Source organism: Coregonus lavaretus (genome assembly GCF_964263955.1).
Source record: "Coregonus lavaretus genome assembly, chromosome: 34".
Lineage (NCBI taxonomy): Eukaryota > Metazoa > Chordata > Actinopteri > Salmoniformes > Salmonidae > Coregonus > Coregonus lavaretus.
In genome coordinates this window covers 27329605-27394458 of record NC_140021.1, presented here as the reverse complement: position 1 = coordinate 27394458, position 64854 = coordinate 27329605, and the positions used below count along the sequence as shown (strand labels likewise).

Here is a 64854-nt window from a genome sequence, read left to right as displayed (position 1 = left end):
GAGAGGGTGGTACGGCTTGTGACAATATTCCATATAACTCCTTCGCTGAGAAATCTTTCAGACCCAGGAACCGCTCCGCCGCTTCCACAATGATTTATATCTTCCTGGATCTTCTCTCCACCTTGGCAGTGCCATTTATCACCATAGCTATAAAGGCCACAAAGTCCACCTTTTTAACCTGTAAAATGTCAGGATCCTGCTGGTGAAAGGCAACCCCTGCAGCCTGCAGTGAAGGGCTATCCACCACCATGGACTCTTCAAGTGCACCATTAAAACCCTCAACACTTTTAACAGCTCCTGCATTTAATATGCTCTGGATAGCCCTGACTTTGGCCACCTCATTCTCTTTCACCCTTGTGGGGCATTCGAAAGACATGGCTTCATGGTTCCCACCACAATTGTAACATGTCACATTTTCATCACTTTTATAACACATAATATGATCTTTTCCACAACTTGGACATCTCGGCTTCTCCGTTCTGCAAACACTTGAAACATGACCAAAAGCTTTACAATGATCATCCTGCATTGGTCTTGGGATAAATGCTCGGACTCTGTAGTTAATAACTAAGGGTTTCCCAAGCTCGGTCCCGGGGGCCCCCCCTGGCTGAACCTTTTGTGTTTTGCCCTAGCACTACATAGCTGATTCAAATAATCAAAGCTTGATGATGAGTTGGTTATTTGAATCAGCTGTGTAGTGCTAGGGCAAAAACGTAAACATGCACCCAGGGGAGGCCCCAGGACCGAGTTTGGGAAACCCTGCCCGAACTGCACTTGTGTACGGAGACTCCATATCAAAAAACAAAAGAACAGTGATAATGGCGCCAGAAGGGATGGCTGCCATTTTATGGACTCTTAACCAACCATGCTATTTTGTGTGTTTTTTCGCATTGTTTGTAACTTATTTTGTACATAATGTTGCTGCTACCGTCTCTTATGACCGAAAAGAGCTTCTGGACATCAGAACAGCGATTACTCACCTTGAACTGACTAATCATTTTTCTTTAATGAGTCGGACGAGAGGGATTTGCTCCAGACACCCGACAGGGCCCTCATCCCCGTCATTCAAAGTAGAAAGAAAAGGAGATATCGCGGAAGGAGATCAGGGTGCTTGGTAAGGAGCCGGCGACGAGTGGCTAATCTGCCTTTGCCATCGATACTATTGGCCAATTTACAATCGCTTGATAATAAAGTGGACGAACTACAGGCAAGTATATCCTACCAACGGGACATTAAAAACTAATATCTTATGTTTCACCGAGTCATGGCTGAACGAAGACATGAATAACATTCAACTGGCGGGTTACACACTGTATCGGCAGGATAGAACAGCAGCCTCTGGTAAGACAAGGGGTGGCGCTCTATGTATATTTGTAAACAACAGCTGGTGCACGATATCTAAGGAAGTCTCGAGGTTTTGCTCGTCTGAGGTAGAGTATCTCATGATAAGCTGTAGACTACACTATCTACCAAGAGACTTTATCTATATTCTTCGTAGCTGTCTATTTACCACCACAAACCGATGCTGGCACTAAGACCACACTCAATGAACTGTATACGGCCATAAGCTAAATTACTTCTGTGCTCGCTTCGAGGCAAGTAACACTGAAACAACCATGAGGGCATCAGCTGTTCTGGACGACTGTGTGATCACGCTCTCCGTAGCCGATGTGAGTAAGACCTTTAAACAGGACAACATTCACACAAGGCCGCAGGGCCAGACAGATTACCAGGATGTGTACTCCGAGCACGCGCTGACCAACTGGCAAGTGTGTTTACTGACATTTTCAACCTCTCCCTGTCTGAGTCTGTAATACCAACATGTTTCAAGCAGACCACCATAGTCCCTGTGCCCAATAACACTAAGATAACCTGCCTAAATGACTACTGACCCGTAGCACTCACTTCTGTAGCCATGAAGTGCTTTGAAAGGCTGGTCATGGCTCACAACACCATTATCTCAGAAACCCTAGTCCCACTCCAATTTGCATACCACCCCAACAGATCCACAGATTATGCAATCTCTATTGCGCTCCACACTGCCCTTTCACACCTTGACAAAAGGAACACCTATGTGAGAATGCTATTCATTGACTACAGCTCAGCGTTCAACACCATAGTGCCCTCAAAGCTCATCACTAAGCTAAGGACCCTGGGACTAAACACCTCCCTCTGCAACTGGATCCTGGACTTCCTGACGGGCCGCCCCCAGGTGGTAAAGGTAGGTAACAACACATCCGCCACGCTGATCCTCAACACGGGGGCCCCTCAGGGGTGCGTGCTCAGTCCCCTCCTGTACTCCCTGTTCACTCATGACTGCATGGCCAGGCACGACTCCAATACCATCATTAAGTTTTCCGATGACACAACAGTGGTAGTCCTGATCACCGACAACGACGAGACAGCCTATAGGGAGGAGGTCAGAGACCTGGCCATGTGGTGCCAGGGTAACAACCTCTCCCTCAACGTGATCAAGAAGAAGGAGATGATTGTGGACTACAGGAAAAAGAAGAGGACCGAGCACGCCCCCATTCTCATCGACGGGGCTGTAGTGGAGCAGGTTGAGAGCTTCAAGTTCCTTGGTGTCCACATCACCAACAAACTAACACGGTCCAAGCACACCAAGACAGTCGTGAAGAGGGCACGACAAAACCTATTCCCCCTAAGGAGACTCAAAGGATTTTGCATGGGTCCTCAGATCCTCAAAAGGTTCTACAGCTGCACCATCGAGAGCATCCTGACTGGTTGCATCACTGCCTGGTATGGCAACTGCTCGGCCTCCGACCGCATGGCACTACAGGGGGTAGTGCGTACGGCCCAGTACATCACTGGGGCCAAGCTTCCTGCCATCCATGACCTCTATACCAGGCGGTGTCAGAGGAAGGCCCTAAAAATAGTCAAAGACTCCAGCCACCCTAGTCATAGACTGTTCTCTCTGCTACCGCACGGCAAGCGGTACTGGAGCGCCAAGCCTAGGTCCAAGAGGCTTCTAAACAGCTTCTACCCACAAGCCATAAGCCTCCTGAACATCTAATCAAATGGCTACCCAGACTATTTGCATTGCCCCCACCCTCCCCCTTTTTACGCTGCTGCTACTCTGTTTATTATCTATGCATAGTCACTTTAATAACTCTACCTACATGTACATATTACCTCAATTACCTCGACTAACCGGTGCCCCTGCACATTGACTCGGTACCGGTACCCCATGTATATAGCCTCGCTATTGTTATTTTCACTGCTGCTTTTTAATTATTTGTTACTTTTATTTCGTATTATTTTATATTGTATTTTTTTGTGTGATTTTTTGGGGTATTCTTTCTTAAAACTGCATTGTTGGTTAAGGGCTTGTAAGTAAGCATTTCACTGTAAGGTCTACACCTTACAGCGCATGTGACAAATACAATTTGATTTGATTTCAGACTCTTTTTCTTCATTTACCACACGATTCATCCGACGTGCATCAATCACTCCAGGAATATTTTTAATCTCTTCAACATCTACTTCCCACGAGACTCCAGATATACCCCCCTTGAGGGGTGCCCTGTTCCTAAGAGACACAAAGGACACTTCAAACTTATCAAATCGGGTGAGACACAACACACATTTCTTCTGATCCTCAGAAGCACAAAAAATCTAAACCAGCCCGCCTCTCGTGATCCTCACAGGCTTCACTCTACCCAGCACTCTCTCCACCAGTTTGGATATCTCAAATGGATTCCTCAAGATTGGTAATTCGATCAGCTGCTTGCTCCTCATTTACAAACCGTACTCCTACAAGATACGAAGTGACATTCTCATCACTGCACTCTACTTTGCTCGTTTTCCCTTTCTTTTTGACAATATTCAAATTCTCCTTAATTCTACCGCCATTAGATTCAGAATCCACATATGTTTCTCCTGTCATGAATGAAAATGTCATATTTTGCAATCTCCCAAAATAAATGAGCTTTCTGACAAGCGACAAAGCTCTCCTCCATTTTATCTTCTGTCGTGAAACTGTGTCCATATGTTACATCTCGTGTCCTCTCTCCTCGTCTCAGTCAAAACCCATTGGATGAGAAAGCCAGAGATCCCGCCCCACTGACCTTCTCCTCCAATGGGTTTTGAGAAGGAGACGAGGAGAGAGGAAACAGAACGCGAGGAGGGAGCAATTGAGAAAAGCCCCCTATCTTTGACTTTATGCTCTCTGTCCAGTAGAGGAACGTGATTGCATGAAGATGACATACGGCGTAATGAAACGTCACGATGTAAACGGAGCATTAGCCAATGGTGAAAGACAACGAATTGAGGGGGAGGGGTCTGGATTGTAAATAGAGAATTTATTTCGCCGGATTGTCTTGAACAACCATGTACTGCTACTGTACTTTGGACTGAAATTACCTCACTGTCATGTCTGTAGCATTACGCATCTTTTCACCGTGGCGATTTATCAGGTAAGATTAGCTAAAAACATCACACTCACTTGCAAGGTGGATTTACAGATAACTTGATGTGGACATGGTGCAGGGAGCTGATGTCAAACTGAGTAGATTAGAGTTTAGTTGTTCTGTATGAAGGGAGCTATAGCGTAGCTTGCTAGTTTAGCATAGCCCAATTCTTAAGGAAAACGAATGGTCATTATTTTATTTTCACCATGTAGTTTTAGCTTGTTGGCACGAGAGCCTCAATCTCGGTGCTTGTATTTAGCTAAGGTTGTCTCAAAGATGTCATGTTCTGCACAAATAGCTAATTATCGCTGAGCTGTTATGTGGGAGTGCTACCGTACAATATCAAAGCAGGACATAAATGACCTTACATTCCAACGTATCAGCTACCACTACAAAAGCTTGCATGATGATATGCTCGCTAACTAGCTAGTTACTTCTAGTTATATAGCAAATATATTTTAGAACTATCGGTGGTTATAGACTGCTAGCCAAAGTAGCTAGTCTTGCAACAGCTATGACCTTTGCCCCACATCCGGATTTATGAGCCTTGTCTAACCAGACCAAATAACGACCAATTAATGAAAACCAGAGGAAAGGTCAAGTAACTAATTATTGATGGCTCATCGAATGCTGTCACAACATTTTTGTATCACAAACTGTACTGCAACTCTCACAGTACATTGTTATGTGTCATCCTGTCCCAATCCTCCCCATATCCAATACAGTAATTTAAAAAGGCCACTGTAGGTGTTAGGAGCTATCTTAGTGCAATCAGCCAAGTTCATTTGTGCTTTGGCATTTTATTGGAACATTTAGGCTTATGTATAATATTATTTAGCCTTTGTGGCAGTTCGTAATTGTTTTGGAAACAGTACCAGTTAGCAATGTCACTCATTTGTCTTGAAATGATCTCTTAAGGGCAGTCCAAGTATCACAAATTCCCACTCTGAAGCTGCACACAACTGGTTCTATGATGGGGGCGACGGTGGAGCAATTCAACCATGCCAAGAGTCAGATGGGCATGCTGAAGAAAGACCCTGGCAATGAGGCCAAGCTGAAAATCTATGCTCTCTTCAAACAGGTGAGAGGTCATTGTTATTTGTTCTTAGCTACTTGGCTGTCATGTCTCTGAAGATTTTTGCATGTTGGATGCTGTGTCAGGAAAAAAGACAAGTTTCCATTGTACAGTAGATAAATAAAGATCTGTTGTAACGGTTGTAAAGCTATCCAGGGCTGTTTCTTATTGGACAAGTCCAGGTAGTCCCTCCCTGTTTCAGTCTGTTTTCTTCCATTTGAGACCTAATGACAATGACCTAGATTCTTAACCTATCAGAGTGCATGAAGGCGACAGGATGAGGAAAGCCCTTAAAGTCTATTGGAGACACCGATCCTCTCATTTTAGTATCGTCTCTTCTCTCTTTGTTGTCTTATTAGGCCACTCAGGGACCCTGTAACACCCCCAAGCCAGGGATGCTTGACTTTGTCGGCAAGGCCAAATGGGATGCCTGGAAGTCTCTGGGCTCTGGATCTCAGGTAATCTGCAGTCCATTATTGCATATACATAACAGCACTGTCATACACATTTTATTAAAGATGCAGTCTGGGATCTTAAGCACTTATAAGTTCGTAACGTATACAAATTGCAAAACATGTAATTTTTTTTATTTTTTGCAGGACGTAACATATCATACGAAATGGATGATGTAGTACACAACTTTACACTTTTCGGGTACCCGTTTTGGCTCGTGAGCACTACTTTCAAAACTACTTGCTGAAATTATACAAAAGCTCTGGAGCAATATACCCATTTGTTTATCAAGGCTATTCCTCCCAAGTTTGTTAAAAACAACAGACAAAAATACACGACTTGTGAGCAAGGTCAAACACCTTGCTCACAAGGTTATAATATTAAAAACAAATTAGGATCAGCCATTCTTATTAAATGTCACAATTTTCAGAGCCCATAAAAAACACAAACTACAATGTCCTCAATGTAGTAAAGTGCCATTGTCTTCACACAATGACATTGACAGACATAAATTGATACATTGTATATCTCTTTATTCCTTCCTCTCAGGAAGATGCCAGACAGCAGTATGTGGACCTGATTGACTCTCTCCTGGCTGCTGAGGGTCCTGCGGTAGCCACACAGCCCTCTGGGAGCACTGCCACCTTTGACACGCTGCTGGTCTCCACAGAGGACAACGTCACCACTATTCGGCTCAATAGGCCACAGAAGAAGAACGCCATCACTGTGGAGGTACATCGATTTAAATTAATAGGCATTAGTGTCATTGTCTATACAGCCTGGAGGTGTGTTGGTCATTGTCCTGTTGAAAAACAAATGATAGTCCCACTAAGCGCAAACCAGATGGGATGGTGTTTCGCTGCAGAATGCTGTGGTAGCCATGCTGTTTAAGTGTGCCTTGAATTCTAAATCAATCACAGACAGTGTCACCAGCAAAGCACCATCACACCTTTGGTGCTTTGCTGGTGACAGCTGCACCGACGAACCATCAAGCAGGCAAAGCGTCAATGCAGGACTAAGATCGAATCGTACTACACCGGCTATGACGCTCGTCGGATGTGGCAGGGCTTGCAAACTATTACAGACTACAAAGGGAAGCACAACCGCGAGCTGCCCAGTGACACGAGCCTACCAGACGAGCTAAATTACTTCTATGCTCGCTTCGAGGCAAGTAATACTGAAACATGCATGAGAGCATCAGCTGTTCCGGACGACTGTGTGATCACGCTCTCCGTAGCCGATATGAGTAAGACCTTTTCAATAGGTCAACATTCAGAAGGCCGCAGGGCCAGACGGATTACCAGGACATGTACTCCGAGCATGCGCTGACCAACTGGCAAGTGTATTCACTGACATTTTCAACCTCTCCCTGTCTGAGTCTGTAATACCAACATGTTTCAAGCAGACCACCATAGTCCCTGTGTCCAAGAACACTAAGGTAACCTGCCTAAATGACTACCGACCCGTAGCACTCGCGTATGTAGCCATGAAGTGCTTTGAAAGGCTGGTCATGGCTCACATCAACACCATTATCCCAGAAATCCTAGACCCACTCCAATTTGCATACCGCCCCAACAGATCCACAGATGATGCAATCTCTATTGCGCTCCACACTGCCCTTTCACACCTGGACAAAAGGAACACCTATATGAGAATGCTATTCATTGACTACAGCTCAGCGTTCAACACCATAGTGCCCTCAAAGCTCATCACTAAGCTAAGGACCCTGGGACTAAACACCTCCTATAGGGAGGAGGTCATAGACCTGGCCGTGTGGTGCAAGGACAACAACCACTCCCTCAACGTGATCAAGACAAAGGAGATGATTGTGGACTACAGGAAAAAGAAGAGGACCGAGCACGCCCCCAATATCATCGACGGGGCTGTAGTGGAGCAGGTTGAGAGCTTCAAGTTCCTTGGTGTCCACATTACCAACAAACTAACACTGTCCAAGCACACCAAGACAGTCGTGAAGAGGGCACGACAAAACCTATTCCCCCTAAGGAGACTGAAAAGATTTGGCATGGGTCCTCAGATCCTCAAAAGGTTCTATAGCTGCACCATCGAGAGCATCCTGACTGGTTGCATCACTGCCTGGTATGGCAACTGCTCGGCCTCCGACCGCAAGGCACTACAGAGGGTAGTGCATACGGCCCAGTACATCACTGGGGCCAAGCTTCCTGCCATCCAGGACCTCTATACCAGGCGGTGTCAGAGGAAGGCCCTAAAAATTGTCAAAGACTCCAGCCACCTTAGTCATAGACTGTTCTCTCTGCTACCGCACGGCAAGCGGTATCGGAGCACCAAGTCTAGGTCAAAGAGGCTTCTAAACAGCTTCTACCCCCAAGCCATAAGACTCTTGAACATCTAATCAAATGGCTACCCAGACTTTTTGCATTGCCCCCCCTCCCCCCCGCCTTCTACGCTGCTACTAATCTCTGTTTATTATCTAAGTATAGTCACTTTAATAATTCTTACCTAACATGCTTAAATGTCTTACTCCTTTCGGCCACAGAGAAGGAGAGGCCACAGTCCTTGGTAGTGGGCCTCGTCGGTGGCACTGTGTTATCCTCAAAGCGGGCGAAGAAGGTGTTTAGCTTGTCTGGAAGCGAGACGTCGGTGTCAGTGACGTGGCTGGTTTTCCTTTTGTAGTCAATGTGTTTATGTACAGTGCATTTGCAAAATATAGTTGTGGTCAAAAGTTTTGAGAATGACCCAAGTATTGGTCTTCACAAAGTTCGCTGCTTCAGTGTTATGATAAACTTTTGTCAGATGTTACTATGGTATACTGAAGTATAATTACAAGCATTCCATAAGTGTCAAAGGCTTTTATTGACAATTACATTAAGTTTATGCAAAGAGTCAATATTTGCAGTGTTGACCCTTCTTTTTCAAGTCCTCTGTAATCCGCCCTGGCATGCTGTCAAATAACTACTGGGCCACATCCTGACTGATGGCAGCCCAATCTTGCATAATCAATGCTTGGAGTTTGTCAGAATTTGTGGGTATTTGTTTGTCCACTCGCCTCTTGAGGATCGACCACAAGTTCTCAATGGGATTAAGGTCTGGGGAGTTTCCTGGCCATGGACCCAAAATTTCGATGTTTTGTTCCCAGAGCCACTTAGTTATCACTTTTGCCTTATGGCAAGGTGCTCCATCATGCTGGAAAAGGCATTGGTCGTCACCAAACTGTTCTTGGATGGTTGGGAGAAGTTGCTCTCGGAGGATGTGTTGGTACCATTCTTTATTCATGGCTGTGTTCTTAGGCAGAATTGTGAGTGAGCCCACTCCCTTGGCTGAGAAGCAACCCCACACATGAATGGTATCAGGATGCTTTACTGTTGGCATGACACAGGACTGATGGTAGCGCTCACCTTGTCTTCAAGGTGATTTCCAGATGCCCCAAACAATCGGAAAGGGGATTCATCAGAGAAAATGACTTTACCCCAGTCCTCAGCAGTCCAATCCCTGTACCTTTTGCAGAATATCAGTCTGTCCCTGATGTTTTTCCTGGAGAGAAGTGGCTTCCTCGCTGCCCTTCTTGACACCAGGCCATCCTCCAAAAGCCTTCGCCTCACTGTGCGTGCAGATCCACTCACACCTGCCTGCTGCCATTCCTGAGCAAGCTCTGCACTGGTGGTGCCCCGGTCCCGCAGCTGAATCAACTTTAGGAGACGGTCCTGGCGCTTGCTGGACTTTCTTGGGTGCCCTGACGCCTTCTTCACAACAATTGAACCTCTGTCCTTGACGTTCTTGATGATCCGATAAATGGTTGATTTAGGTGCAATCTTACTAGCAGCAATATCCTTGCCTGTGAAGCCCTTTTTGTGCATAGCAATGATGACGGCACGTGTTTCCTTGCAGGTAACCATGGTTAACAGAGGAAGAACAATGATTTCAAGCACCACCCTCCTTTTAAAGCTTCTAGTCTGTTATTCTAACTCAATCAGCATGACAGAGTGATCTCCAGCCTTGTCCTCGTCAACACTCACCTGTGTTAACGAGAGAATCACTGACATGATGGCAGCTGGTCCTTTTGTGGCAGGGCTGAAATGCAGTGGAAATGTTTTTTTGGGATTAAGTTCATTTTCATGGCAAAGAGGGCAATTAATTGCATTTCATCTTATCACTCTTCATGACATTCTGGAGTATATGCAAATTGCCATCATCAAAACTGAGGCAGCAGACTTTGTGAAAATTAGTATTTGTGTCATTCTGAAAACGTTTGACCACGACTGTACATATTACCTCGACTAACCGGTGCCCCCGCACATTGACTCGGTACCGGTACCCCCTGTATATAGCCTATTGTTATTTTACTGCTGCTCTTTAATTATTTGTTACTTTTATCTCGTATTATTTTATTTTTTGGGGGAGGGGTGTTCTTTCTTAAAACTGCATTGTTGGTTAAGGGCTTGTAAGTAAGATTTCACTGTAAGGTGTACGCCTGTTATATTCGGCGCAGGTGACAATTAAAATTTGATTTGATCCTCCATGCTTCACGGTGGGAACCACACATGCGGAGATCATCCATTCACCTACTCTGCGTCTCACAAAGACACAGCGGTTGGAACCATTAATCTCAAATTTGGACTCATCAGACCAAAGGACAGATTTCCACCAGTCTAATGTCCATTGCTTGTGTTTCTTGGCCCAAGCAAGTCTCTTCTTCTCATTGGTGTCCTTTAGTAGTGGTTTATTTGCAGCAATTCGACCATCAACGTCTGATTCACGCAGTCTCCTCTGAAAAGTTGATGTTGAGATGTGTCTGTGACTTGAACTCTGAAGCATGTTTTTGGGCTGCAATCGAAGGTGCAGTTAACTCTAAGGAAATTATCCTCTGCAGCAGAGGTAACTGGGTCTTCCTTTCCTGTGGCAGTCCAAATGAGAGCCAGTTTCATCATAGCGCTTGATGGTTTTTGCGACTGCACTTGAATAAACTTTTAAAGTTCTTGACATTTTCCAGATTGACTGACCTTCGTCTTAAAGTAATGATAGATTGTCGTTTCTCTTTGCTTATTTGATCTGTTCTTGCCATAATATGGACTTGGTCTTTTACCAAATAGGGCTATCTTCTGTATACCACCCCTACCTTGTCACAACCCAACTGATTGGCTCAAACGAATTAAGAACGCATCCAGGAATTAACTTTTAACAAGGCACACCTGTTAATTGAAATGTGTTCCAGGTGACTACCTCATGAAGCTGGTTGAGAGAATGCCAAGAGTGTGCAAAGCTGTCATCAAGGCAAAGGGTGGCTATTTGAAGAATCTTAAATATAAAATATATTTTGAATTGTTTAACACTTTTTTGGTTACTACATAATTCCATATGTGTTATTTCATAGTTTTTGATGTCATCACTATTATTCTACAATGTAGAAAATAGTAAAAATAAGAAACCCTTCAATGAGTAGTTGTGTCCAAACTTTTGACTGGTACTGTATGTGGACACCCCTTCAAATTAGTGGATTCGGCTATTTCAGCCACACCCGTTGCTGAAATCACATATGGAATTATACAAAATCAAGCACACAGCCATGCAATATCCATAGACAAACATTGGCAGTAGAATGGCCTTATTGAAGAGCTCAGTGACTTTTAATGTGGTACCGTCATGGGATGCCACCTTTCCAACAAGTCAGTTGAGCTGCCCTGGTCAACTGTAAGTGCTGTTTTTGTGAAGTGGAAACGTCTAGGAGCAACAACGTCTCAGCCGCGAAGTGGTAGGCCACACAAGCTCAAAGAACGGGACCGCTGAAGCGTGTAGAGCGTAAAATTGCCTGTCCTCGGTTGCAAAACTCACTACGAGTTCTAAACTGCCTCTGGAAGCAACATCAGCACAAGAACTGTTCGTCGGGAGCTTCACAAGCCTAAGATCACCATGCGCAATGCCAAGCGTCAGCTGGAGTGGTGTAAAGCTTGCCGACATTGGACTCTGGAGCAGTGGAAACACGTTCTCTGGAGTGATAAATCACGCTTCACCATCTGGCAGTCCGACGGACAAATCTGGGTTTGGCGGATGCCAGGAGAACGCTACCTGCCCGAATGCATTGTACCAACTGTAAAGTTTGGTGGAGGAGGAATAATGGTCTGGGTCTGTTTTTCATGGTTAGGGCTAGGCCCCTTAGTTCCAGTGAAGGGAAATCTTAGCGCTATAGCATACAATGACATTCTAGACGATTCTGTGCTTCCAACTTTGTGGCAACAGTTTGGGGAAGGCCCTTTCCTGTTTCAGCATGACAATGCCCCCGTGCACAAAGCAAGGTCCATACAGAAATGGTTTGTTGAGATCGGTGTGGAAGAACTTGACTGGCCTGCACAGAGCCCTGACCTCAACCCCATCGAACACCTTTTGGGAAGAATTGGAATGCCGACTGCGAGCCAGGCCTAATCGCCCAACATCAGTGCCCGACCTAACTAATGCTCTTGTGGCTGAATGGAAGCAAGTCCCCGCAGCAATGTTCCAACATCTATTGGAAAGCCTTCCCAGAAGAGTGAAGGCATTTATAGCAGTCAAGGGGGGACAAACTCCATATTTATGCCCATAATTTTGGAATAACATGTTCGACGAGCAGGTGTCCACTAAGGCTGTGGCGGTCATGAAATTTTGCCAGCCGGTGATTGTCAAGCAAATAACTGCCGGTCTCATGGTAATTGACCGTTAATTAACAAACACATTTAGAATCTCCTGGCTTCCACGCATAGCCTACAAGCCACTGATGCAGACCTTTTGGAACATCTACATTTAAAAAAGTCGAATAAATCCGTGTAATATAGCCTACTCCATCACAATAAATCCATTATTTATTTTAGACAGGTCAAAAAAAAAAAACAGGATATGAAGAATATGTAGTCTATTTCAGAAGAACATAATAGTAAACTCTGCGTTGTCCTTATGTTAGGTCCTGATCTGGCTATGCCATATGGCTGTGGGCTAAACTAGTTCATTTAGCAGACAAGATTTGCTTAGAATTCCGTGGCATTATTTTATAGTGTGAAGAATAAAATGGAACATATTTTCTATTTTATTCAACTATTTTCTCCAAAGGATTTGAGGGAGTGCACACATGCGGCTATTCTGTGTTGAGCTGTTAACAAAGAAACAGGTACTCCTATATGCTTAATTTAGAGTTATTTCTGTAACTTTAGTTGTGATACAAGTGTTGGCCTATATAGTTTAGATTTTTTATACATTCTAAGGCTGAAACAAGTCGCATGAAAGGCATGAGCTCTGCTTTGTTTTTTGCGCAGGTTGTACACACTTCATTAGTCTCTCATTCACAATTTGACAAGCACTTGTTTGGTAGGCTACTAATGACCAACAGCAGCATCAGAGCTTGGAGAAGGCTAATTACCGTGACTAAACGGTCACGTGGAATTTGACTGCCGTCATGACTCGTGACCACCGGTCACCGTAACAGCCCTAGTGTCCTCATACTTTTGGTCATGTAGTGTATATATTTTTCAGCAAGAAAATGTCTCTGCCTTGTATAAATGCTATATAAACAAACAATGTAGCTAGCATAAATTGGGACTTAGGCCTACTAAATCTACCTTTTAAATGTGTGGCCAACTGTTCGTATAGAGCCACAATATACAAACGTTTTCATCAGCCAAGCCTTAACAAATTTGATTGAAACTTATCAACTAATTATGATCTTCAATATAGACTGGGGACTCCATAATGTAAGAGCAAGTTGTCTACTAGATGGCTATTTTTCCTCACTCTGGTGTATATTTTTCTAAAATGAATTATAGTTAACTTACATCTCAAAGCCATGCAAGAAACCTTGACCTGGTGCACACATTTCTCTTTCCTTAGTTTGATTGAAGGCTTCAATCTGTCTTGATTTGCTTCTAGAAAGAAAGAGAGAAGGAACAACACATGAACAAGATGAGCTAGCTACTAGTTTAAAACAATGAAAGATCTAATTGTTACAAAGAAGGAATGTATACCGGTAGGCTACATTTATGATAATACATGCGTTTGCTTACCTTATCAAGTTTGAAGTCAATACACTCATTTTCACTGAGTGGCGCAGTGGTCTAAGGCACTGCATCGCAGTGCTAACTGTGCCACTAGAGATCCTGGTTCGAATCCAGGCTCTGTCGCCACCGGCCGCGACCGGGAGACTCATGGGCGGCGCACAATTGGCCCAGCGTCGTCCAGGGTTGGGGAGGGAATGGCCGGCAGGGATGTAGCTCAGTTGATAGAGCATGGCATTTGCAACGCCAGGGTTGTGGGTTCGTTTCCCACGGGGGGCCAGTATAAAAAAAAATATGTATTCACTAACTGTAAGTCACTCTGGATAAGAGCGTCTGCTAAATTACTAAAATGTAATGTAATGTAAATGATGCATCCTCTTCCAACACCACGGTTAGGGGAAGGGTATCCATCTGCAAAAGTGAAGTTTCGCTTTGTCAAATCAGCTAATATTGTTGCTACCTTAGCTGTTGTGCTAGCTAACATGTTACTGAACTGTGACACTAGCATATTGAAATGCATATTGTTATTAAAAGACAGCAACGTATTCACCTAAACATTTTTAGGCAAATCATTAGTTCGATAGCTAGCTATCATATTAATTGTGCAAAAATATGATAGCTAATGTTAGCTAGCTAAGCGCTAGCCAGTCAGTGGCACTGACAGATTGAAACTGATAACAAAATGTGTTTCACTCTATCCCATAAAGCATAACATTGCTAACTAGGCATCAATTAGCAAACATAATTTTTAAGTATATTAGGAAGTTTAATTAAGTTAGACACTCACCGGACAACTTCGTTAAGTAGCTAGATAGCTTAGTTTCCATTTTCCAACAGATTTTTCTTCTCCCACTGACTGGTCATCAACGGTTACTGGTCTTGGAACTCGCGTCTACCATAAATGGCTTCTGGTAAACTGTTTGCCACTAGTGGCAATAAATATTGTTGCCAAAGGTTTGCCGCAGATTCACCAGTGGCAAACATTTTCAAACTTCTGGCAACATTTTGTGGCACACTATTTAGTTTGCAGCAAATTTGCCTCAAACTTGCAGGAAATTCATTTTTGTCAGGGCAGTGTAAACATTAAACATATTTTGTAGATAAGTACTACATAACTATGTGGAACCATGTCTACCTTCCTATTTAACCACCATGTAAATACATAGTCCTGTGTCCTAAGGCAAAGTGTAATACATGTTGTGGTATGTTTTTTTTAAATGTGGAAATGCCTTGTAATAGTGAAAAAAATAAAATAATAATAATAATAATAATATGCCATTTAGCAGACATTACAAACTGCCTATGCACATCCCAAATATCCAGTAATCATCCAGTTCTTCAATTCTATTGTTTTCCTCCTTCTATCCAGATGTACAACGAGATCATCAAAGCGCTGGATGAAGCTGGCAAAGATGACTCTGTCATTACTGTAATCACAGGTAGAGCCAACCAACCTATTCCTCCCATTGAAATAATGAATGCATTAAAGAGAGTATCGGTGATATGAATATGTGACCGACCGGCTCGATTCGGTCTTATACAGCAATATTTAAAATGGTGTTATTTGTATTTATTTTTTCAACATTGGATAGAAGTAGAGACTCAGAGGTAGAAAATTGTATATCATACACTACAGTTGAGGAACAACGGGAAAGTAATTCTGCTTTGAAAGTTGATAAACTTGTAACCTCACTTTTGAGAAAATGGCCCTTGAATGTGTTGGTACTTACTGGAGCGCTCTTCTTTGTCTACACCCATTCAGCATCATTCACACCCTTTTAAGCTTTAGCCCCACCCGTCTCGTTTAAGGATTCACATGTGAGGCTATGTGCTCTGGGCGTTCGTAAATTCAGAGTGTTTCACTCTCGGAGCGTTCAGAGCGCCCACTGGACGCTCTGGACGAAAAGTAGGGTTGATCAGAGCGTTCTGACCTAACAAAATTTAGTTAGCTTGCTAGCTACTTCTAGACATGAATGAGAGAACACCTCACTCTGACCATTTTACTTGCCCTAGCAGAGCTGGTTAGGCTGTGTTCATGTTATCCAGAGCGTTGGTGACTAACTGTGCTGCTGGCAACAATTTAATTACGCTTTTTTGCCGACATTTACTGACACCGGCCATATTCAACGGGTGTTGAACGTTTGTAAATTCATCAGTTATTCTGCTCTCTGGCACACTCAGACGAGTGCTCTGAAATCGGACTAGATTGCCAGAGCGAATATACTAGCTACGTCTAACGACAGTTGTCGCAGTGACATCATAAACATTCTATTGAAATAGTTACTTGCATAATGGAGTCTTTTGTTTAGACATGTTATGTAGCTAGCCATCTAAACAATGAACCGTAATCCCAACTCATGATGTTACTACCCTGCATGAATCTGCAGGTAACTATCCAAACAGGTTCAATGTTAGCTAGCTAACATTAGGCTATAGCTAGCAATGCAAATGGCTCTGAGATATGAATACTATTACTACACAGATCATACACGTAACGTTAGCTAGCTAGCCAGCCAGCTAACGTTAGCTAGCTAGCTAACCGTAAACTTTAACATGAAATGAAACGACTTTCTAACAAAATTAGAAACTTGTAATATCTGAAAATGTAGCTAGCTAGACTATCTTACCCATATACATGGATGGAAGCTTCTCCCTCTCTGTCACAGATGCCATGGTTGCCCTTAGTTTGAAGATGTAATCCGGAGACGGGTGTTTTATACAACAGCCTTCTGTGTGTTCTCTTTTTGACTCCATCTGCATATTTGCAATCAAACGCCAGAATTTTCTCCATCTCCTTAGCTATCATACTCTAATTCCACTGATTTCAAAACTCGGCCCTCCAGAAAGTCGAGAGCAACACTTATGCAGTTCTACTACAGTGAGGGGAAAAAAGTATTTGATCCCCTGCTGATTTTGTACGTTTGCCCACTGACAAAGAAATGATCTGTCTATAATTTTAATGGTAGGTTTATTCGAACAGTGAGAGACAGAATAACAACAACAAAATCCAGAAAAACCCATGTCAAAAATTTTTGAAATTGATTTGCATTCTAATGAGGGAAATAAGTATTTGACCCCCTCTCAATCAGAAAGATTTCTGGCTCCCAGGTGTCTTTTATACAGGTAACGAGCTGAGATTAGGAGCACACTCTTAAAGGGAGTGCTCCTAATCTCAGTTTGTTACCTGTATAAAAGACACCTGTCCACAGAAGCAATCAATCAATCAGATTCCAAACTCTCCACCATGGCCAAGACCAAAGAGCTCTCCAAGAATGTCAGGGACAAGATTGTAGACCTACACAAGGCTGGAATGGTGAGGAATCAGCCCAGAACTACACGGGAGGATCTTGTCAATGATCTCAAGGCAGCTGGGACCATAGTCACCAAGAAAACTATTGGTAACACACTACGCCGTGAAGGACTGAAATCCTGCAGCGCCCGCAAGGTCCCCCTGCTCAAGAAAGCACATATACACGCCCGTCTGAAGTTTTCCAATGAACATCTGAATGATTCAGAGGAGAACTGGGTGAAAGTGTTGTGGTCAGTTGAGACCAAAATGGAGCTCTTTGGCAACAACTCAACTCGCCGTGTTTGGAGGTGGAGGAATGCTGCCTATGACCCCAAGAACACCATCCCCACCGTCAAACATGGAGGTGGAAACGTTATGCTTTGGGGGTGTTTTTCTGCTAAGGGGACAGGACAACTTCACCGCATCAACGGGACGATGGACGGGGCCATATACCATCAAATCTTGGGTGAGAACCTCCTTCCCTCAGCCAGGGCATTGAAAATGGGTTGTGGATGGGTATTCCAGCATGACAATGACCCAAAACACACGGCCAAGGCAACAAAGGAGTGGCTCAAGAAGAAGCACATTAAGGTCCTGGAGTGGCCTAGCCAGTCTCCAGACCTTAATCCCATAGAAAATCTGTGGAGGGAGCTGAAGGTTCGAGTTGCCAAACGTCATCCTCGAAACCTTAATGACTTGGAGAAGAGCTGCAAAGAGGAGTGGGACAAAATCCCTCCTGAGATGTGTGCAAACCTGGTGGCCAACTACAAGAAACGTCTGACCTCTGTGATTGCCAACAAGGGTTTTGTCACCAAGTACTAAGTCATGTTTTGCAGAGGGGTCAAATACTTATTTCCCTCATTAAAATGCAAATCATTTATAACATTTTTGACATGGGTTTTTCTGGATTTTTTTGTTGTTATTCTGTCTCTCACTATTCAAATAAACCTACCATTAAAATGATAGACTGATCATGTCTTTGTCAGTGGGCAAACGTACAAAATCAGCAGGGGATCAAATACTTTTTTCCCTCACTGTATGTGATATCTTTCAAAAAAGGCGCGTTAGAAAGGATTGCCTACACATATTGACCAGCTTATATTATAGACAGAAGCATGCTACATGGCATACCAATCCGAACTAATCTCTCGGCATGTCCAACCCACTCATTATCTCAGCCAATCATGGCTAGCGGGAAGGTTGCTGTCTTTTTCCATGGCTAAACCAACTAGGCTCGTAATTTAACCATTTTATTCATGCTTACAGATGGCACACAAGTTTGTTATTAAGGCACATGACAGTTCACATGTTCCAGAAGGCATTTCTGCAAAAAATGCATTTAGATTTTTTAAAAAAAGTTTACGTTTAAATGGTCACATACAGTGCCTTCGGAAAGTATTCTGACTCCTTGACTTTTTCCACATTTTGGTACGTTATAGACTTATTCTAAAATGGATTTAAAAATGTTTTATAATCTTCAGCAATATACACACAATACCCCATAATGAAAAAGCGAAAACAGGTTTTTACAGATCTTTGCTAATTTATTTAAAATAAGCAACAGAAATACCTTATTTACATAAGTATTCAGACCCTTTGCTATGAGATTCGAAATTGAGCTCAGGTGCATCCTGTTTCCATTGATCATCCTTGAGATGTTTCTACAACTTGATTGAAGTCCACCTGTGTTAAATTAAATTCATTGGACATGATTTGGAAAGGCACGCACCTGTCTATATAAGGTCCCACAGTTGACAGTGCATGTCTGAGCAAAAACCAAGCCATGAGGTCGAAGGAATTGTCCGTAGAGCTCCGAGACAGGATTGTGTCACGGCACAGATCTGGGGAAGGGTACCAAAAAATTTCTGCAGCATTGATGGTCCACAAGAACACAGTAGCCTCTGACCAACCTGAGCAATTGGGGGAGAAGGGCCTTGGTCAGGGAGGTGACCAAGAACCCAATGGTCACTCTGACAGAGCTCTAGAGTTCCTCTGTGGAGATGGAAGAACTTTCCAAAAGGACAACCATCTCTGCAGCACTCCACCAATCAGGCCTTTCTAGTAGAGTGGCCAGATGGAAGCCACTCCTCAGTGAAAGGCACGACAGCCCCCTTGGAGTTTGCCAAAAGGCACCTGAATGACTCTTAGACAATGAGAAACAAGATTCTCTTTGTCCGGAATGCCAAGCGTCACGTCTGGAGGAAACCTGCCACCATCCCTACGGTGAAGCATAGTGGTGGCAGCATCATACTGTGGGGATGTTTTTCAGCGGCAGTGACTGGGAGACTAGGCAGGATCGAGGCAATGATGAAAAGAGCAAAGTACAGAGAGATCTTTAATGAAAACCTGCTCCAGAGCGCTCAGGACCTCAGACTGGGGCGAAGATTCACCTTCCAACAGGACAACAACCATAAACACAAAGCCAAGACAATGCAAGAGTGGCTTCGGGACAAGTCTCCGATTTGAACACGATCGAACATCTCTGGAGAGACCTGAAAATAGCTGTGAAGCAACGCTCCCAATCCAACCTGACCGAGCTTGAGAGGATCTGCAGAGACGAATGGGAGAAACTACCAAAATACAAGTGTGCCAAGCTTGTAGCTTCATACCCAAGAAGACTTGAGGCTGTAATCGCTGCCATAGGTGCTTCAACAAAGTACTGAGTAAAGGGTCTGAATACTTATGTAAATGTGATATTCAGTTTGGCTGGGCGGCCAGCTCTAGGAAGAGTCTTGGTGGTTCCAAACTTCTTCCATTTAAGAATGATGGAGGCCACTGTGTTCTTGGGGACCTTCAATGCTGCAGAATTTTTGGTACCATTCCCCAGACCTGTGCCTCTACACAATCCTGTCTCGGTGCTCTACAGACAATTCCTTTAACCTCATGTCTTGGATTTTGCTCTGATGTGCACTGTCAACTGTGGGACCTTATATAGACAGGTGTGTGCCTTTCCAAATCATGTCCAATCAATTGAATTTACCACAGGTGGACTTCAATCAAGTTGTAGAAACATCTCAAGGATGATCAATGGAAACAGGATGCACCTGAGCTCAATTTCGAGTCTCATAGCAAAGGGTCTGAATACTTATGTAAATAAGGTGTCTTGTTTTTTATTTGTAATATATTAGCAAACATTTCTACAAACCTGTTTTTGCTTTGTTATTATGGGGTATTCTGTGTAGGTTGATGAGGGAAAAATAACAATTTAATACATTTTAGAATAAGTCTGTAACTTAACAAAATGTGTAAAAAGTCAAGGGGTCTGAATACTGTATGCACTGCTGGGCCACAAATTAACACTAGGACTAAAGAAAAGCCAGAACACAGGATATTACACACAGTTTATTATGGTGCATGAAAAGAAGCATGTGGGAGCAACATACTGTGTGTGGGCTTTTCTTTCTTTAGTCCACAGGTGTCAAACTCATTCCACGGAGGGCCATGTGTCTGCGGGTTTTCTCTCCTACCTTGTACTTGACTTATGAATTAAGGTCACTGATTAGGAAGTAACTCTCCTCACATGGTTGTCTAGGTCTTAACTGAAAGGAGAAAAAAAAACACAAAAAAAACAGCAGATGCTAGGCCCTCCATGGAATGAGTTTGACACCCCACCCCAGCTTTAGACCTTTAAATGGGGCAATCTGTGATTGCTACATACATTTTTGGACTTTTAAATTAATTAAATATAGCCATTGAGTCTTGAAAAATATAACTTAGAAATGCCTCATGAGCTTAGTTCAACTAATAAGTTGTAAACAATGTAATTGTAAACAAACACTATATAGCCTTAAAACATGGTTAAATGTTGGAAATTGATATCATGGATGGACAGTCTTTGCATTCATAGCTGGATTTTTACCGAAACGGTGGCCTGGTGACCAACTTTATTGTTTGAATTGCCCCTTTAAGGCTTTACAGTGATGCAGTGACTTGCAAGTCAAATCGTATTGCCCTGTTCCAGTCTTCTTAACTGCTTCATGTGGCAGTTCTTGTTCACCCCCTCAAGGTAGTGGAGACTTCTACTGCAGTGGCAACGACCTGACAAACTTCACCAAAATCCCTGAGGGCGGGATGCAGCAGATGGCAAAAGATGCAGGCGAGTTGCTGAGGTAAGTACTTACCCAAAAGGAGCAGGCGAGAGTTTACTTTGAGATAAGCATTTTCATAGTGTGTGTGTGTGTGTGTGTGTGTGTGTGTGTGTGTGTGTGTGTGTGTGTGTGTGTGTGTGTGTGTGTGTGTGTGTGTGTGTGTGTGTGTGTGTGTGTGTGTGTGTGTGTGTGTGTGTGTGTGTGTGTGTGTGTGTGTGTGTGTGTGTGTGTGTGTGTGTGTGTGTGTGTGTGTGTGTGTGTGTGTGTGTGTGTGTGTGTGTGTGTGTGTGTGTGTGTGTGTGTGTGTTCAGGGAGTTTGTCAAAGCGTTCATCGACTTCCCCAAGCCCCTGATTGCGGTGATCAACGGTCCGGCTGTGGGCGTGTCCGTCACGCTATTGGGCCTGTTTGAGGTGGTCTACGCCACAGAGAGGGTAAGGTGCTTTGTCATGTCCACTCAGTGTTGGCTTAGAACACATTTATATCGTCTCTCTATATATATGTCTGTTAGTTGATAATACAAGATTAGCGTTGGATTATATTAGGGGTATCCAACTCCAGTCCTGGAAAGATACTGGGTGTCCATGCCTTTGATCCTGTCCACCAGCACTAACAACTAGACTATGATTAGTTGATTTTCTTAAACTTCTGTTGATACTGGGCTGGATGAAAAGCTCTCCAGGATCTTCATTGGGGACCCCTGTTTTATATGCATACCTCAGTGGAGGTCAAATAAGCAACGGTGTTGTGACCACCAGTGCACCACCCATACCACTAGGTCCACATTGGCATTCTCCACTTCCATTTTTCACTATACTCTGCAGTAAGCGGTTGGGGGTGTTCCTGCCTAATGTGCTTCCCCCCCCCCCCCCCCCCTCCTGACAGGCTACATTCCACACCCCCTTCAGCCAGCTGGGACAGAGCCCAGAGGGCTGCTCCTCCTACACCTTCCCCAAAATGATGGGTAATGCAAAGGTATGGATACTCCCCCTTGTTCCTTTGCTGCAACTAATGCATTTCATAGAAGGATTTCCCCAGGCAGCTCTCTACTCAGTTTTCCTATTTCCAACATCAATGCATGATTGACGAGAAAGGCAAAGTTACACATATGGATCAAATATTTTTAAATGTATTTATTTTACTTCTGTTCTTTATTAGTATGTATTTGACTTGCAGTTTGAATTGAATGAAATTACACTAATGGACAACATTGCCATGGTCTGTGACTAGGCCAGTGAGATGCTGCTGTTCAACAAGAAACTGACGGCCGCCCAGGCGTGTGCCCAGGGCCTGGTTACCGAGGTCTTCCCCGACAGCAGCTTCCAAACCGAGGTGGCCACCAGACTGAAGGCCTATGCCAAGCTTCCCAGAAACGTGAGTCAAAGCCCCAGCAAACATTGAACGTCAGACATCGTTTGAAATGTTTGTGTGTTTTGTGTAATAAAAAAAATATATATATTTAACCAGGTAAGCCAGTTGAGAACAAGTTCTCATTTACAACTGCGACCTGGCCAAGATAAAGCAAAGCAGTGCGATTAAAAACAACAACACAGAGTTACATATGGGGTAAAAAAACATAAAGTAAAAAAATACAACAGAAAATATATATACAGTGTGTGCAAATGTAGCAAGTTATGGAGGTAAGGCTATAGTGCAAAATAATTACAATTAGTATTAACACTGGAATGCTAGATGTGCAAATAGAGATACTGGGGTGCAAAAGAGCAAAATAAATAACAATATAGGGATGAGGTAGTTGGGTGGGCTAATTTCAGATGTGCTGTGTATTTTACATAACTTCCTTTTTGAACGTTCCAGGAATTTTGCATTCTATATTATGTTATTGGCTGTGGCTGTAATGTTGTGTATTCAGAAATATTTTAACATTCCTGGAACGTATCAATATTGATGAAAGTTTGTTGTATGTTACATAACTTCCTTTTTGAACGTTCCAGGAATTTTGCATTCTATATTATGTTATTGGCTGTGGCTGCGCTTCCCTGGACGGACTCCTTTTCCTATTTCTAAGTGACCAGAGCCACATTCTGCACATTGAATTTCATTCACAAATTCATAAAAATGTTCAAGGGTCCCAGCTGATTAGATGAACAGCACAGTTTGCAGTGATTTGAATGACTATTCCAAAATGTTAGTGAAGTGCCAGTAATATAGGATATGGCAGTATATCAAGGCCACAATATTATATAATCACAAACATAAGCAGGGAAAATGTTACAGGAAAGCGTCACTATTTCTATATAGTCTGGTGGCAAGGCTACAGGATGTGCACATTTGGTAGGGAGTTAGACAACTAGGAAATGAAATTATAGTTGTAATATGGTTAACACAGATTGTTTTGCTTCAGAACAGTAGAAAAGATGAGCCTATAATTGTTTGTCATGTTATGAAGGCTAAGTTAGATTTCAGCTCATATTCAGCCATTTCAGCTCATATCCAGCCATTTCAGCTCATATTCAGCCATTTCAGCTCATATTCAGCCATTGATTCCGCTGTGACATTGCGGTCGTTTGGGCAGTACCATTCACTTACTATTGGGCAAGGCATAACCAATACACAATTTAAATGCATCCACAGTTTATAAAGTAGCCGGCTTGATGCCTTTATTGCATGCACGGGATATGGGACCAAATACCAACCTACTTATGGTTTCCTAAAAAAGGTGGACTAGATACATAATGTGCTTTTATTTCTAATTGAATTAACTGCTATGCATGAAAATACCATTAAAAAAGGACTTCAGACATCAATTGATCATACATCCAAATTGCTGGAGTACAGGGCACTGTATTTGAAAACACAAAACAAGTTTATTTTATTTTATGTCAGTCAAATATATAAGTATGATGAAACTAAAGACACATTTCCACATTTTGTGGACAGTGCAGTTTTGTACCTCTACTTTCATCCTATTGCTGTTTCCTGTCTGTCTAGTCCCTAGCCCTGTCCAAGCAGCTGATCCGTGGGACAGAGAAGGAACGGCTCCACTCTATCAACGACAAGGAGGTGGAGCGCCTGGTGGAGCGCTGGCTCTCAGACGAGTGCATGCAGGCCATCATGAGCTTCTTCCAGGCTAAGGCTAAGCTGTGAGGAAGAGATCCACCCCTCCTCCTCCAGAGACCCACAGACAGAGCCCACGGAGCAGAGTGCCTAGCCTGAGTCGTGTTCATTAGGTACCAAGCGGAATAGAAAAAAAAATGAACAGGGAGGGACTACCACTACCTGGTGTTAAAAGAAACGCTAATCTGTTTTTATTGCAAAACATTTACAAATGTATTCCATTGCGTGCCCTAATGAGCATGACCCACATTTTACCAGCCTTGAGCAGATGCCTTATTTTCTACAGTTTTATCAGATGGTTTTGTAAATTAATTATATTAATAGTAACACACAAACCCATTCTGTATATTTTTAACCGTTGATCTGGTTTGTTTTGCATTTAACATATCTGGGCATTCCCTGTTTTGAAACACCAGTGAAGGAATGTAACTTACATGGACTAAAGCTACCAAGGGGTGTGTATAGTAAATTGAAGGTGGGTAGTGCCTTAGTCCAAAATGCCTTAGGACTGAACAAATGCTTTGGAATACCTTCCAAGAGGAAGTGTCTTGTACTGTCCCGTGGTATTCTATATGTACTAAAGGATTTGTGGAGATGATGACATTGTTTCACACATCCAACTATATCTGTTTTGATTGCAGTAATACATTTATTTTAGATCAAAATGTTTTTCAATGTCTTTTTGTGACGAAGGGACAATGATTTGAGGAAGGGAAAAGGATAGTGATGGGTTGTATGATGTCTGCCCTTTCACTTAGCATCCTACAGAGGGCGTACTGCACCAAAAAAAAGATATATATATTCAACAGCTCTTCAGCCTTCATGCCAGAAATGTGAGTTTGTCCTTTTTCATTTGGAAGATGAACTATGGAAGTTTATTTGCTAATTGTATACATATATTTGGTTTGAATGTTTATACCTAAATGATATAATATGAATCAATGTATCTAATGAAACCTGTATGCATTTTCTCATGGGTAAGGGGAGGTGTGCCTTATCTGTCCAATGAGCTAAATTCGGGACAGACAATATTTCTGTCCATTTGGAGTGACCCCTTTTGGCCCAAGAGCACCCCAGAGGCGCATTCCAATACTTAATTTATTGACACCCTCCCCACTAGATGGCATAGGTTCTCTATCCATTGCATTTGGTTTGACAGGCCAATGCAGTGTACCTCAAGGCATGAGAGATTAGTACATTTGTCTCTTGCATGATGTATCAGACTAACACAACTGAGAGGGAAAATATATCACATCGTCCACACTGGGCTGTCCCTTACCTCTACAGCGGCCCTGCTTTGCGTGTCACACCTGGTTTGCTTAACCTTTCCCTGACCGATAGCAGGTACATAACAACCTGCTTTTGCCAAGCAAAACACTTGTAGCGATAAAGCGCTCCCAAAGGTTATATTTACTATCTATGGGCTGCAGAGTCAAATGGTTGTGAACGGAATGGATATGGAACGTAGTAAATTGGGTACAACACTAGTGTAACAAAACATACAGTTTGAATTATGATAGACTAAACTTGGGTATTTAGAATAATGGAAATTCAAACAAATGATGGCTGTAAGGTTGTACCACCCTTTCAATAAATCATACCTTTCGTGAAATCAGTCGCTTTGAATGTAGCCAAGCCTGGTCAAATAAATAAGTGGTAATAAAGATAATGGTGTTGGCTCATTTGGTTATATTCAAACCTCATCAGCACTGAACAAACCTACCAAGGAGATTATAAATCCTACAGTGAACTGACATTGAAGAAGCAATGAAGTAATGAGTAGATATATAGAAAAGGAAATGTCCATATAGAGATGTATAGCCTAGACAGACATAGCCAGGGAAGGAACATTTGCAGTGATCTGTTCATTAACTGCCACCTGCCGTGATGCGGCACAGAGCTCTTGGAAGTCATTAGCGGCACATGTTAGCATTGTCACTGAAAGGCAAACGTTGAAATACCAGTCTCCATTGTCCAGGAAGTTAGACACTTTATCTCCCAACTTTCCTCTCCGGGCAGTGAGCGCTGCTTCACCCACCGCCCTCTCAGATGACCCATCCAACCAAATGTTGGCATTTCCAGAAGTGGCTGGGCAATAACACTGATAATGTTTCCCTGTGTGATGCCACAGAGTGGGGCCCACACCCACTACATTTTGAATGCCACTCTTGGTGCTGCGATCTGGGCCAGTGTCCCCAAGGACAGGAGGATGGGAAGACGGGTAGTGGGGGTGGAGGTATTGTGCCGGTAAGACATTTTTGTTAAAAGCCAGATGGCGGCTCCCTCGCCGGTTGAATAGTCTGCGTTTCAGTGGGTTGGGCCCAGCATAATGGACTGTTGTGGTTTCCTTGTAGAATGTGCAAGGCGACCGGCGGGCCCCTCCAGATCCACAACATCTGAGAGATTAAGTCGAATCGAAAAGACATCCGACTGTGTCATGTTCATTTTGAGTAAAAAAGACAAATCTCTTATGTAGAGCAGTTAATCTACCGTTACAAGTGCTGAGTGGAGGCCTCTGAAACCAATGTCTATTTTATTTTACATAACAAAACAGCTCTATGACGGGATGAGAACTCAAGCTTGTTATTTATCTTTTGTGGCCTGATTCAAACGTTCCAAAGTGATAGAAACGTAAGATCAACGTCATAAACTCAAGACTCGTGAGAGCAACACATATGAAACCTAACACTATCCCATATTACATAAAACTACAGCTTCATTTCAAACCCCCTTTCCCTCTGAAGCTGAAAACAGAGAAAACCCTATAATAGAGGCCATCCTAGCCATCACACTCATTTCAGTGTGTCTGTAATTATATGATGGAATTTACAGACTTGATTGATACTTCCATTGAAAACGAGGAGTTCTTGATGAGCTCAGATTTGAATTGGCATCGCTCTCTTAGCTGCAGTGTTGTCGGAGCTAAAAGGACAATTTACCTGTCAATCTTTAAAAACACGGACCTATGATGTGTTAGTGGTTGTAGAAATGTACTACAGTACCCATAATGCTCTGTAACTATTTCCAGTTTATCTTACTATACACGTTCCTAAAGCTAACACTGTGGTATCCTGTCTCCTTATTAATACATGGTGTCAGAAGTAGAAATCCGATGTTGATTGCAACTCTGTCTGCTATAACTTGTACCTAATGAGCTAACACTATAGTGTCCCATCTCCCATCTAATACAGTATTATTCATGTGACATTTAAATGTGAACAACCAGATGTGACCATTCATTGAGGATGTCAGTAATGTACACTACCAGTCAAAAGCTTGGACACACTTACTCATTCCAGGTTTTTTCTTTATTTTTACAAAGCTGTCAAGGTAAAGGGTGGCTATTTAAAGAATCTCAAATATAAAATATATTTTGATTTGTTTAACACTTTTTGGGTTACTACATGATTCCATGTGTTATTTAATAGTTTTGATGTCTTCACTATTATTCTACAATGTAGAAAATAGTAAAAAAATAAAGAAAAAACCTTGAATGAGTAGATGTGTCCAAACTTTTGACTGGTACTCTATGTACAGTAAACTTGATCCACAACCATTCCAATATGCATGGGCGGTCCAGCTACAATACTTTGTAAAAGTTCTGTATTTGACTGTATGCCTATATGGGGCCACAGCATGCAAGCCGAACCCAAACAGACCTCTCCATCCTCTCCCACTCCACTCTGTGTTTGACAGATGGCAGTTAAGCACAGCACGTCACACTGCTGATGAATGAACCCTCCCAACAGGGACCGGCAATCAGGCCTATGTCTAGTGTTACCACAGACACTGGAGGCACAGCCATGGGGAGGAAGTAAAACGGAAACAGAGAAAGGGAAGCGCATCCAAGGACCGTGTGAGAGTGAGTGAGGGGGTGGGGGTGGAAATACTGTAGTTGTCGGACATCTGGGAGCTGCTCTGCTCTTACAGGTGCACATGATAATTAGCTAACACTCGGAAGGAACATATTCACTTTTATTGCTGACAAGGTAATTGGCCAATTGGAGCCATTGATTGGGTGGCAATTTCACACACTTACTATTCAGCCTAAATCAGGTACAGTATAATTAATTCTTATTACAAGGCAAAGATTAACCTGAACACATGCTAATGTTATTCTTAATTTTTTGTATTGGAACATACTGCTTTGGGCCTTGGCCCACCTCAAATTAGTATTCAGAGTGCCTTGGAGAGACATTACATACAATCAGATCCATAAGTATTTGGACAGAGACACTATTTGCATCATTTTGTCTCTGTACGCCACAACAATGGATTTGAAAGGAAACAATCAAGATGTACTTTAAGCGTAGACTTTCAACTTTAATTTAAGGGATTTGTCAAAATTATTGTATGAACCGTGTAGGAATTACAACCATTTTTATACGTAGCCCCCCAATTTTAATGTCTCAAAAGTAATTGGACAAACTAACAATCATAAATTAAATTGTGAGTTTTAATACTTGGTTGCAAATCCTTTGCAGTCAATGACTGCCTGAAGTCTGGAACCCATAGACATCACCAGATGCTGGGTTTCTTCCCTGGTGATGCTCTGCCATTCCTTTACTGCAGCTGTCTTCAGTTCCTGCTTGTTCTTAGAGCGTTTTGCCTTCAGTTTTGCCTTCAGCAAGTGAAATACTTGCTCAATTGGATTCAGGTCAGGTGATTGACTTGCCCATTGCAGCATATTCTACTTCTTTGCCTTAAAAAAGTATTGGGTTGCTTTCTCAGTATGCTTCGGGTTGTCCATGTGCACTGTGAAGCACAGTCCAATGAGTTTTGAAGCATTTGGCTGAATCTGAGAAGATAATACAGCCCTAAACACCTCAGAATTCATCCTGCTGCTTTTGTCAGCAGTCACATCATCAATAAATACAAGGGAACCAGTTCCATTGGCAGACATACATGCCCAGCCATAACACTACCTCCACCATGCTTCACAGATGAGGTGGTATGCTTCGGATCATGAGCAGTTCCTTCCCTTCTCCATACTCTTCTCTTCCCATCATTCTGGTTGTTATTAAAGTTGATATTTGTGTCATCTGTCCATAGGATGTTGTTCCAGAACTGTACAGGCATTTTTAGATGTTTTTTTGGCAAACTCTAATCTGATCTTCCTGTTTGAGGCTTACCAGTGGTTTACACCTCTGTATTTACTCTGGTGAAGTCTTCTCTTGATTGTTGACTTTGACACAGATACGCCTACCTCCTGGAGTGTGTTCTTGATCTGGCCAACTGTTGTGAAGGGGTTTTTATTTAACCAGGGAAATAATTATTCTGTCATCCATCACAGTTGTTTTCCGTGGTCTTCCAGGCCTTTTGGTGTTCCTGAGCACACCAGTGCGTTCTTTCTTTTTAAGAATGTACCAAATAGTTTATTTGGCCACACCTAATGTTTTTGCTATCTCTCTGAAGGGTTTGTTTTGATTTTTCAGCCTAATGATGGCTTGCTTCACTGGCAGTGACAGCTCTTTGGACTTCATATTGAGGGTTAACAGCAACAGATTCCAAATGCAAATGCCACACTTGAAATCAACTCCAGACCTTTTATCTGCTTACTTGTAAATTAACTAATGAGGGAATAAGGTCCCGTGTAGCTCAGTTGGTAGAGCATGGCGTTTGCAATGCCAGGGTTGTGGGTTTGATTCCCTCGGGGGGCCAGTATGAAAAAAACAAAAAAATATGTATGCACTCACTAACTGTAAGTCGCTCTGGATAAGAGCGTCTGCTAAAATGACAAAAAAAAAGTAAAAAAATAACACACACCTGGCCATGGAACAGCTGAGCAGCCAATTGTCCAATTACTTTTGGTCACTTAAAAAGGGGGGGGGACCACATAAAAAGTGCTGTAATTCCTACACCATTCACTTTATTTGGATGTAAATACCCTCATATACATTATTTAATTTCAACTCTAATATGCTGTGGTAGACAGCTAAAATAATAATAACTTGGTCAATGTCCAAATATTTATGGACCTGACTGTATCTGGTAACAAAGTTTTCTTCCCCATGAAAGATCTGTTTTCTTCCCAAAGAACAATGATTCCATAGGCACTATAATGGAAGAGACCCAGAGCTGTCAAGGTGGACTTCAGTTCCAACTCATCACGTCCTTCCTGTGTTGCATGCAGACTGCAGAGTATGGATACATCGACAAAAACAAGCTGCAGTAGAAAAAAATGTTTTCTTCCCCCTTACATATTGTTCCCATATATGTGGTATTATCCATAATGTGTATTCGGTGAGTCACATATTTCACCATTACTGTGTATGCAGTTCCTCCATGTCCAGTAAAAAAGAATAAAGAATGTACCCTTTTGCTAATCCAAGGATAACACCCAAAGGTAATAAATACTGTGTCCCGGTGACTCTGTCATATAAATTGACCAGTGGAATCCCCACATACGCTGAAGCGTCCCACGTGACACTTTGTTTATAGGGTTTGAGGAGATAAGGCCCGTGGACCATTGCTATGTGGACAGTAGCTCTGTGGAAGGAGGAGCAAGGGGACTGTGGGATTTAAGAGTCAGAGAAAGGCCCCTGTTGGCTCGAGGGGTCCTGTGATGCCACTGCCACGAGATGAGTGATGTTCCCCAGGGGAGATTGCCTTCCTACCCCAAGCAAGGCCTGCCTAAGTTGGGACTCCTCAGTTAACATTTAGGTGGTGGGGGGCAAAGATGGGGCTCCAAGGGCTCCGATTAGGACAAGAGGGAAGAAGAGGGGAGGAATGAAAGATAATAAGGGAGGGCCCCGGCACCAGAATCCCTGGTGCTGAGTACCGGTCCGTCCCGCACCGAGGACCGTAGGCAGAGGATTACTTTATACTATTCCAGGTATTCCTTAAAGAGGTAGGGTTTCAAGTGCATCCGGAAGGTGGTCAGTGACTCCGCTGTCCTGGCGTCATGGGGGAGCTTGTTCCACCTCTTGACATCTAACTTTTAGACACAAACCACAGGATTTAAAGGCCCATTGCAGTCAAAAACGTTTCCTGTATTCAGAAAGTATTCAGACCCGTTGACTTTTTCCACATTTTGTTAGGTTACAGCCTTATTCTAAAATTGATTAAAGTGTTATTTTTTCTTCATCAATCTACACACAACACCCCATAATGAAAAAGCAAAAAACATGTTTGTTGCAAATGTATAAAATAAAATAAACTGAAATATCACATTAACATACATTTTCAGACCCTTTACTCAGTACTTTGTTGAAGCCCCTTTGGCAGCGATTAGAGCCTTAAGTTTTCTTGGGTAAGACGCTACAAGCTTGGCACACCTGCATTTGGGGAGTTTCTCCCATTCTTCTCTGCAAATCCTCTCAAGTTCTGTCAGGTTGGATTGGGAGCGTCGCTGCACAGCTAGTTTCAGGTCTCTCCAGAGATGTTAGATCGGGTTCAAGTCCAGACTCTGACTGGGCCACTCAAGGACATTCAGAGACGTGTCCCGAAGTCACTCCTGCATTGTTTTGGCTATGTGCTTAGGGTTGTTATCCTGTTGGAAGGTGAACCTTCGCCCCAGTCTGAGGTCCTGAGCGCTCTGGAGCAGGTTTTCATCAAGGATCTCTCTGTACTTTGCTCCGTTCATCTTTCCCTCGATCCTGACTAGTTTCCCAGTCCCTGCCGCTGAAAAACATCCCCACAGCATGATGCTGCCACCATGCTTCACCGTAGGGATGGTGCCAGGTTTCCTCCAGACGTGACACTTGGCATTCGAGACAAAGAGTTCAATCTTGGTTTCATCAGACCAGAGAATCTTGTTTCTCATGGTCTGAGAGTCCTTTAGGTGCCTTTTGGCAAACTCCAAGTGGGCTGTCATGTGCCTTTTACTGAGGAGTGGCTTCCGTCTGGCCACTCTACCATAAAGGCCTGATTGGTGGAGAGCTACAGAGATGGTTGTCCTTCTGGAAGGTTCTCCCATCTCCACAGAGGAACTCTGGAGCTCTATCAGAGTGACCATTGGGTTCTTGGTCACCTCCCTGACCAAGGCCCTTCTCCCCCGATTGCTACGTTTGGCCGGGTGGTCAGCTCTAGGAAGAGTCTTGGCGGTTCCAAACTGTGTTCTTGGGGACCTTCAATGCTGCAGAAATTTTTTGGTTGGCACCCTTCCCCGGATCTGTGCCTCGACACGATCCTGTCTCGGAGTTCTACGGACAATACCTCGACCTCATGGCATGGTTTTTGCTCTGATATGCACTGTCAACGGTGGGACCTTATATGGACAGGTGTGTTCCTTTCCAAATAATGTCCAATCAATTGAATGTACCACAGGTCGACTCCAATCAAGTTGTAGAAACATCTCAAGGATGATCAATGGAAACAGGATGCACCAGAGTTCAATTTCGAGTGTCATAACAAAGAGTCTGAATGCACTGTATTATGCTCCACTTGGGTGCCAGCTTCGCCATGAACGTGGCCTTGGCATCTGACAGAGGGTGTAGCCTGATCGACACTTTTTCACCTTCTTCGAAAGCAACAGCCGTTCACCTTTGGTTGTAGCTGTCCACCTGACGCTTCTGAGCTTGGGCCACATTCCCCTGCACTTGCCGTAGGATCTGCTGCTGCCGCTCGACGATAGCATAGTCTTTTTGATTTGGGTCTGGAGGCTGAGTCAACAGTCGCTCTAGAGGACCCTTCCGTTTTCTTCCCAAAGCGACCTTGGCAGGAGAGAAGCCTGTGCTCTCATGGTAGGTCCTGTTGATAGAAAAACAGAATTCTCCCAGCAGATCCCAGTTCTGAGGATTAGCCTTAACGTAAGAGGCCAATATCGTCTTTAGGGTCTAGGCAACCCTCTCCGTCAAGTTGGTTTGGGGGTGGTAGATGGTGGTAAGTTTCTGAACTACCCCCCAATGCTCCTTCAGCAGCTGATTTGTGAACTGCGGCCCCCGGTCCACTTTGTCTTGGCATCCAGCAGCGAGAAGTGTTCAACCCACTTTGAACAGTAGTCAACAATGACGAGCAGGTAGTTGTTGCCCTTTTTGCTTCTCGGAAAGGGTCCCATCAGTTCCACTCCCAGCCGGTTCCTTCACGGTAGTGGACGGGAGGAGTCCGGCTGGTTTCTGGCACACAGGCTTGTACTGCAGACAAGGCAGTTATTTGTGTATGCCCATACAATGTTTCTGACTTGGGGCCAGTAAGCTACATCCAGCAGTCACAACATTGACTTCAGCCGTTCCATGTGACAACCCAGAGGGCAATCATGGAAGTATTCCAAGAATGGGGTACAGAGCTTTTGGGGCATAAACAGCGGTAACTTATGGGCAACCCTCTGTCCTGGTATCTGGCTGAACAGGAGGTCATTCTCCAGGATGTAACTGATTCAGCCTGGCCTTTTGTTTCCCTTCTTGACCTCTTCTATGAGAGCTTGCGTCTTCCTTGCCAGAGGCTTGAGCATCTGCAATCTCCAACCAGTCAGACGGAAGGTTGCAGGGTTGGATAGTCTCACTCCTTATACAAGGCATCAGGTACAGTGTTGAGCTTTCCCTTTCTATACACCACATTGAAGTCAAAGTCTTGCAGCCGGATCGTCTATCTGGTGTGCCTTAAGGACGGTTTAGGGGTGATGAAAGCCCACAGCAGGGCAGCATGGTCTGTGACTACTTCAAACTGCTGTCCTTCTAGCATGGTACGCCACTTCTCTGCAGCCCACACCACAGCGAGACATTCCTTCTCTGAGACAGTAGTTGACCTCGGCAGGATTCAGCAGTCTCGAGGCATATGAAATAACATCCTCTTGGATATCTCTTTGCTGGGTCAGCACAGCACCCAAAACATTGTTGCTGGCATCAGTCTGGAGCCTGAATGGGAGGCTGGAGTCTGGCCGCTGTAGGATTGGTGCTGCTTGAAGGGCTTTCTTTAGGTCCTCAAATGCGACTTGGCATTCTTGAATCCACTCCCATTTGCCATCTTTCTTCTTCTTCAAGGCATTCAGAGGAGCCGATCTCTATGCGAACTTTGGAATTAATCTGCGATACCAGCCCCATACCTAGGAAATGATGGGCTTCGTTCACAGATTTTGGGGTAGAGAAGGCCTGTACTGCTTCCACTTTCTGGTTGTCCATCACAATTCCATCAGCAGATACGATGTGGCCAAGGAATTCCAAGCGGTGCTGCATCAGGTTGCACTTTGAGGTTCAGAGTGAGGTATGCATTTTCCAGCTGGAGGAAGACATCTGCCAGGTCCTGGAGGTATTAGGTTTCAGACTTGGAATAGACGATGATGTCGTTTATGTACATAAAGCATTTGACTCCCTTCAAATCAGCCAACACAACCTCCATCAGCCATTGGAACGTGGCCGCAGCATTCTTCAAACTGAAACTCATGTACTTTAATTAGAATAGGTCCGAAGGTGTCACAAAGGCTCTCTTCTGCTGGCTAGCAGGATTCGTCTTCACCTGCCAGAAGCCACTTTTAAGATCCAATGAGCTGAAGACCTTTGCTCCATGCAGTCTCAAGGATTTCCTGGAGGTTGGGCATGGGATAGGCATCCAGGTGTGCTTTTGAATTCAGACCTCGGTAGTCAACACAGAATTGGATGCTGCCATCCTTAACAAGGACAACCGGAGCAGCCCAGAGAGATGTGGATGATTGAATGCAGTCTTTCTCAAGCATTACCTTTACCTCCTTGTCCATCACAACCTTCTTCATTGGGGATACTCAATAAGCCTTTTTTCTGATTGGCTGTTCATCTTAGGTTTGGGTCGTGTGGGTTACCACCTGTGTTTGTCCCAGTTGGTCTGTACAGACCTTTGGCCATTGGTGCAGGAGATTATGTAAGGCTTCCTTGGTGGATGTGTCCATGTCAGCCTTTTCCACAAGAGCCTTGATGTGGCTGTCCTTCAGATGGTCACTGGGGGGCGCTGCAAGATATAGCCCTACCACTGATGATCCTTCACAGCTGGGCTCGTCCCATCCGACCTTGCCCTGGAGAAAAGGATGGTACTCCTGCCATCTTTCATGTCGCACTCCATACATGCCTGTCCAGAGCGTCTGCTAAATGACGTAAATGTAAATGTAAAAATGTCCACAGCAGAATGGCTTTGTCCATTTTCCAAGAGAAATGCTTGCTCAGAGCATGGGGTCAGAGATTCTTGGGGTTTCTTTATAAGGTTCCAGAGGGATTCTTCCAACAGAGTGAATGGACACCCTGTGTCCAAAAATGCCTTGCACTTCACCCCCCGCACCATCATGGGTACTACGATCTTGGTCAGGGGTTGTCTTCTCTGATTACTAGAGCATTCAGGCAAAACTGCATTCAGATGGACTTTGGATCTTGCTCCTTTGCCTCCATCTGGTGGCCACTTATCCTGGTCCTTGCTGGGCCTTTGGATTTTGAACTGCTCTTTGCCTGTGATAGCATTCACCCGGTTCCAGTAGGTGGTCTGGCCTGACCAGTCAGCTTCTATGAGGGCCCCAATCCGCAACAGTTCGTCAACTGTGTGGGCTGTCCCTCTGAGACTGCTGGCCAATTTTGGGTTACAATTTCCGAGTATCAGATTGACTATTTCCTTTTCAGTGTGACCAGGCTTCCAGCACACACACAGAGCTCTGTAATGAAAAGCGATGTCTCAGATGCTCTTTTTGGCCTTGAATCCTATCTCTAAGCCTCTTCTCCGTAGTATTCAGAGAGAAATGCCCAGAGGAATGCAGTCTTGAACCTCCCCCAGGTATCAACCCGTGACCTTTCAACTCACCACCAGCCTTTGGCTGTAGAACAGTATTCATAGCCAACACCTCTTCATGTGTTAAAGGATGATGAGCCAGAAATTCTTCACATTTCTCCAGATAGGTCAAAGGATCTTCATCATCGTCCCGTCCTCCAAAGCTGGAAAACTGGACCTTCACTGGTAGTTTGTATCTGTGAACAGCAACGCCACTCTCTTCCTGGCGTGGGCCTCCGGTTGCATTCTCTGTTGCCCCAGTAGGCGCCCTTCCTGTCCCCGACCCCACCATGTCACTTCTCTGTACAAACCCAGCCTCTCTTCTTGCTGCAGACCCGGCATATCTCCTTGTCCAAGACACTGAGAAATTGACAGACAGAGCTTCATCACGCATGGAGGTGCTCACTTTCCTAGTAAGGTCCTTGAGTTGTATATCCAACTGTCTGTCTCTCCGCACCAAACAATCAACCATTGACTGCCTGATTTTAGTCATAGCACCATCAAAGGCATTTTGCAAGTGTTGGCATTTATGGTCAATATAGTACCGTACAGCATTGAAATGGAATACCTGAATATCTCTTTCAACAGCCTTTAAGCGTGAAACCAAACAATTGTATTCATCATCATCGTGGATCGGTTTCCTCAGGCCTGATGCTGTCTCATTATGGGCACGGCAAAGAGGTGGTTCATCAGTACTCTCTCTTCTTCATCCTGAGAATCTCCCACATAAAGTGGGTCGAAAGTCGCTGTTAGATCCCGTACTGGGCTTCGTCTGATCACAAAGGGACCGGCCATGAAATCTAAAAGAAGCCCTTCTTCCTGCTCCAGGGGAGAATCCTCCCTCTCACAATGGATATCAACAAGAGCTGTAGAAGCAGTCATGGATAAGCAATCCTAAACCCCCAATGATCCTATAAACAACACAGAGAATTATATCTCTCACTGTCCCTTTGTGGTCACCATTTTCTGTAACAAACTTGCAGGAACCACACAATAAAGATTATGAAAGGTATTCACTGCAATGGTGTATTGACAGGAAAAATTATATGGGGTTCAGCATAAACAACAAAAGCATAATACAATAATCAGCAACACATGAACAGACCTGTCAGAGCCAACAGTAACCATAAGAAAACCTTCGTCCTACCAGAACCTATGGTTGAGTCTTTCAGTCCTTGAAAGGAAGTCTGTCACGGTCGTCGAAAGGAGGAGACCAAAGCGCAGCGTGTTGAGCGAACATCGTAGACTTTATTTAATTAAAGAAACCACGATAAAAACAACAAACCAAAATGACGAAAGTGAAGTCCAAATCTGACACTGACTAAACAGGATCAAGGAAACAAAAACCCACAAAACCCAGGTGAAACCACACAGTATAAATATGGCTCCCAATCAGAGATAACGAGCCGACAGCTGACACTCGTTACCTCCGATTGGGAGTCATATGACTAATAAAGAACAATTAACCCAAACATAGAAATGCACAACCAGAAATCCCCAACATAGAAATACACCCAAACAATGAAAATGAACAACCCTGGCTCAATAATAAAGTCCATGGAGCCAGAGTGTCACAGTACCCCCCCCTAAAGGTGCGCACTCCGGGCGCACCAGCATACAGTCTAGGGGAGGGTCTGGGTGGGCGTCTGTCCATGGTGGCGGTTCTGGTCCAGGTCGTGGTCCCCACCCCACCTTAGTCACTTTCCGCTTCCGTAGCCCCTTCCACATGACCACCCCCCCACTAAACCCCACTGGATTAAGGGGCGGCACAGGACTAAGGGGCAGCACCGGACTAAGGGGCAGCACCGGACTAAGGGGCAGCACCGGACTAAGGGGCAGCACCGGACTAAGGAGCAGCACCGGGCTAAGGGACAGTACCTGACTGAGGGGCAGCACCGGACTGAATGGCGGATCCTGGCTGGCTGGCTCTGGCGGATCCTGGCTGGACGGCTCTGGCGGATCCTGGCTGGACGGCTCTGGCGGATCCTGGCTGGCAGAAGGCTCTGGCTGATCCTGTCTGGCAGAAGGCTCTGGCTGATCCTGTCTGGCAGAAGGATCTGGCTGATCCTGTCTGGCGGAAGGCTCTGGCTGATCCTGTCTGGCGGAAGGCTCTGGCTGATCCTGTCTGGCGGAAGGCTCTGGCTGATCCTGTCTGGCGGAAGGCTCTGGCTGCTCCTGTCTGGCGGAAGGCTCTGGCTGATCCTGTCTGGCGGAAGGCTCTGGCTGCTCCTGTCTGGCGGAGAGCTCTAGCGGCTCCGGTCTGGCGGACGGCTCTGAAGGCTCATGGCAGACGGGCGGCTTTGCAGGCTCAGTACCGACGGGCAGCTCCTGCGGCGCTTGGCAGACGGACAGTTCAGACGGCGTTGGGCAGACGGGCAGTTCAGGCGCCGTTGGGCAGACGGGCAGTTCAGACGGCGTTGGGCAGACGGACAGTTCAGGCCCCGTTGGGCAGACGGCAGACTCTGGCCGTCTGAGGCGCATCGTAGGCCTGGTGCGTGGTGCCGGAACAGGAGGTACCGGGCTGAGGACACGCATCTCAGGGCTAGTGTGGGGAGAAGCAACAGGGCATGCTTGGCCCTGGGGACGCACCGTAGGCCTGATGCGTGGTGCCGGAACTGGAGGTACCGGGCTGAGGACACGCATCTCAGGGCTAGTGCGGGAAGCAGCAACAGGGCCTGCTTGGCCCTGGGGACGCACATAAGGCCTAGTGCGGAGAGCAGCAACAGGGCATGCTGGACCCTGGGGACGCACATGAGGCCTAGTGCGGAGAGCAGGAACAGGCCGGGCTGGGCTGGCGACGCGCACCGTATCTCTGGTGCGAGAGGCCGGAACAGGCCGGGCCGGGCTGGCGAAGCGCACCGTATCCCTGGTGCGTGGAGTAGGAACAGGCCGGGCTGGGCTGGCGACGCGCACCGTATCCCTGGTGCGAGTGGCCGGAACAGGCCGGGCTGGGCTGACGAAGCGCACCGTATCCCTGGTGCGTGGAGTAGGAACAGGCCGGGCTGGGCTGGCGACGCGCACCGTAGGCTTCGTATGAGGCTCAGGAACAGGCCGGGCTGGGCTGGCGACGCGCACCCTACACTTAGTGCGAGGGGCCGGAACAGGCCGTACCGTACGGGGAACACACACTACTGGCTGTACCTCGGGATTAGGAACGGGCCGGACCGGACTGGTTACACACCCCAGTACCTCTCGCCGAGCCTCTACACCTTCCTTCCCTGCTTTACCCAGTAGCCCCCTTAACGTGGTAGCCTCCTGAATCCGTCCCTTCTCTGCCTCCGTCAGCCCCCTTAACCTGGTAGCCTTCTGCATCTGCCTTGTGGCAGCCTCCTGCTGCTCAGTCGCCCAAGCCATGTGCCCCCCCCCAAAAATTTCTTGGGGTTGCCTCTAGTCCTTCCGACGTTGGCTCTGCCGACGCCGTTGCTCCTCTCGCCGTCGCCTCTCCACCGTCTCGCTCCATGGACGGCGATCCATACCCTCCAGGATCTCCTCCCAAGTCCAGGACCCTTTACCGTCCAACAGTTCCTTCCATGTCCAGACCCTTTGCTCCTGGACGCGCTGCTTGGTCCTTTTAAGGTGGGTTTTTCTGTCACGGTCGTCGAAAGGAGGAGACCAAAGCGCAGCGTGTTGAGCGAACATCGTAGACTTTATTTAATTAAAGAAACCACGATAAAAACAACAAACCAAAATGACGAAAGTGAAGTCCAAATCTGACACTGACTAAACAGGATCAAGGAAACAAAAACCCACAAAACCCAGGTGAAACCACACAGTATAAATATGGCTCCCAATCAGAGATAACGAGCCGACAGCTGACACTCGTTACCTCCGATTGGGAGTCATATGACTAATAAAGAACAATTAACCCAAACATAGAAATGCACAACCAGAAATCCCCAACATAGAAATACACCCAAACAATGAAAATGAACAACCCTGGCTCAATAATAAAGTCCATGGAGCCAGAGTGTCACAAAGTCCAAATCCAAGTCCAAAGTAATGTTTGTAATCCAGAGGAAAAAACAAACCAACAATCTCGATGAACAAATGTTTGGAATCATGTTTGTTTTGTCGCGTTATTTGTAATTTATACTGTACATAATGTTTCAGCCACCATCTCTTATGACCAAAAAGAGCTTCTGGATATCAGGACAGCGATTACTCACCTCATATTGGACAAAGATTTTTTCTTCAAAGAGTCGGACGCAAAGGATATTCTACAGACACCCGACAAGGCCCAAATCCCCGTCATTCGCATGAGAAAGAGATGGAGATATCGTGGACGTAGGTCGGGGTGCCTTGTAAGGATCTGACGGCAAGCGAGTAAACTGCCTCTTCCATCAATCCTATTAGCCAATGTTCAGTCATTTGAAAATAAATTGGACGACCTAAGATTAAGGTTATCCTACCAACGGGACATTAAATCTGTAATATCTTATGTTTCACCGAGTCGTGGCTGAACGACGACATGGATAACATACAGCAGGCGGGATATACGCTACATCGGCAAGATAGAACGGCTGACTCCGGTAAGACAAGGGGTGGCGGTCTGTGTATATTTGTAAACAACAGCTGGTGCATAAAATCTAATACTATGGAAGTCTCAAGGAATTGCTCGCCTGAGGCAGAGTATCTCATGATAAGCTGTAGACCACACTATTTACCAAGAGAGTTTTCATCTATATTTTTCGTAGTTGTCTATTAACCACCACAAACCGATGCTGGCACTAAGATTGCACTCAATGAGCTGTATAAGGCCATAAGTAAACAGGAAAAAGCTCTTCCAGAGGCAGCACTCCTAGTGGCCGGGGATTTAATGTAGGGAAACTTAAATCCGTTCTACCTAATTTCTACCGGCATGTTAAATGTGCAACCAGAGGAAACAAATCTCTAGATCACCTTTACTCCACACACAGAGAGGCGTACAAAGCTCTCCCTCGCCCTCAATTTGGCAAATATGACCATAACTCTATCCTCCTGATTCCTGCTTATAAGCAAAAACTAAAGCAGGAAGCACCAGTGACTCGGTTAATTAGGAAGTGGTCAGATGATGCAGATGCTAAGCTACAGGACGGTTTTGCTAACACAGACTGGAATATTTTCCGGCATTCTTCCGATAGCATTGAGGAGTACACCACATCAGTCACTGGCTTCATCAATAAGTGCATTGATGACGTCGTCCCCACAGTGACCGTACGTACATACCCCAACCAGAAGCCATGGATTAAAGGCAACGTCCGCACTGAGCTAAAGGGTAGAGCTGCCGCTTTCAAGGAGCAGGACTCTAACCCGGACGCTTATAAGAAATCGCGCTATGCCCTCCGACGAACCATCAAACAGGCAAAGGGTCAATACAGGACTAAGATTGAATCGTACTGCACCAGCTCTGACTCTTGTCGGATGTAGCAGTGCTTGAAAACTATCACAGACTACAAAGAGAAGAACAGCCGTGAGCTGCCCAGTGACACAAGCCTACCAGACGAGCTAAATCACTTCAATGCTCACTTCGAGGCAAGCAACACTGAAGCATGCATGAGAGCATCAGCTGTTCCGGGTGACTATGTGATCACGCTCTCCGTAACGGATGTGAGGAAGACTTTTAAGGAGGTCAACATTCACAAGGCCGCAGGGCCAGATGGATTACCAGGGCTTGTACTCCGAGCATGCGCTGACCAACTGGCAAGTGTCTTCATTGACATTTTCAACATGTCCCTGACTGAGTCTGTAATACCACATCTTTCAAGCAGACCACCATAGTCCCTGTGCCCAAGAACACTAAAATAACCTGCCTAAATGACTACCGACCCGTAGCACTCACGTCTGTAGCCATGAAGTGCTTTGAAAGGCTGGTAATGGCTCACATCAACACCATTATCCCAGAAACCCTAGACCCACTCCAATTTGTAATTTATTGGTCCTCTGTAGCTCAATTGGTAGAGCATGGAGCTTGTAACACCAGGGTAGTGGGTTCGATCCCCGGGACCACCCATATGTACAAATGTATGCACACATAACTGTAAGTCGCTTTGGATAAAAGTGTCTACTAAATGGCATATTAAATATTATTACATTTGTATACCGCCCCAACAGATCCACACATGATGCAAGCTCTATTGTACTCCACACTGCCCTTTCCCACCTGGAGAAGAGGAACACCTACAGTTGAAGTCGGAAGTTTACATACACTTAGGTTGGAGTCATTAAAACTTGTTTTTCAACCACTCCACAAATTTCTTGTTAACAAACTATAGTTTTGGCAAGTCGGTTAGGACATCTACTTTGTGCATGACACAAGTAATTTTTCCAACAATTGTTTACCAACAGATTATTTCACTTATAATTCACTGCATCACAATTCCAGTGTGTCAGAAGTTTACATACACTAAATTGACTGTGCCTTTAAACAGCTTGGAAAATTCCAGAAAATGATTTCATGGCTTTAAAAGCTTCTGATAGGCTGATTGACATAATTTGAGTCAATTGGAGGTGTAGCTGTGGATGTATTTCAAGGCCTACCTTCAAATTCAGTACCTCTTTGCTTGACATCATGGGAAAATCAAAAGAAATCAGCCAAGAACTCAGAAAAAAATTTGTAGAACTCCACAAGTCTGGTTCATCCTTGGGAGCAATTTCCAAACACCTGAAGGTACCACGTTCATCTGTACAAACAATAGTATGCAAGTATAAACACCATGGGACCACGCAGCCGTCATACCGCTCAGGAAGGAGACGCGTTCTGTCTCCTAGAGATGAACGTACTTTGGCGTGAAAAGTGCAAATCAATCCCAGAACAACAGAAAAGGACCTTGTGAAGATACTGGAGGAAAAAGGTACAAAAGTATCTATATCCACAGTAAAACAAGTCCTATATCGACATAACCTGAACGGCCGCTCAGCAAGGAAGAAGCCACTGCTCCAACACCACCATAAAAAAGCCAGACTACGGTTTGCAACTGCACATGGGGATAAAGATCGTACTTTTTGGAGAAATGTCCTCTGGTCTGATGAAACAAAAATATAACTGTTTGGCCATAATGACCATCGTTATGTTTGGAGGAAAAAGGGGGTTGCTTGCAAGCCGAAGAACACCATCCCAAGCGTGAAGCACGGGGGTGGCAGCATCATGCTATGGGGGTACTTTGCTGCAGGAGGGACTGGTGCACTTCACAAAATAGATGGCATCATGAGGAAGGAAAATGATGTGGATATATTGAAGCAACATCTCAAGACATCAGTCAGGAATTTAAAGCTTGGTCGCAAATGGGTCTTCCAAATGGACAATAACCCCAAGCATACTTCCAAAGTTGTGGCAAAATGGCTTAAGGACAACAAAGTCAAGGTATTGGAGGTGCCATCACAAAGCCCTGACCTCAATCCTATAGAACATTTGTGGGCAGAACTGAAAAGCGTATGCGAGCAAGGAGGCCTACAAACCTGACTCAGTTACACCAGCTCTGTCAGGAGGAATGGGCCAAAATTCACCCAACTTATTGTGGGAAGCCTGTGGAAGGCTACCCGAAACGTTTGACCCAAGTTAAACAATTTAAAGGCAATGCTACCAAATACTAATTGAGTGTATGTAAACTTCTGACCCACTGGGAATGTGATGAAAGAAATAAAAGCTGAAATAAATCATTCTCTCTACTATTATTCTGACATTTCACATTCTTAAAATAAAGTGGTGATCCTAACTGACCTAAAACAGGGAATTTTTATTAGGATTAAATGTCAGGAATTGTGAAAAACTGAGTTTAAATATATTTGGCTAATGTGTATGTAAACCTCTGACTTCAACTGTACGTGAGAATGCTATTAATTGACTACAGCTCAGCGTTCAACACCATAGTGCCCTCAAAGCTCATCACTAAGCTCAGGACCCTGGGACTAAACACCTCCCTCTGCAACTGTATCCTGGACTTCCTGACGGGCCGCCCCCAGGTGGTAAGGGTAGGTAACAACACATCTGCCACGTTGATCCTCAACACGGGGGCCCCTTAGGGGTGTGTGCTCAGTCCCCTCCTGTACTCCCTGTTCACCCATGACGGCATCGCCAGGCACGACTCCAACACCATCATTAAGTTTGCCGACGACACAACAGTGGTAGGCCTGATCACCGACAACGATGAGAAAGCCTATAGGGAGGAGGTCAGAGATCTGGCCGTGTGGTGCCAGGATAACAACCTCTCCCTCAATGTGATCAAGACAAAGGAGATGATTGTGGAATACAGGAAAAAAAAGAGGACTGAGCACTCCCCCATTCTCATCAACGGGGCTGTAGTGGAACAGGACGAGAACATCAAGTTCCTTGGTGTCCACATCATTAGCAAACTATCATGGTCCAAACACACCAAGACAGTCGTGAAGAGGGCACAACAAAGCCTTTTCTCCCTCAGGAGACTAAAATATTTGGCATGGGTCCTTAGATCCTCAAAAAGTTATACAGCTGCACCATCGAGAGCATCCTGACTGGTTGCATCACCGCCTGGTATGGTGACTGCTCGGCCTCCGACCGCAAGGCACTAGAAAGGGTAGTGCGTACGGCCCAGGCCAAGCTTCCTGCCATCCAGGACCTCTATACCAGGCGGTGTCAGAGGAAGGCCCTAAAAAGAAGGCCCTAAAAATGGTCAAACACTCCAGCCACCCTAGTCATAGACTGTTCTCTCTGCTACCGCACGGCAAGCAGTACTGGAGCGCCAAGTCTAGGTCCAAAAGGGTTCTTAACAACTTCTACCCCCAAGCCATAAGACTCCTGAACAGCTAATCATGGCTACCCGGAATATTTGCATTGCCAGTCAATTACTGTAGATTTACAGGACCTTTACTGTAACACAAATTTACAGCATATTACTGGAATACTTGCCTACAGCAACATGCTGTATTTCTAGAATTTACAATGCATTACTGGAAGTACAGTGGTTAGTAAACTGTTGCAGATGTACAGTGCAGATAGCTAGTGCCAACGATGGGCAGTATTTATGTTACATTTATTTGATATAGGTATTTCAATACTTTCAATCCCTATTTCGTCATTTGTTTTTCACTGGCCTGACCTAAAATTCATGTAGCCTATTTTGAAACAGTTTAATTAGAATACATGTATTTTGTATTTTCTTATTTTCTGGCACTTGCAAAGTACATTGCTGGGTATTATTCTAATGACCTTCGCCCCCAAATAAGGCCACATTTAATCAAAATACAAATCGTTTGAGGGCGGCGCTCATTAGAATAATACCCAGCAGTGTACTTTGCAAATGCAAATTTTTAACATGTACATTTTGGTCATTTAGCAGATGCTCTTGACCAAAGCGACTCATCTAAGGTTGATAAAAAAATCACATATCACAGTCATAGCAAGTAAAAGTTTCTGTAACCATTACTGGGAATGTTGTTGTAGTTAAGGATACATTGGTCTTCAAAATATTCTGTATTTGTAACAAGATACCTTACTGTAATATTCACAGTAACTTGCCACCAGCTTCCTGTAAGTTACTGTAAAATGCAGAGCAAAGACATTAGCCTACTGTACTGTAAGTAAATGCTACTGTAATCATGTTGGTATTTTACTATAATTACATGGGATTAGGGCAAGCAGGTTGGCTGCTAGCTATTTGTATATTACAGTATATTTATGAATATTTTGTGTTTTATATCACTTGCACGTCAAGAGGCCTAACCAAAGGTTTCCAAACTGGCTGTAATTACAGGGCAAAACAGATCGAAAGAACACATCTTAATATGCAACCATAATAGGTTTAAGAACTGCTGTCACTCTGCTCTGTCCCCTATACACATTAGGTTAACAGGCCACTACTACGGCATATTACATTTACATTTTAGTCATTTAGCAGACGCTCTTATCCAGAGCGACTTACAGTTAGTGCATACATTATTTTATATTTATCATACTGGCCCCCCGTGGGAATCGAACCCACAACCCTGGCGTTGCAAACACCATGCTCTACCAACTGAGCTACATCCCTGCCGGCCATTCCCTCCCCTACCCTGGACGACGCTGGGCCAAATGTGCGCCGCCCCATGGGTCTCCCGGTCGCGGCCAGCTACGACAGAGCCTGGATATCAGTTCAATTGGTACAGCAGTCTCATTAATGGGTGCAATAAATATAGCCACTTACAAGGCATGCCTCAAAATATGTTAATGAGCCAGATATTCCTTCACCGCCCACAACATTTTCCGACAATCCACCATAATCCACAGTATGCTGCTATAAATATACAGCGAAACAGGTAATACAGTACTTTGTAATTGTATTGTAATTTTAAAGAAGTGTAGAGGAATGCCATTGAGCCCCCATAATGCATTGCTCTTTACAGTATTGTACTGTAATATAGAATTACAGTAGCTAACTGTATGATAGCATTACTGGCCTTTTGGGCATGTGCAATGCACCCCTTGTCAGCTAAAGGAGAGAATAGCTGAACTCACAGAATGTTTACATGTTGAGCAATATGTTCTCAAATTAAAATGATAATGTATATGATTTTGTACCTGTTTAGTGCGAATCCAACCCTAATGTGTAGAGATCTAATATGGAATGTGTAAAAATATTCAAGGGAAATTGTAATTTGAAGTTTATAGGGGCAACAGTTTTTATTGCATTTGTAACTCTCACGTGCTCATTACTGTCCTTTAAGAACCAACAATGTGCTACCTTTTTGTAGCATTTCTGACTAGCATTTCCGACAATGCTAACATATTTTTAGCTGAATCTCAGAATTCTAAAGCCGGACCAAAGCACCTGGGTTGCGCAACAACAGCGCTAGTAGCTAGCTAACACCAGTCGGAAGCTAGCTATATTTTGCTATGGAAGGTTTTTCACATGGCTAAAGTAATCTGTGTAAACTGTTGGCCGTGACACTTGCGTGTAATCAGAGCACAAACAAATAAGCACAATTAAGATAGTGAACATCCTTGGCTGCTATTGCCAGTTAGCTAGCCAACTAACGTCTACAGGTTTGTAACATTAGCAGTATGGACATATCGCGATGCACCGGCACAACTCAATGTTGACAATATCTCACACATCCTTCCACAAAGCACAGCTAGCTAGCTAGCTAGCTAAGTAAAGGACATGGTCAACACCAAACTGCCAAGCTGCTAATGTCTGATACATGCAATGGCCATTGCTAATTCTAGCATCAATGTTAGCTAAAGTTACTCCAGTCAACCTGGCTTGCTTAGCAATGCAGCTAGCTAGCTAACGTTACAGCCCTTACATTGTGCATTAATTCAGTGCGCTCCCATCTCTGTCAATGCAATGCTCTTCTTGTCATTATACTCCAAATTTGCGCTGACTAATTAACACAGTGTCAAGTTACTTTTTAATGTATTTTGGAAAACCTAAAGTCGCCATCCAAGTAAACAAGTAAAAAGTAGCCAGGGGGTGTGTGTGTACCCAGGTTAAACAACAACAACAACATTGCTTACTTGCGTGACTTTAGTGCAGTCAAAATAAACCGGCATGCTTGCTAATTTGGTTAATTATGTGACTGTTTTCAACACACTGTTTTAGACTATTTTTTTAACCAAGCAAGAGAAATAAATGTTCAATCAGTACTGAGTGAATTAATAACAACAAAAGCTTCCTGTTATCACCAGACTGTCCATTTAAATAGTGTCAATATAATGTATTCATGACAGGGTTCGTAGCGTAAGCAATAACATCACCGCATTAACAAGGTCAAATCATGATGTCAGTGATCTTCAGGTCGGAGCTCTACAAAGAGGCACACACACACAACCGGCCCGCACGCACGGTGTGTGTTTATTTTCTAATATTAGGTGGCTCATAAAAGAGCAACGTTGAGTGGCTATGTACAGGGACTCTGGTGTGTGTACTACTGCGCGCTTCTATAGTGTGTGAATCTGGCCTGCAGTGTCTTCAGAAAGTATTGACACCCCTTGAGGTTTTTCATATTTTGTTGTAACCCCACTTTAGAGAAAATGGCCCTTGAATGTTTTGGTACACCTACTGGAGAGTTCTTCTTTGTCTACACCTATTCAGCATCGCTAAGACGCTCTCAAGCCTTAGCCCCACCCTTCTCTTTACAATAAGGAAAAACTCAAGGTAATAATACACTTTATCTAGTCCTTGGCCTATATCCTAATCTGACTTTGAATCCAGATACAAATATTTTATAAATGTTTTATAATTATTAGATGATGCTTCCCAGACACTTGTCTAAATTGATGGCTCATGTGAAAGAAATGCTATAACCACACCCCAGCCATATCTAACTAAGTGGATGGGTCACTATTGTCTAGACATGTACACATGTTCATGAAATACAATAGATGGCCGTAATCACCCCCAGACACACCTGGCTAACTTGATGGGTCATGTAATCATTATCTTGCGAAGTGGAGTCTTTTGTTTAGACATGTAGCTAGCTAGCTAAACAATTAACCATAATCCCAACCCATAGCTACAGTTTGTCTTATTCTAGCCATGGATTGTCATAGTCTAGCCACTATACATGAAATGCTGGAGTATGAATCTGCAGGTAGCTAAAGCTAACCAACTACGTTCAATGTTAGCTAGCTAGCTAACATTAGGCTATAACTAGGAATGCAAATGGATTTCTGAGATACTAATAATATTACTACACAGATCATACACAAAACTCTCTCTAGCTAGCTAACAGTACACTTTAACTTACAATGAAAACGACATCATGACAAAACGTATAATATTTGAAAATGTAGCTGGACTCTTACCCGTATACATGGGTGAACGCTTCACAGCAGTGTGTCTTATCCCTTTGGTTTGTAGCTAGCTACAGCTTGTTTGGCCTGTTGTTGTGTCAAGTCACTCCAGTTCACACTGACCTTGCGCAGAGAATTAGTCCATCACAACTTTTTCCCACGGATCTTTGTCGATTGCGCCTGCTAAATTCTGGCCAGCAATGTTGTTGAGAGCAGTAGCAACACTTTTGCAGATATCTATGGCTAACGTTATATCTTTCAAAAAATCGACACATACTGAGCAGCTCATGTTATAGTCAGAAGTGTGTCACATGGCAGACCAATTCGATCTCATCTCTCACCATTTCCAGCCCATCCATTATCTCTGCCAATCATGGCTAGCTGGAAGGTTCCTGTCTTTCTCTGTGGCTAAACCACCTAGGCTCGTAACGTAACAATTTTAATCGTATTTAAAGATGGCATACAAGTTTATTATTAAGGCACATAAAAGTTCACATGTTCCAGAAGGCATTTCTGTGACAATACGGATTTTATTTTATTCTTTATTTTTTGACCCAATTTCTCTCCCCAATTTCGTGATATCCAATTAGTAGTTAAGTCTTGTCCCATCGCTGCAACTCCCGTACGTACTCGGGAGAGGCGAAGGTCGAGAGCCATGCGTCTTCCGAAACACGACCCTGCCAAGCCGCACTGCTTCTTGACACACTGCTCCCTTAACCCGGAAGCCAGCTGCACCAATGTGTCGGAGGAAACACCGTACAGCTGGCGACCGAAGTCAGCTTGCATGCGCCCGGCCCGCCACAAGGAGTTGCTAGAGCGCGATGGGACTAGGAAAACCCAGCCCCTAACCCGGACGACACTGGGCCAATTGTGCGCCACCTCATTGGTCTCCGGGTCACGGCCGGTTGTGACACAGCCTGGGATCAAACCTGGGGCTGTAGTGATGCCTCAAGCACTGCGATGCAGTGCCTTAGACTATTGCGCCACTTGGGAGGCTCCTCAAAAAATATATATATATATATATTGTGAAGTAGTAACATGCGACATACGCCTAGCTTCTTGAAACGGGTCACATTTACAGTGCTTTGCAAAAGTATACATGCCCCTTGGATTTCTTCCAATTTTATTGTGTTACAAAGTGGGATTAAAATTGATTTAATATTAGCCCATTATTCTTTTCATAATTCTTCAAGCTCTGTCAAGATGTTGTGGGTCATGGCTAGACAGCAATTTTCAGGTCTTGCCATAGAATTTCAAGCAGATTTAAGTCAAAATGTGTAATTTGGCCACTCAGAAACATTCACTGTCTTGTTGGTAAGCAACTCCAGTGTAGATTTGGCCTTGTGTTGTAGGTTATTGTGCTGCTGAAAGATGAATTCCTCTCCCAGTGTCTGGTGTGAAGCAGACTGATCCAGGTTTTCCTCTAGGATTTTGCATGTGCTTAGCTCCATCCCATTTATTCTTATCCTGAAAAACTCCCCAGTATTTGCCGATTTCAATCATACCCAAACCATGATGCAGCCACCACTATGCTTGAAAATATGGAGAGTGGTACTTAGTAATGTGTTGTGTTGGATTTGCCCCAAACATAACACTTTGTATTCAGGACAAAAAGTTAATTACTTTGCCACATTTTTTAGTGCCTTGTTGCAAACAGGATGCATGTTATGGAATATTCGTATTCTGTACAGACTTCCTTCTTTTCACTCTTTCAATTAGGTTAGTATTGTGGAGTAACTACAATGTTGTTGATCCATCCTCAGTTTTCTCCTATCACAGCCATTAAACTCTGTAACTGTTTTAAGGTCACCATTTTCCTCATGGTAAAATCTCTGAGCGGTTTCCTTCCTCTCTGGCAACTGAGTTAGGAATCCAATGTAAAAAAAAAAAAACATTTCAATCTACACACAATACCCCATAGTGACAAAGCAAAAACAGGTTTTTAGAAATTGTTGCTAATTTATAAGAACATAAATACCTTATTTACATAAGTATTCAGACCCTTTGCTATGACACTCAAAATTGAGCTCAGGTGTATCCTGTTTCCATTGATCATCCTTGAGATGTTTCTACAACTTCATTAGAATCCACCTGTGGTAAATTCAATTGATTGGACATGATTTGGAAAGGCACCTTTCTATATAAGGTACCACAGTTGACAGTTCTTGTCGGAGCAAAAACCAAACCATGAGGTCGAAGAAATTTACCGTAGATCTCTGAGACAGGATTGTGTCGACACACAGATCTGAGGAAGGGTACAAAAACATTTCTGCAGCATTGAAGGTCCCCAAGAACACAGTGGCCTCCATCATTCTTAACTGGAACCACCAAGACTCTTAATAGAGCTGGTCGCCTGGCCAATCTGAGCAATTGAGGAAGAAGGGCCTTGTCAGGGAGGTGACCAAGAACCCGATGGTCAATCTGACAGAGCTCCAGAGTTCCTCTCTGGAGATGGGAGAACCTTCCAGAAGAACAACCATCTCTGCAGCACTCCACCAATCAGGCCTTTATGGTAGAGTGGCCAGACGGAAGCCACTCCTAAGTGAAAGGCACGACAGGCCGCTTGGAGTTTGCCAAAAGGCACCTGAAGGACTCTCAGACAATGAGAAACAAGATTCTCTGGTCTGATGAAACCAATATTGAACTCTTTGGCCTGAATGGCAAGCGTCACTTCTGGAGGAAACCTGGCACCATCCCTACGGTGAAGCATGGTGGTGGCAGCATCATGCTGTGGGGATGTTTTTCAGCTGCAGGGACTGGGAGACTAGTCAGGATCGAGGGAACGATAAATGGAGCAAAGTACAGAGAGATCCTTGATGAAAACCTGTTCCAGAGCACTCAGGACCTCAGACTGGCGCGAAGGTTCACCTTCCAACAGGACAACGACCCTAAGCACACAGCCAAGACAACGCAGGAGTGGCTTCGGGACAAGTCTCTGAATATCCTTGAGTGGCCACGCCAGAGCCTGGACTTGAACCCGATCTAAAATCTCTAGAGAGGCCTGAAAATAGCTGGGCAGTGACGCAGAGAAGAAGGGGAGAAACTCCCCAAATACAGGTGTGCCAAGCTTGTAGCGTCATTCCCAAGAATACTTGAGGCTGTAGTCGCTGCCAAAGGTGCTTCAACAAAGTACTGAGAATACTTATGTAAATGTGATATACTGTATGTTCTTAAAATCTAAAAACCTGTTTTTGCTTTGTCATTATGGGGTTCTCTAAAACGACGGAGGCAGCTTATGGTAGAAAAATGAACATTAAATTATCTGTCAACAGGTCAGGTGGACATTCCTGCAGTCAGCATGCCAATTGCACGCTCCCTCAAAACTTGAGACATCTGTGGCATTGTGTTGTGTGACAAAACTGCACATTTTAGAGGGACCTTTAATTGTCCCCAGCACAAGATGCACCTGTGTAATGATCATGCTGTTCTGTTCAATCAGCTTTTTGTGTCACGATCGTCAGGGAGAGAAGTAGACCAATGCGCAGCGTGATGAATGAACATGTTACGCACGAACAAAAACAATAAACGACTCGTGAAGTCCACGGTGAAAATGACCGAACACGGAACAAGAACCCACAAACACAAAAGGAAAACAGACAGTATAAATATGGCTCCCAATCAGAGACAACCAGCCAACAGCTGACACTCGTTGCCTCTGATTGGGAGTCACTCAGGCCAACATAGAAATACACAACCTAGAACCCCCAACATAGAAATAGAACACATAGAATGAACACACCCTGGCTCAACATATAGAGTCCCAGAGCCAGGGTGTGACAGTACCCCCCCCTAAAGGCGCGGACTGCGACCGCGCCTCAATAAGAGCAAAACAGGGGAGGGCTGGGTGGGCATACCTCCTCGGCGGCGGTTCTGGCTCCGGCCTTGCCCACCACCCTCCAATAATCCCCCCATAGCGCCCCTGGTCCGGTCTGGCCCCACTGGCAGGAGCTGACCTGAACGTAGCAGGAACGGCTAGCTTCAGCTCCGTTGTGGAGCAGTTGAGCGGTACCTGATTTGGCACCGATGACCCAGGCACGGGTTGTGCCGGACTGACTACGCGGCACCCCTGGCTTGGTGCGTGAGGCCGGAACGGACCGGACCGGGCTGACGATGCGCACCCCTGGCTTGGTGCGTGGAGCAGCAACGGGCCGGACCGGGCTGACGATACGCACCCCTGGCTTGGTGCGTGGAGCCGGAACGGGCCTCACCGGACTGACGACTCGCACCCCTGGCTTGGTGCGTGGAGCAGCAACGGGCCGGACCGGGCTGACGATGCGCACCCCTGGCTTGGTGCGTGGAGCCGGAACGGGCTTTACAGGGCTGACGACTCGCACCCCTGGCTTGGTGCGAGTAGCAGGAACGGGCTGGACCAGGCTGACGACTCGCACCCCTGGCTTGGTGCGAGTGGCAGGAACAGGCCGGGCCGGGCTGGCGACGCGCACCGTAGACTTGGTGCGTGGAGCAGGGACAGGCCGGGCTGGGCTGGCGACGCACCCCGTAGGCTTGGTGCGTGGAGCAGGGACAGGCCGGGCTGGGCTGGCGACGCACCCCGTAGGCTTGGTGCGTGGAGCAGGGACAGGCCGGGCTGGGCTGGCGACGCACACCGTAGGCTTGGTGCGTGGAGCAGGGACAGGCCGGGCTGGGCTGGCGACGCACCCCGTAGGCTTGGTGCGTGGAGCAGGGACAGGCCGGGCTGGGCTGGCGACGCACCCCGTAGGCTTGGTGCGTTGAGCAGGGACAGGCCGGGCTGGGCTGGCGACGCACACCGTAGGCTTGGTGCGTGGAGCAGGGACAGGCCGGACTGGGCTGGCGACGCACACCGTAGGCTTGGTGCGTGGAGCAGGGACAGGCCGAACCGGGCTGTGGAGACAGATAGGAGACCTGGAGTGAAGAGCGGCCACAACCCGTCCCGGCTGAATGCCTACCCTCACACACTCTGTGTGAGGCATCCGCACAGGACGTACAGGGCTGTGTACCCGTACTGGCATAACAGCACGTGACACTGGAGCAGGATATCCGGGACCGCGGAGAGGCATTGGAGACCACGAGCGTTGAGCCGGCACACTCAGTCCTGGCTGCATACCCCCCTTCGCACGACACGTGCGGGGTGCTCGCACAGGACGTACAGGACTATGCCGGACCACTCGTGGCACAGTACGCCGCTCCGCATACCGCGGAACCTGCCCCGTCCCATGCTGCCATGCCTGAATACGGGAAGTTGGTTCCGCTCTCCATCCAGGCTCCGCCAACCTGCCTTCTGGCCCCCCTAACCCGGTGGCCTCCTCTCCAAATCGCCCTGTGGCAGCCTCCTGCTGCCCAGCCGCCCATGCCGTGTGCCCCCCCCTAAAAATTTTTTGGGGTTGCCTCTCGTCCGTCCGACGATGGCACTGCTGACGCCGCTGCTCCTCTCTCGCCAGGGCCTTAATCCTAGCCCAAGGTCCCTTGCCCCCGAGCATGTCCTCCCAGGACCACGATTTGCCCACCTGGGCCATCGCCAACCTCTCCATCTCCTTACCCGGCGCTTCCTCCCATGTCCAGTCTGCCTGCTCCTGGACACGCTGCTTGGTCCTTTTATGGTGGGTTCTTCTGTCACGATCGTCAGGGAGAGAAGTAGACCAATGCGCAGCGTGATGAATGAACATGTTACGTTATTATATTAAAGCACGAACAAAAACAATAAACGACTCGTGAAGTCCACGGTGACAATGACCGAACACGGAACAAGAACCCACAAACACAAAAGGAAAACAGACAGTATAAATATGGCTCCCAATCAGAGACAACCAGCCAACAGCTGACACTCGTTGCCTCTGATTGGGAGTCACTCAGGCCAACATAGAAATACACAACCTAGAACCCCCAACATAGAAATAGAACACATAGAATGAACACACCCTGGCTCAACATATAGAGTCCCAGAGCCAGGGTGTGACATTTTGATATTCCACACCTGTCAAGTGGATGGATTATCTTGGCAAAGGAGAAATGCTCACTAACAAGAATTTCACAGAAATAAGCTTGTTGTGTGTATCGAAGATTTCTGGGATCTTTTATTTCAGCTCATGAAACATGGGACCAAGGCTTTACATGTTGCGTTTATATTTTTGTTCAGTGTAAAATAATAATATTTTGTCCGAACTTATGAATAGGAACCAGCGTTTTACCTGACCAGGGTGGTCCCCACCCCCATTAAAGTTGCCCATCCCTGCTCTAGAATAAATGAGGGCCCATTGTAGCCTATACTGTGACAGTAGATAGACAGGTATTTCCAATAATTTGTGATCCTCTGTTTGCGACAGAGTTTTACCAGTGAATTTGTAGAGCAATAAGTGCAAGACACTTATTATATGAATTATCAATGTTATATGAACTATTGGGCCATTGCAGTATAACGTCAGCCACTTCTCTGTATGTGTGTTTGCATTTAATTCTGTATTTACCAGATGTTGTGTTCGTTAACAGCCTAGGTGCCAGTATCGCTTCATGAAGCCGCTAGTATGTTTACTGTTGTATTACAACACACACACACACACACACACACACACACACACACACACACACACACACACACACACACACACACACACACACACACACACACACACACACACACACACACACACACACACACACACACCTCGACCCCATTACAAGCAATACAATAAGTTCAGTCCAGCTGTGGTAGTAGTAGCTGAATGCTCATTGGCTGTGCTGACTAATCAGTCGTTTTTCAGGTGCCAGAAACGTGGGGGTAGCCTTCACTTTTGCCTTTATGACAAATCCTTACATGGCCATCATTAAAATGGAGGAAACCTTCTCACCCATTGATGTCATTATTTCATGCCAAAGGCTGTCTGCATTTTTTAAATGTTTACTGACTAAGTGAGCTTTCAGCTTTTATAGGTCAAAGGGTCAAAGTCAAAACCCTGAGCTGCACTGCTGTTCCTCACTTCTGCTTGTTTGATTTGAAGCCCTCATCAAAGTGTAATGTTGTGGCTTGGGGTGTACACACAACAGTGAGAACAGACTTGAGGCTGTGCGTCTGTGGCCATAAAACTGAGACTTTTCTATGGCTGCGTTAAACCAGGGTACTAATACTAGTATAGTACTGTGATACTAATGTTTACCAGCTAACGCTTTATTTACTTTTATGTTTAAAATAGGTCATAATACATCGTATTCAAACCCCTCTAGCCTCACTGTAAGTACATTTTATTTGGAGGTAGATTTGAGTCTGGACTTTTAAAGAGGCTGTATGGAACATTTGCCTCTGGGGCTGCTGTTGAGCCAAAAGTTGTCCCATAAAACTTCCATAGTGTATCTTTAACAGCATTGGTTCCACTTCAGGCGCAGCCTCTATTCTTTTGTCCTGTATGGGTATTAGTAGTCATTGAAGTGTGTCTGGCACATGCCCAATGTTGGTGAGACAAAAAAAATTGCGGCCCTCATCCTATCCTAGCAAAGTAGAATAGTAGCCAAGGCTCAGCTTTAATATTGCAGATAGATTGAAGCTTCCATCAATGCAATTGTCTGCATCATTTCCAATCCCCCATATATTATTTTTGCAAATATATATATACATACATACACATTCGTACATACACACATATATGTAACTATACAATGCCAGTCAAAAGTTTGGACATATGTCGTATCTGATGAGTGGTGGCCATTATTGCTGTCAACAAAGAGTCCGTTATGCTGCATCGTGTTAGAGGCTTTTATTAAAATCACGAGGTTACAGCATAAGTTAACAGACCCGCGGAGTCCGGAGAACAGCATCCTAGATTGCCATGGCCGTTCTGCCTTCTCATCGTTTAACCCCTATTTATAAACAATGCAAAAAGATGGGTGGCTCCCTCTTCTGGCCAATCACCAGTCTCCCCTGGGGCGTCACCCTCCAAACGCTACATTTGAACTAAGATCATAAAACAACATTCTTTGTTCCTCCAAAACATTTAACAAAGACATAATCTTCAGATACGATATTCCCCCCTTCGAGACGAACTAAACGTCTCGAAAACAAACAGAATAGGATTATGACTAGTAACCATTTATCTTATTGAGTATCTTTAACATTAAACCAAAAACATTCTCCTCTAGAGTGTAAATACCTTTCTATGAAATACCTGTTTATGAAGTGTGAATACATTACTATCCTTATGAACAAATCTCTATGGAGTGTAAGAGCGAAAAACTGTCCGGCAGCCATCTTTTCAGATATCCATCCATCAATCAAGACAGTAAAATTCTCTCACGGTCCCTCTGCCCCAGGCAACCACCTCGGTACTCCAGATAACCTCATAAACCATGTAAATGCCTTTGAAACTATGATGCAATTAAATACACATGTAAGCCCCTGCAAACAAAATCCTATCCAAAAACATCCACTCTAAAGGCTGGTCAACCCATTGGACCCAAAAGTGGAACTCTCCCTTCCTAGCCTCTCTGTCCCTAAACATTCACGAAATAAACAAAAACATCTAAGATCCTCACATGTATTCAATAACATCAAACATCATTCTACAAAATTAATCCCTGAGGCTATTACACAATTATGTATTACACATGTCTATATTTCATTGCAGACACTGGAATGTAGTCCACTACACTTCATCTCCCTGTAGTCTCGACTTCCAATGGATTGTTGATGATGGAATCGGCCACACCCTCCTTGTTTCATCTCCTCCAGTCATATTGTCCCATCATATTGTCTCTGTTTTGAGTATTTCAATCTCCATATGTTCCCCCAAATGCTTCTGGAAGAAAAGAAAAGAAACCAAACAGTATCTTTTCCAAAAAAACACTTTCAAATTGAACATCAATATCAACTAAGAATATAGAAATGATATATAAATGATGTATGAATCACATAAACCTATTCCCCCCTTTGATTCATAAATCATACCAATATCACCCTAATATTGAAAAAAAAATTGAAAAATGATCAAATAATCAAAAATGATATTTATCCATCAGTTCCACTTGTCCATCTTTATCCAGATCAGGAACAGTCAACACCGGCATCTGAGTGTTGTCTCCAGGAATCACTCTCCAACCTATCTCAATATCATAGCTTTCTCAAAGGTCAGTAACAAATTACAAACATCACACAGTGTTATCAAAGCTGCCATTAAAATGTAACCCATCACTGCCCCTACTGGCCTAACTGATCTTGCAACCAAGTCTTCCAAATGCATCCCTTATTTCCTTCAATGCATCTATAACCCCAGTGATATTATCTGAACTATCTGGACTCAAAGTATAACTAATATTTATCAATATGATCTTCCCAAATGTTACACCATACCATGAATAAAGTCCCCCCTTCTCCCTTAGACTTATCCTTCAATGATAGGCTTGAAGACTATGACATGTCGCCATGTCACCCTTTTAACCCTAGATTTAGCTGTGTCCGGTGCTATCCCTCTTATAATGGTAAAACCTCATATGGAAGCTTCAACGTTGACATGTAACAAAATCCTTTCCATCCATAATGTAAGAATATATATGCTTTATCACCACAAATCCTCCAAATATCTCAAAAATCCCCATAGTCACATTGTCAGTCAAAAGCTAATCGTTTAACCATCAAAGTCCTGCTCTTCTTACTACCTGGTATATTAAAAATTACATTATATTTGTCATCTCTAACCTTATGTTCATGCTTATCCAAAGTCATCATATAATCATCACAATCTGATATTCCCATAAACATACCCTTTACCTCATATGTTTTATTAGAACAAAAACAACTTTTAGCCCTCAATGTTTCACCTGAATACTTCAGGGTTCCGTTGTTACCTGATTTTCCTTTCCCATTTAACAATTCCCATAGGGTAATTCATTTAACCAAGAACACTTAAACCTAGGCTTAAACCACTGTTCTGACAACGACATTATTTTATCTGTCAATGACTGTTGCTAATACCACAGTCATGCCAAAGCATAAGACTGACCCATACCTGATAGAGGCCGCGCGACCGTCTAACATGTTTGGTGCTGGAATTCTCAACAGACATGGACCCTCAAGATTCCTCACTGATCTTACAGAATGAGTTAATCTATCTCTAATTTCCACAACAGAAGAACAAGCGGTACTGATCAGATACCTCTCCTTGTCTGTCATCAAAATCAAAGACCTCATCCTGTCCTCCATGATAGTATCCTTCACTATTCTCTCTACTACTATCTGCTCTCCTATTTTAACCCTATTCGTCTTGCTACCCCCTTTAATTTCAGAACAGTTGTTGTCGGTGTTAAACTTCCTACATTTGCTTATTGTCATCGTATCATTAATCCCTTCCAAAGTTACCATTAAAGTAGTTGACTTAATTGCTGTATCAACCCTAATTACTTCTAGTGCAAAAGTTCCCATTATCCTCTGTGTATTATCTACTGTTGGAGTGACTACTGTAACCTATTCTTCCTGACCTCCTTTGGTGACTGTGGAACTTCAACAGATTTCAAATCTTCCATCATAAGCGTCACTTTACGAATTACATAGCCTTTTAACCAATAATTCTTAACCGGAACAACTTCTAATGCCTGCCCTAGATAAGTATACATATATTCTCCCTGACCTTTTTCTGTAACATTACGCCAAATAAGTGAACAGTCACTCCTAACCTCTTCCAAACTATACCTCCTTTGACTAGGTGCAACAGCTTCTACTCCTGGTCCTGATAACAATACTTATTCTCCATAATTATCTCTCCATATGGGAGGAACGTCCCCATCCTAACCCTAATAAGTATTCTTTCCCCTAAAATTGGTGCTGTATTGGTTCCCTTATAATCAAATGCGATATATTTATGGCTTTAATAACTATCAATGTTGAAAGAGTTAAATTGCTTCTTACTGTTGTTATAATAGACTGAAGTGTTAATGTCCTTAGTTACTACTAGTTTTTCCCCAAAGAAAAAAGTTGTCTTTGCTTGTACTTCCATCTATCACCACTAGTGTCACTTTTTCCCCAAATCTCAGTCCTTTCTCTAAATCCCTGACTTTCAAACTTTTGATTACACAAAATACACCTATAATTACCTTGATCTTCCTGCTGGAAACTGTAAATATAGATACTCAATCACCCTCAATCTTCTCTTATCATTCAGCAACACATACTTTCTCAATGCATCTGCTCCTAACAGATCTAAACTCCTACCATATCTTCCCACTAAACTTCTAAAAATGTCATTCACCACTTCTCTCTCTGTCTTACTACTAACTTTGAAACTTAGCTTACATTCTAGTCATTGTAGGATAAAATCCTCTTGAACATAACGCACCTTTAATCTCCAAATCTTCATCGCTTTCTTCATCTTCAACTTCCATCAGAGATCAAATCTCGTGTATCCTTCTTCTTTCCTCTCTTGCCAACTTCCTTCTGATCACAGAGTCATATCCACCCATGACCTCTCTCAATCACTCTCATCTTCATCATCCTCATCTTCTTTAAGTTCCCAGACATCTCGGTTTTTCTTCCTTCTGGAGTTTTGGATTCATCTTTATCGTCGTTTCTGCTTGTCCTCTATCTATTATTCGTCTTCATCTCTGATGTAACAATCACCCTGCTGGATGATCACTGAAAGCTGAGGATAAACATCCCTAAGCTGTACTTTTTCTTCTCGTAAGGTGGGTGTCTTTTTGCTGAATCCGTATGTGAGAAAGGTGTACTAACTTCTGCCATTAGTTTCTCCTAACACTACTTTAGTTAAAGAACTATCCTAATTAGTCAATTTTCCCCTATATCAACCCTTTTATATTCCTTTATAATGAAATATCTTATTTTAGACTGTATAGCCTATGGCTTCCCCCCTTAAATAATTAATATAACCCTAACAACCGCAAAAAAAAAAAAAAAAAAAAAAAATTTTTTTTTTTTTTTTTTTAAATAAATCCATTAAAAATCCTGAATAATTAAAACCAATGTTTTATTTCTACATTCTATGTCACCAATTTATCAATTAGTGTTGGCTATCTTACCACAACCCATCAAATGCAAGTAAGTTAGTCAACTTCAAAGCAATCCCAAAAACAAAGCCTCTAACCCTTCAATACTCCAATTCTCATAACCCCTTGCTCTATAACCCCTAATTATCATATACCCCTAAATATCATTTACAGAAGAATGTCAGTCTTTGATTCCCAACACACCTGTAATCAAACCCCAGTGATACACAGAGCTTCCAAAATGCAATTTTTAATGAAATAGTATTTGCCAAGCCTATGTAAAATTGTCATAACATCACATATCTTGTAACAGTCTCAAAACCTTTTTTTTTTTTACTTGATCCTCGGCCGTGTCACGTGATCACTTCCTGTATCTCCTCGCTCCCCCTCTCTCCTGTCTCTCATGACAAGGGACAAAGACACAGAAACAGCTTTTAGTAGTTAATGCAATCACTGAGTATTTCCAACCATATTCAATATTCCTTCGTTCATATTATTCCCTCTAAGACTAAAATCAGAACTAAATAGATCGCTCAAAAACATTTTTATTTTATTTTAATCCGTCATTTAATTTAATTCATTATACTTCGCCAACATATATTTAATGTATAAATTCAATAGGTCACAAAACAAGTTTCATCTTTAACCATCGCCGATTAAACTAGAATAATCGTGCTAAAATCTATCTTCTCTTTGCCCGTGTGTTTCTCTGTCTGCCCCTGCAGCTCCCAAATGGGACCTATGACCTCAACCAACCATTTTGTTTTGTAGTTTTACAATACCCTCGTGTTGTAGTTTAGTGCCGTAAACCAAAACGTGTCCTAATCTCGTGCCATAAACTCCCCCTTTCTGTAGTGTAGTGTCGCAAAATTAAACGCATGCGCACAGCCATTCAAAAATACCTTTTCACCGTGGAAGAAAGATTTTCTACTCCCTCCCGAAACAGACAGAATAACAGTCCAGCTGTAACTCCCGTTTCCCCCTTATAGTCAAACAACATTTAACAGCGCTCACAAAACATATACCCTGACTTAAACACAGAGACAAATTTAAGAGACTTTAATCCATCGCAATGGAATCTCTAAGGATACATTAGCATGTAGCACACAACACAATTAGCATTTAGCATTAGCCTTAGCCTTAGGTACACTGTGACACAAAACACATTTAGCATTCAGCATTAGCCTTAGCCACGAGGTAACTGCGGTCTACCCAGCCCTAAGTAACCTGCACCGTGGCCAAATCATTGTCCATTATTATCCATATCTCCGCCTAACTTTATGCTGCCGTAAGTTCTGGATAATCATAGAGAGGTTACCCCATGCATTATACTTCGTCAACTATACGATGAGCATAACATGCATACAATCCATCCAGCTTATAATTCCCAGAATCAACCTTACCATACCGAACGCGTTGCAAGGATTTTATGGCCCATTCCTAAAGAATCGCCTCGCTTCGAGGTCTTTACCAGATTCACGGTGCCCTAAAGAATGCGCATATCTGCCTTAATCGTACACTTCAATACTTAAATCCTACCGTTTAATGCTCTAAAAACTCCCAATTATCTGCCGTTTCCAATGGAATAAATTTTAGCAGACTCTAGTCGACCGCAATAACGCCACCCGAGGCAAGGTCAGAATGGTACATCTCTCCAGTGTACACAAGTCGTATCCAATCTAACAAACTCCGAAGCGGTAAGAAACACTCACCCTTTTTTGGCCATGCTTCAAAGCGAGTTAGCCTGGCGGTTGACTGAAACAAGGAAGAGACGCAAACCCAGCCCCACGTTGGGCGCCATTATGTCATATCTGATGAGTGGTGGCCATTATTGCTGTCAACAAAGAGTCCGTTATGCTGCATCGTGTTAGAGGCTTTTATTAAAATCAAGAGGTTACAGCATAAGTTAACAGACCCGCGGAGTCCGGAGAACAGCATCCTAGATTGCCATGGCCGTTCTGCCTTCTCATCGTTTAACCCCTATTTATAAACAATGCAAAAAGATGGGTGGCTCCCTCTTCTGGCCAATCACCAGTCTCCCCTGGGGCGTCACCCTCCAAACGCTACATTTGAACTAAGATCATAAAACAACATTCTTTGTTCCTCCAAAACATTTAACAAAGACATAATCTTCAGATACGATACATACCTACTCATTCCAGGGTTTTTCTTTATTTTTACTATTTTCTACATTGTAGAATAATGGTGAAGATATCAAAACTATGAAATAACACATATGGAATCATGTAGTAACTAACAAAGTGTTAAACAAATCAAAATATATTTTATATTTTAGATTCTTCAAAAGTAGCCGCCCTTTGCCTTGATGACAGCTTTGCACACTCTTGGCATTCTCTTAACCAGCTTCACCTGGAATGCTTTCTCAACAGTCTTGAAGGAGTTCCCACATATGCTGAGCACGTGTTGGCTGCTTTTCTTTCACTCTGTGGTCCAACTCATCTCAAACCATCTCAATTGGGTTGAGGTTGGGTGATTGTGGAGGCCAGGTCATCTGATGCAGCACTCCATCACTCTCCTTCTTGGTCAAATAGCCCTTACACAGCCTGGAGGTGTGTTGGGTCATTGTCCTGTTGAAAAACAAATGATAGTCCCACTAAGCGCAAACCAGATGGGATGGCGTATCGCTGCAGAATGCTGTGGTAGCCATGCTGTTACGTGTGCCTTGATTTCTAAATAAATCACTGACAGTGTCATCAACAAAGCACCCCCACACCATCATACCTCCTCCTCCATGCTTCACACATGCGGAGATCATCCGTTCACGTACTCTGCGTCTCACAAAGCCACATTGGTTGGAACCAATGTCAGTCCAAAGGACAGGTTTCCACCGGTCTAATGTCCATTGCTCGTGTTTCTTGGCCCAAACAAGTCTCTTCTTATTATTGGTGTCCTTTAGTATTGGTTTTTTTGCAGCAATTCGACCATGAGGGTCTGATTCACGCAGTCTCCTCTGAACAGTTGATGTTGAGATGTGTCTGTTACTTGAACTCTGTGAAGCATTTATTTGGGCTGCAATTTCTGAGAATGGTAACTCTAATGAACTTATCCTCTGCAGCAGAGGTAACTATGGGTCTTCCATTCCTGTGGCGGTCCTCATGAGAGCCAGTTTCATCATAGTGCTTAATGGTGTTTGCGACTGCACTTGAAGAAACTTTAAAAGTTATTGAAATTTTCCGTATTGACTGACCTTCATGTCTTAAAGTAATGATGGACTGTCATTTCTCTTTGCTTATTTGAGCTGTTCTTGCCATAATATGGCCAAATAGGGCTATCGTCTGTATACCAACCCTACCTTGTCACAACACAACTGATTGGCTCAAACGCATTAAGAAGGAAATCAATTCCACAAATTCACTTTTAAGAATGCACACCTATTAATTGAAATGCATTCCAGGTGATTACCTCATGAAGCTGGTTGAGAGAATGCCAAGAGTGTGCAAAGCTGTCATCAAGGCAAAGGGTGGCTACTTTGAAGAATCTCAAATATAAAATATATTTTGATTTGTTGAAAACCTTTTTGGTTACTACATGATCCCATATGTGTTATTTCATAGTTTTGATGTATTCAGTATTATTTTCCTAATAATCCTGTTTACATGGGCACATCTGCGACTTTTGTTAATGCAGAAAATCGCCAATAAAAGTAAATGTACTACCACAGTGACCATGCTATTTTTGCAAAGCCTATTTAATTCTGAGTTTTTTTATTTAACTAGGCAAGTCAGTTATGAACAAATTCTTATTTACAATGACGGCCTACACCAGCCAAACCCGGTGTCACGGTTTACTAAGCCAGAACCCAGAAGCAGACCAGGACAAGGTGAGTTGAAACGAAGGTGAGTATTTATTTAACAGATTCAAAAAACGATGCAGAATAATCCAGGGGACAGAGCGGGCGGCGGAGATGAGTTGGTGGAGGTGCAGTGGCAGATCCAAGAATGGCTCGGCAGCCGCCGACAACCAGGCAGGGGTTGGGTGAAGGTTCCGGGGAATTGACTGCAGATAGAAACAAAATGGAGGTATGTACACGGCAAGCCAACAAGGTGCAAAACAACAAAACTAACGCTAGAAACTCCAAGTCTGATACACTGACATACATA

At 44.1% G+C, this 64854-nt stretch overlaps 1 protein-coding gene across 1 annotated transcript; it reads left to right on the top strand.

Moving 5' to 3' along the window:
• Window positions 1-4328: 4328 nt before the first annotated feature.
• On the top strand, window positions 4329-26076 carry LOC311109107 (enoyl-CoA delta isomerase 2-like). The gene is made up of 10 exons (XM_084151914.1): window positions 4329-4436; window positions 5349-5511; window positions 5865-5963; window positions 6508-6690; window positions 15316-15385; window positions 21242-21344; window positions 21635-21755; window positions 22207-22296; window positions 22552-22695; window positions 24274-26076. Exons 1-10 carry the CDS (start codon window positions 4393-4395, stop codon window positions 24427-24429), a joined length of 1173 nt encoding a protein of 390 aa, XP_084008040.1. The 5' UTR covers window positions 4329-4392; the 3' UTR covers window positions 24430-26076.
• Window positions 26077-64854: the final 38778 nt, after the last annotated feature.

Excerpts from the sequence above, each read along its gene's own strand:
- LOC311109107 (XM_084151914.1), top strand. The coding sequence starts at position 4,393 with ATGTCTGTAGCATTACGCATCTTTTCACCGTGGCGATTTATCAG. Across the intron at positions 5,964-6,507 it reads CTCTGGGCTCTGGATCTCAG|GAAGATGCCAGACAGCAGTA; the intron begins GTAATCTGCAGT and ends CCTTCCTCTCAG. Across the intron at positions 21,345-21,634 it reads GATGCAGGCGAGTTGCTGAG|GGAGTTTGTCAAAGCGTTCA; the intron begins GTAAGTACTTAC and ends GTGTGTGTTCAG.